At 26.1% G+C, this 72,089-nt stretch overlaps 1 protein-coding gene and 2 long non-coding RNA genes across 3 annotated transcripts; 2 read left to right on the top strand and 1 right to left on the bottom strand.

The window, feature by feature from the left end:
• The first annotated feature begins 4,791 nt into the window (after positions 1 to 4,791).
• LOC113557696 (myosin-IB-like) lies at positions 4,792 to 16,661 on the top strand. Its single transcript, XM_026963257.1, has 19 exons — positions 4,792 to 4,908; positions 5,419 to 5,534; positions 5,686 to 5,744; positions 8,687 to 8,907; positions 9,449 to 9,658; positions 9,729 to 9,923; positions 10,931 to 11,208; positions 11,664 to 11,833; positions 11,909 to 12,072; positions 12,140 to 12,268; positions 12,329 to 12,482; positions 12,753 to 12,996; positions 13,284 to 13,601; positions 13,666 to 13,825; positions 13,902 to 14,028; positions 14,116 to 14,237; positions 14,320 to 14,538; positions 16,177 to 16,280; positions 16,538 to 16,661. The coding sequence occupies exons 1-19, from the start codon at positions 4,792 to 4,794 to the stop codon at positions 16,659 to 16,661; spliced, it is 3,231 nt and encodes a 1,076-aa protein (XP_026819058.1).
• Positions 16,662 to 27,874: 11,213 nt separating this feature from the next.
• On the bottom strand, positions 27,875 to 30,521 carry LOC113558752. The gene is made up of 3 exons (XR_003405693.1): positions 30,407 to 30,521; positions 28,191 to 28,347; positions 27,875 to 28,118 (listed from the first exon to the last, which is right to left on the bottom strand). It is a non-coding gene; the product is annotated as an uncharacterized LOC113558752 (long non-coding RNA).
• A 4,431-nt stretch (positions 30,522 to 34,952) lies between these two features.
• Positions 34,953 to 35,460, top strand: LOC113559241. The gene is made up of 3 exons (XR_003405903.1): positions 34,953 to 35,072; positions 35,158 to 35,242; positions 35,327 to 35,460. It is a non-coding gene; the product is annotated as an uncharacterized LOC113559241 (long non-coding RNA).
• The last annotated feature ends 36,629 nt before the right edge of the window (positions 35,461 to 72,089 follow it).

The raw sequence follows: 72,089 nt of genomic DNA on the forward strand, positions 1-72,089 counted from the left end.
AATTCATTTTCGTCACTATATGCGTACCTTCTTACTTGCCAAAAAAAAATCATCTTTTGTTTTGTTTTTTTTTTTGTACAATCAAACATCAGTGAATACATTGGTCATTCAATTGTTTTCATTATTTTCTTTTAGAACATATTATATCACCATATACTGTCATATTATATTTCATATAAGTAGAACGATTTAGATGTTCAGGATCACCTCCTAGTTTAATTTACATATACACTCAAAGCATCTTTGTAAAAGGCAACACACATGGTTTGTAGAGTAACATTTTTGTATCTCTAATATTGGGTTAGGTTAAAACCTCAATATTTTATTAACTAATTTCTTTCAGTGTTTAAACCACAGTTTACCGACCTACAATGCAACTTTGTCATCATAAGATCTCAGTCATTCCGAACAGCGAAGAGACGTTTATTTCGTTTTTGAATACTATTACCACCTATACTACAGATTAAAATAACTTTATGGACCATTCCCGTTTCATGCAATGAAAAATTTAAAGAGAAGTGATCCAGAACCCTTTATATCATCCTACTCATATTTTATAAATAGATATAGATAAGTAGGTATTATAACATGTATAGTTAAAATTTTAAAAGTTAAAAAATATAATAGTTATAATAACTATTAAAAATTCATTTATGTAAAAATTCATTTCAATATATTTAAAACTCATCCAGTAATAATAATACTAAAACCGTTGACAACCAGCAGGATAATTTAAAGTGCATTAGTTGACAATATACATTATCATTTACATTATAAATAGATGATGATGGTGAATAATAATCCTCAATTGTAAAGTGTTATTATATGTACCATCAGATACGTATCAATCAACTCATACCTACTCATAGATTTCTATTTAAATCAGAATACACTTAAATATACTTAGGTAACTTATACATTGCACTCAATGTTCATTCAACACAAACGGTTTAATATTATTAGAGAAATGAAAATGATCATAAACAAATAACGTCCTTTGTTTAAAACAATGCGTATCACCTATTTAATACTTAATAAATCATAATATTTTAGTAACGCCAATGCGATACAAAAATTTGATCAAGTATTTAAATGTAATATTACATAAAGAACACTTTATTATTTATAATAATTAGTATTTGGTTTCATTAGTTATTTTGTTGATGGGCCTTACAAAAATGTATTTTTGAAACATTTAATTGTAAACGTAAATCACAATAGACATATCAAACACAGGCGCGCACACACCCGTGTACCTACACTTAAAATGCCAATTGAAATCTAACTACTAAGCATCGAATAATAATTATCCATCAATAAATAGTTCTACCGTAACTTTAAATTAAAGGCAGTGATTAATATTTCAATATCACGAAATATGAACTGTATTTTATATAATTTAAACCATAGAGTATATAGACGTTGGAACGTAAAATGTCAAAATCAATAATGTTCAGGTACTATATATATATATATATATGACTGCTAGTACCATATACTTACTCGAAAGTTGACACATGAAATTAAATTTAGCTTAATTTTCTCAATGGACATATTAATTAAACACGTGATTTTGAGCGCATAGTAATGTACGGTATCTCCTGGAAATTATCATTCAATTTATATATTACTCACCTTGTGGTAAGGTTATAGCCATGTTAGATAATCATTTTCTCGGTCTTGTATAATTATACGCTGTAACCAGAATATTCAACGAAAACCATTCCAGCGTAGTCATTTAGCGAGATGTGTATATTTGTTTTATTATAGCATTCGTATTATAGTGATTAGGTATTTTAATGTATAGTTTTTTTAACTTAGATTTTTTGTTTTTTTTTTATTTTTTTGTTTATTTATGTTATATATTTAATAGCTATTCGTCTATATATTTTTACAATGTGTTCATTTTATAAATTATAATTTAATATGAAATAAATTAAATTTATAATAATATTACGTCGTAATGTGTTTTTGTTTAGAAAATATTAGATGACTATAATAATTAATGATATTAATGTTAAAATAAATAAACAATTTCCATTGTGGACCTTTAACGTTTAATTTATTTTAAATACCTACAATTTATAATTTGTGAATAATAACATAAATATTATCTAAATTACTCTTTTCATATCTACACAATGCGAATGATAATTTTCCGTTATTGTATCTAAATAAGTAGGTAGACTCTCTTATTAAGAACTCCTAATTCTTAACTGTTATAGAGTTAAATTAGTTAAAAAGATATTTTAACCTTTAGTTCTACTGTACCAGTTTCATTTGGAAAATTTTGTTAGCAAAAGAGCGAGAAAACAATTAACAATTCATAATGAAGTTCGAAAAGCATATTTATAGTTTTCAGATAATTAAAAGTTAAAAACTATATTATATGAAAACAAAAGTAGCCAACGTGTTCCAAAACTCGTGTAGAATTCCCGAACAATATTTATAAATAATTAAATTATAGAAAAGTATGAAATATAATAATAATTATTTATATAATTAAATAAATTTAATATTAAAAAAATATTAAATAAAATAATTTATAAACTTATATTTATATAATTAAGTTAATAATATTAATAAATAATAAATCAACTAATCATATAAATAATAATAACTAATATATATTATATTATAAATTAATAATAATATAACTATATATTATTATGTTGTAGTTCGTAGAGCTCAAAGATTCAAAAAGGCACAATAAATATAATACTATTATTATTACAATAATGTATTTTGTGTGTGACCTCACCTTTCGAGCAAAAAAAAGACAACTTTATTCTTAACTTTGAAAATAAAATGGCTCCTGTTAAAACATTGTGTATTTTTTGGGAGTTAAAAATAGAACATTTTCACAGCATTTTTCAAACATAGAGAGAAACCAAAGTAGGGGGAACACAAAATAAATTGTTGACAAAATTCAATGTTTTTTTTTTTAATTCTTGAAATAATTATTTACTAGATATGATATAATTTTAAAAATAATTTAGTTTTTTTATGAAAATATGTAATTTTGAAATTATCTTAATATTTTAGTTTTATGATAAATTTTTCTGTTTTTGGATAAACACTATTAAAATATATATCAGATTCCATGTAGGTTTTTATGATATATAAATAATATAATTTGTTATACATAAATGATTGAATCAAGACATTTTGACGAATTTGGATGTTAAACGTATGTAATAGGATTTATCTTCTAATCGCCAATTGCCTAAATTAACATTTTCTATTACGAATACAATGAAACATTAAAATATTTACACTAATTTTAAACTATTTATTGGAAATTAAAGTTTAAAATGGTTTCAGTTTCTTTAAAAAAAAAAGTTAGTGGAAATCTTATGATTGGTTAAAGAACTAGAAAATAAATTATAAGATCCTATTACAGTTGTTTTCATAGCAGTTTAAAAATACATTACACGATTATTTTTTATAGTCTTTTGAAGTTTAAATTTTGACAATATTAAAATTAATTAAAATAATAAGTTGTTCATAAATACCTATGTCTTACAGTAACTTAAAAATCTAAACAATCTATATATGATCTTTCATAAACATTTGAAGTTAAATACTTAAACGAAAATAACAATTAAAGTAATTTTGTTTTAATTCTAAATATTTTATTTGTAGCGATTTGAAACTGATTTATTTTTAATTAAAATTTAACACTCTATTACAGTAATGAGATACGCTCAAAATCTATTATACAGTCGATCGAATTTATTTTATCTTAATTACGTAGTCTTATACAATAATCATAAAAAAATATATATTAATATAGAATGTTCAAATTAAATTATAAACTGATAACTTTAAATTGTATGTATTAAAAACAAATTTTTTTTTTTATTTTGTTATCCTAAAAGATCATAGTGCGACATCAGATAAATAATTATATAAACTTAAAACTGTTTTATATTATCAAATTATAAAACAAAGGATAATATATAATTTAATTTGAACATTAATTTAGTACCTATACAAATACGTCTTATCATATTTTGTATACCTTTGATATACCTTAAGTTATATTAAAAAATCTAAATATATATTTATAAAAATTTGATTATAACAGTTATGTTAGATATGCATATTGTATATTAAATATTTTCTAATATTATAACACTCTAAGTTAATTAAGCAGAAACGTTTTATTTTATGATTTACGTAAGTAATTTATCTTAGTTAAGGTAAATAAAAAAATGTTTATTGACGATCTAATAAGTATACTATTAAGACCAAATATATGCATTTTAATCCAATTCTTACCGATGTACCGTAGTACAAATAATTATTTTTGGGTCATAGTAAAATAACTGATCAGTAAATTCCATATTTTTTAAGTAGGTATGACAGTAGACCGCACTTACCTACATTGCATGGTCGTACGTACACACCTTGTGTGTGATTTGAAAACTTTCGCAGTAACGGTACTTGTTTAGTATAGCAACAACAATAATAAACCTATTTAATTATTACACACATTTAATAATATAAAATGAAATTCTAAAATCACAACGTCATCGTAAACACAGGTAGGTAATCTATTAGAAAAATTACATTAACACTAGAAATCGCTATCATAAATCGATAAATATTGATTAATATTATAACATAATAGCTGATATTTTATGTCCTCAGAAATTACTACGTTATTATAGTTTACTATAAAACACAGAGCCATACTAAATTTCTTTTCAGACGCTTTTAACAAACTTAAATTACTGATTAAGCAAAAAAAGTTATATTCAATCAAAATTTTAATAAGTATAAATTATGACGACATACTTTGAAGAGACAACTGGTATTGCGGACATGGTATTGCTAGAAAACTCCGACGAAAAGATATTAATCGAAAACCTAAAGAAGCGACTACGTAAAAACATAATATACGTAAGATTAGATATATACATATGTATATATATTATACGTTTATAGAAATTAAGAACTAAATAAAATGTAAGTAACTACCTATCTATTTACTATTGCGATTTGCAATAGGTTTTGCATACGATTTGCAGATTGAATTTGTGAAATAACTTATAAAAACGTAAATATTTGACTTTATAATTTAAAACGATTGTTTGAATGTTATAATAATTTATTTAGTACAATATATTAATATAATTTGATATCTATTAATTAAAGCACCAGCTCAAACTAATATGTTTAATTATCAACATATAAATTTAAAAGTATTAATATATTATAGTAGGTACCTATTATAGTATAATATTTTGATCAAAAAATTAATGAACTGCTGTATAGAGATATTTTATACTTATATCATGAGCAGTATATTATGATAGATTAATGATGAATAATTTGTAATCAAAATTGAGGATATATTTTTTACCTATGATCTCAAAGCTATTAAAATCGTTCTATAAAATATGTTCACAGACATGTATCGGGGAAGTTCTAATAAGTGTTAATCCGTACAAGACTCTGTCAATATACAGTGATAAATTGATGCTCAAATATTACAACAAACACCATGTTGAAGAAATACCACATATGTGAGTTATTAATGCAGCTTATTAGTTATACTCAAATAATTTATGGTTAAAATATAAAATAGAACTCTAAGTAAAATAAAAATATTTGCTCTTTTCTACAAAAACAAGTAGATTTGGAGCATTTATAAACGTTTAAATTTATATTTTATAGATTTGCAACATCCGCAAAAGTCTTTAAATCTTTAAAGGAATACCGACGAGAACAATGCCATTTTAATATCAGGTAAAAATTGTATTCATCAGAAGTAAAAAGCGCACATTATACTGATAAGTATAGTTAATAAAGTTTACTTGTATTGGTATTTACTGGTTTAGTTATGTAATTTATTAAATATATAAATAAAAAAAATCATTGTTTCAACAAAGATTTTGTTGAAACAATTAAAAGTTGATAAAAAAAAACTTTTTAGTTGTTTTGTATGCAATTGAAAAACCAATATTACTATTATTACAAATTAAAATATTAATAATAATAATGAATCAATATATTCAAAAATTAATTTTTACTAGATAGCAGTTTACTAATAACCTACTAGAATATAATATAGTATAAACGGTTTTTAATTTTATTTTTATAATATTTTAACTGATTACTTCCAATGTGTATTTCACTCATGAAACACACATGTCCACAAAACCATAGTAATAAATTGTTTTTACAGATTTAAAATATATAATATTAATATTTTATTTTTAAGCCAATTTCATAATATATACTTGACAATAATTTTTGATAATATATTATATTATCTTTAAGGTTTGTCATTATTTGTAAAGTTTTGAACAATCTGATTTTTATCAAACTTTATAATGTATAACCTATGCAGTACTTTGTATTTTTATTAAATTGCCCTAATTTTAAAAATAATTGTCTAGTATAGTTAGAAAAAAATTATCAACATTCAATTCATAATTTCATAAAATATTTATTAATATTTTATAAAATTGTGTATAATATTAAATTTAAATGTTTCTAATGCCTGATCAAAAAACTAACGAGAATATCGTAATCTTCAATGGTTTATAATATAATATAGTACCAAAACATAATAATATATGTATAGTTTAAGTACGTTATTTAAGTTGTCATAATATTGAAGATTAATCTCTTGAATATAATTTGATAAAAATCATCTGATAATTGATTGTTTAGACAGTTGATTAATATAATTGTATACAAAACTTTAGGAATTATAGCCATCAAACGAAAAATTTGTATTTGGAATATCTTATGGAAAAATATCCATAAATTAATCAATGCAATTCTTTTTTAATTTGCCTAAAACGTAGTAAAAAAAATCCTTTATTTTTACTGTACAACAAAATGCAAGTAAATATCTATAACCTTCCATTCTAATATTGCTAACCACTGATGTATTCATCACGTTTAAGTAGGTATCAACCTTTCTCGTTCCTAGAATTACTAAAATCAATACAACCCGATACTGCTACAGTATTTATATATTCCAAAAAGTTCTGAGTTGTGACACAATTAAATGGACAGCTCCATTATTCTTCACAGCATAACTAAATATTTAAAAAAATAGATTTCACATTTGTTTTTCAAATAATTAAAAAATAATTTTTTAGCCAATATTCATTATACACACATTATCAATAAAATAAAATATATTATTATTAGAAATTTTATAAATATTTATCTGTAGATACTCAAACTTTAATTGCTTAATATTTTATATTTTATAAATTTATAATTAACTTTTATTTTTAAAGTTATGTTTAAAGTACTATCTTTTATTGACTTTATCACTTACTTATTAAATTGACATGTCTGGTTTTTATATCATATTCATTTAGTTTACTTGAAGCTATAATAATATGCTAATAAGAACAATTTGAACTTAGAATTTTTGACCAATAAAATATTACTACGTTATCTTTACTAAGCAATATACCAATGTAAAAAAAAATTATTTAAACCAAATTACCTACACTAATATCAAAATTACAAAAAACGTTTTTATAATTTTTCAATTTAATAACTTATTTTATTCTTTATGAAAAATGTCAAAACATGCCATGAATATATTAAAAATTTATTACATATTTTTAACTTTCTTAAAATATTAAATTTTTAATAGATACACCTACTATATTATATACCGTCTATATCATAGTTAATTACATCATGTTATCAGCAAAAATTGAAATCACCATTTGACAACAACCGCGGACCACGAATAATATCCAATTATCCAATCTATTATACACTCCATGCAACACATTAAGCATATAATTTTAGACACTTATATATTTGTTTTCAATATTATTAAATTATAATAAAAATTTCTTAAACTACTTAATTAACTAGGTATCTAATAAGTTAATAATATTATACAGTGTGATTACTTTATAGGTTTTACAATAAATATTTCAGCTGGATGACTTTTAATTTGATTCGTGGTTTTGATAACCTATATAAATGATTTGATATTACACTTATTTTTAAAAATTTTAAATTTTATCCTTTTTGAGTTCCGATTTTAAAAACTTTAACGGCCAAAAGTTGTTCCAAGTGATCTTTGATTAGACCAGGCTAACATTTAAACCATACAAATCGATAATGTTAAATTAAATCATGAAAATTTAATATTTGTTAAAATAAACCGGTGACATTAAATCCGTTATAAGAATATGTCCATGACGTGTTACGTAGTTCCATGTCACATATTATACGTGACACCGGTCTAATTAAAGACCCACCCATGTCACATATATATGTGACATGTGACTGTGAACGTGTGAATTAAATTAGTTTTTATTCAACTTCGACTTATAAAATTTTTTAAATTCTGAGCGGATTAATGAATGTATTGATTTAACTATGATATGTGTTTTTTTTATATTCGATAAAATACATATTATTACATTATAATATATGGAACATACGATATATTAACATATACAAACAAATATAAATTATAAATATTGATAATTGTAATTAAAATTAATTTTTATTTAATGAAATTACGAATTTAAAGCTATTATAATAATTACTTAGAGTTGAATCTGCCAATAACTATTACACGCCTATTTATTATTATGTTATTTTACTAAACTTAACTATGCATATATTTCTAAAATGTAGATATATGAATACAAAATCAATTTGTTATGTACACAAATTTGATTTTACATTTCAGGTGAGTCTGGATCAGGAAAAACAGAAGCATCCAAAAAAGTTTTAGAATTTATTGCGAAGGCGACACACGGTGACCATATTATTCAAATGATAAAAGATAAACTCCTTGTAGCAAATTTAGTTTTAGAAGCATTTGGTAATGCCAAAACTTGTAATAACGATAATTCTAGTCGGTTTGGAAAGTATATGGACGTGGAATTCAATCCCATGGCAAGTTGAAATTAATAAAAATGTTTTTATACATTAACACATTCGTGGATATGTATTACTATAAATCTATAATAGTAGAATATAAGTCGTTAAAAAAAATACTCTACTATTATAGCAGTATTATTTTAATTGGTTTCATTTATGAAATATTATATTTCACTCTCTCACTGCAGTCTGCAATATTTGTGGCACTCTATTATTTATACTTAATTTTTTATAAAATATTATTATTTATAGATATTTTCAAGTAAATTTCTGAGAGTATATAATATTTTTTACAAAATATTTTACTGTCCACGAACGTGTTAAGAATATGTTAACGGATATTAACATAATTATACATACATTTTATACGCAAATCGTAATAATGCTAATTTTATAAACAAAAGTAGAGTATTAATATATATATTCCATTAGCCGTATACAAAAATAATAAATTGTAATGCATAATTGTTCATACTTTTATAACTATTATCAATATATACATATTATATTATATACTTACTTCATTCTTAAAAAACTACTATTGGATTTCTTATAGGGACAGCCAATAGGTGGTAATATTTTAAACTATCTGCTTGAAAAGTCTCGAGTTGTTAAGCAGGCTGAAAATGAAAGAAACTATCATATATTCTATCAGCTGATCAATGGAGCTGATAAATGGTTAGCCGAACTCTTAAAGATTGACAAGGACGTTGATTATTTGTACGTGAGAACAGACAAGAATGACAGTGACGGTTTCGAAAATGAAGTTTGTTGAGCCTATTCTAAAATATGCAAAATTTTATTTTATTTTCATTTTGGCTTTAATTTTTTTATAGCCTATAATTAATGAAGATTCGAATAAATATAAAGAAACTTTAAATGCTCTTCAAATCCTAGAATTTAATTTGGAAGAAAAAATGGATATACTGAAAATTGTCGCTAGTATTTTGCATTTGGGTAATGTTAAAGTTCTTGAACGTGATCAAATGAGCAAAATTGAAAATATCAGTGCAATCCGTATAGTGGCTGATGTAATATAATATTTTTTATTAATATAATAAATCTTAAAATAGTGGTCATTGGGGGGATCGTATTTGATATTTAGTTTTAAATAATATTATAATATGTTTTTTGTGTTTAAATTTTTAGTGTAGACAACATTTTTTTATATTGATAATATGATTTTCTTGTTAAAATTATATAATTTACATGGTTATAAATGCTCTTGTTTCAATAGTTGGATGATTATCTAATAATAATTCGTTAGATTGTAAAATTTTAGATACTCGGGATGCAAGTATAATTGTTTATGGGTTTAGTAGATGTATAATTTTGCCATTACCTATAATATAATCCTTATAATATACTCAATTTTCTTATAAATTTTCAATTAATAAACCTAATTTTTTATAAGCTTAAATTCTTACTTGCATTTTTTAAAAAAAAAAACGTTTGTTGTTGATTGGGGTTTGAGTTTTTTTCGGAGGCTTATCAATTGAAACATTTTGAAGTATAAATTATACTTGAAATGATATATTATAAGTCATTTTTATTATTTTTATTATGGATATAATAGTTTTAAGAGATTTATTTTGCAGTTTTGAGCATTTTTGATATGAACGGTCGATTTATGAATGAAATGTTGAGAATAGGATGTTTTCAATTAATTTTTGTGAATAAAATGTATTATTCCAGCTTTAATGGTGTATATAAGTACAAATAAGTATTATTTGGGTATTTTAAAGTATAATAAATATAAACGTATTACCCATGTGTTTGAGCGTACGATATGGCGTTAGTGTAGAACTATTGGAACCTTATTTAATGATAACATTGACAATAGGGTGTACTATGTGTTACCTCCGTGATGTTAATATGGCATAAATATAGTTACGAACTGGGTTTTATTTTAATAATTAAATTATAATATAATTATTGACCTGTATCAAATATTTGAAATGATACGATTAAATTATGAATTGTTATTATCATAATTGTTTATATTAACTAATTTTGCATATTATAATAATTTATTCAGCTGTTAGGAGTTCCGAAAAATGATCTGATATTCGCATTGACAAACAAAACAATAAGAGCCCACGGAGAAGTGATTCAGTCACGTTTGGACGTAGAAATGTCGATTTTTGCAAAAGACGCATTAGCTAAAGCCATTTACAGTAGACTGTTTGAATGGTTGGTAATGCATATAAACAAAACACTCAAAACTACTGTTCGTAAAAACAGTGGTCGCATTAGCAAAAATAAATCAATTGGTATATTGGATATTTATGGTTTTGAAATTTTACAAATCAATGGGTAAGTGGTGTATTTATATTTTACACTTCGATAATATACCCATAAAATATATTTATGTATAAATAAATCATAAATAATTTTTTTTTAATAATATTGTTATAACTAAATACGAGTAATGTATTCCATAAAATCACATGTATGAAAAATATTATTTATTTACAAAATAAATAAATAAATTACAAGATTATAAGCACTAATCTATATGTATTGATATTAGATCATTATTAGTGATAGACTTATAGATACAATTATTAATAAGTAATTTTTATAACTGTTATATTAGAATATAAATTTTTACACATAATCATATTTCTAACTTAAAATACCTAAATAATGTTGCGTAATGTGCCATTTAGTGTTATATTTAAAAATTAAATGAAAATTCTCTAGTATTATTAAATAATACTATAATTAAAAATTAATTCCAAACATATTAAAACTTAATTTAATTTTAGATTTGAACAGTTTTGCATCAATTATTGTAATGAAAAGTTGCAAAAGTTATTCCTCGACTTAACACTAAAGTCAGAACAACAAGAATATTTAAGCGAGGGCATCGAGTGGACTGTTGTTGAGTACTTTGACAACGGTATAATATGTGACATGATTGAAGAAAGGCACAAAGGTATGGTACCTCCTATATACGTATGTATATTTGATTTATTTTCAAATAACTAACACCTCATCATATTATTCTAAGGGATCATTTCGTGTCTCGATGACGAGTCTCTTAAACAAACTGATGTGTGTAATAATTTAATTTTACTCAACGAGTTGGCGAGACGTTTCAAAGAACATGAACACTTTTCATGTTATCAAACTGTAAGTGATCCACTAATCAAGAAGACAATAATTTTACCTACAGTAAGTATAATGTTAAAACATTAACTACCACAAAAATATATATACTAACATGTTTAAATATTAAAAGGAATTCGTAATCAAACATTTTGCTGGTGCAGTGACGTACGATGCTTCCAGTTTTTTAGAGAAAAACAATGACTTTCTATTTGGAAATCTGAGCCAAATAATGTCCCGCTCAACTAACGCGATCATAAAGGTAATTCAATACATAATAATGTATACACATTCTACTATATATCTCACCAGGAAATTTTAGTCTATTTTTTCAGATTGCCAGACGCCTAACAAGAAAATACCAGAGACTACAATAAAGCAATTCAAAAATAGTTTGAATCGACTCATAAACACATTATCGTCAAAAGAGCCTTCGTACATTAGATGTATCAAACCAAATAACTACAAAGAATCCGGTAGGTATAATATTAATAATTAATCAGTGGTCCAGTCAAACGGGGGATTAAGTTCCTTGCATGAACTTTTTTTTTTTTATTGAATTGATTTAATAGTATAAATATTTTTAACACACATTGTAATTTATAAATATAATATTTGGTGATATTATTACAATCGTAATTATAATTAAAAATCACCCCTGAAGAAACTGTTTTACTATTATGGTACTACGTCAGTTATAATATAGTTACAGTTTCAATTGCATCATCATTATATTTAAATTGCAGACAATTTTGATGAAGAAGTGATCAGTAAACAAGTGAAGTACATGGGCTTAGTCGAGATACTCCGTATCAGGAAAGCTGGTTTTGCATACCGTGGTCAATTTGAAGTATTTTTAAATAGATACAAAAGCTTGTGCCCAGACACTTGGCCCGATTGGAAACAACGATATAACGGGGTAGCTGTTGAGGCAGTAAAACGATTGATTGAACATTTGCAGTACACGAGCGATGATTATAAAATCGGAAAGTACGTGAACAGTAGCAGCAAGTGCCGAGCATTTTTTTTTTTTTTTATTAAAATTAATTAAAAACATACTTGGCGCGGCTATAGAAGTTTTAGTCATTTTGGATTGTTATAATTATTATAACAATCGATGTAGCACATCAAATAATAACCTTCTATATCACAGTAGAAATTAAATCGTAAAATTTGAAAATATCACATTGATTTTTTTTTTTAGCTTTTTTATAACATTATTTAGCGCCGAATTATGGTAAATTCGTGACATGCTAATTATTCGATATTTGTTACAGGACTAAAATAATGATAAAAAACCCACAGACGGTTTTTGAAATCGAAAACCGATTTCAAGCGTCCAAGCACACGTTGGCTACGATTATTCAATCGTTGTGGCGTGGACACATGGCCCGTAAACGATACACACGGACCAGGACATTGGTGATATGCTGTCAGAGGTTAGCAAGACAACGTTTGCGGTACAGGCGGTCGATGAAACTCAGAGCATTCAATGCCGTCACTCAAAAGATAGTTTTCGTTCAGAAAAACATAAGGAGACTGTTGGCCGTGCGCGCTTACAAAAGAACTCGCGATGCCGGACTGACGATTATAAAGTATTGTCATTTGTGGTAATCGTTTTTCGGCACCTATTTAAAAACAAACAACAACAATTTTCAGCTTTGTCAAGGGGTTCTTGTCGAGAAACGATCCGCCAAACGCGTACAACCGTCGATTTGTAGTATACAAACAGACGAAATATCTGATCGAGCTATCTGAAGCGTTACCAAAAAGTCTGATTGATGACTGTTGGCCTAATCCACCCAATTGCTGTGTCGAAGTAAATACGAAATCAACAGTTAAAATATCATATCGTGAATTTTTGTATATTATGAATGAAATATATTTGTTCAAAGGTATCTACCTACTTAAAGGCCTTGCACCGTGGTTGGTTATCAAGAATATATCGAGCAAATTTAGCTAAATGTCCAGAGACGTACGAGCGCCTAAAATTTAAACTTGCCGCATCTGAAATATTCAAAGGTACAAGAATACAGTATTTTACTTGTACTATATTAATAAACACAATAATAGTATCATAAAAACATCAAAGTATAATTTATTTTTTAGGGAAAAAGTCAATATACCCAGAAAGCTTAAAATTTGATTTCAATATCGATCGTGCTGGAATTATTCAAAAACTGATCAATGCTAACCTACAGAACGACGAAAATTCAAAAACTGTTTATCTCGTCAGTTTTTAAATACGAGTTTTTATTTATTTATTATTATAATTATTTTATTTTATTTTTTTTTTTTTTTTTTTTTTTTTAGTATGCCTCAGAAGTCACGAAATTTGATCGCCGAGGTTACCGACCAAGAGTTAGGATTTTGATAATAACTACAGAAAACATTTTAATCATCAAAAAATCTGATAAAAACCAAACTATCAAAGATCAACTGCCGTTGGAACAAATTACGAAGCTGCAGATGACTTCTGGAATGGACAACTTTTTACTTATCAAAGTATCTGAAAAACTAGAAAAATCTAAGGTAAAATCAATATTTCAACATACAACCGTAGTACTTATTTAATAATTATAACGTTATTTCATTAATTTTACTTATAATTCATTCTAAATGAGAATCGGAGACGTATTTAGAATTTTGATCATTTTAAATATTTGATTCTATCTCCCTTTAGCCACAAATGCCCACAATTACATAAACAAAAAGCTTACAACAACTTACTTATTCTCAACATTTGGTACATATAAGTCAAATCTTCAGATTTCTTCGTAATTGTATAATTATCTAATTTAGGAAACTTAGAAATAAAATTTAAATTTTTAAATTTTTCTTTACATTAAATTACTTAGTTTATTATTATGCCCCTAATTTTAATATGCTATTGTTTTTATAATATTACAAAATCAGCAGATACGTTCTACTAAATGTTCGAGACAATTAATACAATAATAATGTACCTACATGTACCTACAATTCATTATAAACCATAACGACAATAGAAAAAAGTAATATTGAAATAATTCACTCTGTTAGGTACTTAGTATATCTATTTGATTTTCTAATAAAAAAAGGGTAAAATATAAAATAACGAAGTATAAATTAGAAATAAATTAGCGCAGTAACGAGTTGTGTCCCAATGTTTTATAAAGTTTTACACAAGTTGTGTGCTGAAAAATTCAAAACGATATTTTTTACAAGAATAAAACATGTCGTTTCATTAATTAAAATAAAAAAAGTTTTTATAAATTTAAATCGAGAAATCTGTTTTAACTATAATAATATGACTTTCTATACGAACTTTTTCATTTTTCGTGTAAAATATTATGGTATATAACATACTTTTATTTTTTAATAGATAAATTCACGATTTAAATTTATGAAAATTGTTTTATTTTAAATGTTTGCTTTATAGTTTATATGTAATTTTTTTTTTAAACTTATATGTTAGTTTAACTTCACTTAAAATTAATTAACTATATAATGTAATGTAATTTTATTACAACTATTAATGTCGTTATTTTTATTTCATATTTGTATTTATTAAATGAAAAAACGTTGATTTCTGTTAGATTAGATTAAAATTTTTACTATAATAATATGACTTTTTTATACGAACTTTTTCATTTTTCATATAAAATATAATATATAACATACTTTTAATTTTTTCATAGTTTAATTCACAATTTGAGTTTATAAAAATTGTTGAACACAATAAATTTGTGTTACCCGAAATAAGCCGAAGGACATAATTCAGTATTTGGGACACAACTCATTTGCAGCCATAAATTAGATCAATTAAATTAAAAGGATAATTTTGATTTTTGAACGACACAGGAGAAGAAGTATTTTAATACAATTGTATTATTGCACTTCAATATTAGGATAATAAAACTATATTTTGTAAATAAAATAATCTTGATTTTATATAAATTTGTGATATGATAAAAATGCTCATGTATCTTAATTGACGAATGGCGAAAGACGATGGTTGTAAGTTGTAGAGAGTGCCTTCCATAGTATAATATATGCTGTCGTCCCTGAACCATTAAATAGTTTGCCGCCCGGTACAGCAGTGGCACCCTCTTTCCCTTCCCTAAATACGTCTCTGATAACAACGGAACATTGACATAATACCTATATGTTGTGTTGTTATAAACTTAGGGAGACGTGCTATTAGAAGTTCCTTACTTGGTCGAATGTGTGACGGCTCTTTCGAAACAAGCACCTGGGATAGTAGAATTCATCAATATGCAAGAGAATTCATGGTACATATTATTAGAATAAAATAAACTAAGCCTAATTGATATGCATATCATCACATAACTCAGAACAGTGTAGCGTAGAATATATTAGTATAAGTATAAATAGCAATATCTTATATATCCACATACTCGTAATAATAACTAAATATTATAGATGATTGTTCTTTGTGAATATGGATAATTATTTTTTTTTTTTTGATTTTTTTTAAATGTCTATAAGTACCTACGCCTAATGTATATATTTAATATATAATATTTAGCATGAAACATGACATGAAAAACTCGAAAAATCCTGGATTCATCGAATTCATACCTGTTGCCGTCTCAAAACGCAAAGGAGAAATCCGCAAAGGAAACAATGGGAATTTAACGATTACCGGTTGAACGTAACAAATGTGTTTTTAACCATCGCTGATTTCAAATAAATTAGATTCGTAACTAGCAACTGTCAAACACATCGTGGCGAATGTCAGTCTTGTATCAAAGGGCAAAAGTCAATATCACAATATTTTCGCCCGACGACGTATTTTATATTCCATGTAGAAAACAAAATACACGCGTAATAGTTCACGACATAATAATACTTGGATTGTTCACGTCATTATTATAACATTTTAAAATAAACTAAAATTCAAAAATATTTATTTCGCGTGCAGTTTTAATATTCTAGACTATATTCTAGTCTATAATCTTATATTATACTGCCTATATATTTTATTGACGTACGCTATATCTATGCATACACAATTCGTTATAATATCTACATTGAATAATTATTACTTTTGCTATACTGCTAAAGGTATACTGATTAGATATTAAATTATATATTCCTATAACTGTTATTTAACATTAAGTATTACCACCACTATCCATAATATATAATTTAATTAACGATAATAATATTATAAGATAGATACAATTTTTACTTAGATATCAACAGCATAGTTATTAGCAAACGAAATTAATATTTTATTAAACATTTCATTTTTTTTTTTTTAAATTTACATAAGATAACATTTATTTTCTAAGGATAAAGTCTAACTGCCAGTGATTAATGATGAACTATGGTAGATATTAATTATAAAATATGATGCGCAAAACGAACATTGAGGGATTGGATACACGCAATATTTTGTACACACTATTTCGTACCTACTATATTAAATCTAATAATGATGAGGATTAAGGATTTCGAGATTACGCATTTGTGTGTTTTTACTGAATGGATCAAATCACTTCTTGGTTAATCACATTTAAATCAAATACTAACCAAAACAAATTTTATGTTTAATAATTTAACTATGCAAGACGTTATATTTTTTGTTGCCTAAATAAAGTGCACTCACAATAAGTAATTTTTTTAATATATAGTAGTATAATATTATTATTGATAAATTATTTTTTCAAAACTTATTATAAGTTTAATGTTTCATCGACATCTGGTTATTGTATTTTTAATTTTGCAGATTCATAAAAGTTCTTGATGTACAATGAATATTAAAAAAAAAAAAATGTTGTTCAATGCATATTTTTTTTATATATCATATCAATATAGTTAATTAGATTATTATGTATTATATTTCAACATCTGTTTTTTTTTTTTTTTAAAAAACAATACAAGACTTTAAGAATTATATGTTTAGAGGTAAAGGTTTATTAAAAAAATATACATGTATTTTAATTTAAATCTCACTTTCACGTTCATTCCATATAATGAATATTACACATTTATTAATATGAGAATATATATTATTAAATCCCACGCGATTCTTATGGTTGAAATTTGTAATACAGTAAAACCTGATTTCACAAACACTTATCTCGGTGAACAAAATGATAAAAATAAGTAAAATGTATTCAATAAATTATATATTATATGATATTATGTTCGAATATACTTCAATATGTCTAAAACGGAATCGTTTTATAACGGACAGAAATTATATTTTTATAACAATATAACGAATAAAAATCTAAGTCAAAACTCAATTACAATTATTATTACATAGTTATGTATTTGTAGTGTACATACTACAGCGTGTCATCGGTTAGATGATCACACTTTAAAACACGGATTGCGACCGATAACACAAAGCATGTAAAACTTCGCAGCTAGCCTATACAGGTCCATGATTATCGTATAAATAAAAATCCATAAAAAAGTTAATCAAGTGAGTACTGCTCAGATGTACAATAGGTATCAAATGGACGGTCACTGTAATGGACGTGTTACATATGAATTCAATGTTTTTTGGCACTTCTATAAAAGTAATTTATTTCACTATTGGCATTATGGTAAGAGGATTTGATATTTGTCGAAGACGTTGCATTTATTATATTATATATTTATATGATTAATATTTTAATTATTATAACAATATCATTCCATGACATATTATTGTGATTAACTTTTGAGTCTATACCACCTGATTGTAAAACAGTGTAAATAAGTTAAAGGTATAAAAAGGTAATATCTTAAAGTTAATCTACATATTATTTGGAAAATGTCATTGCATATTATAGTAAAATTTATAAGTAAAAGTTTAAGTTCCCACGAAAAATGTTTTTAAATTATAACAAGATAATTAACATATTGTTATTTATCGTTTAAATAAGTAATTTCATCAAAATTTTGAATTTTCTATAAAATAATTATGTATATATATATATATTGTTTTTTAGAGTTTTTGGTTTTAGTATGAACTAATTATTTTGGTCATTAATATAATATTCTTCATAACTTATGATAGATACAAAAAAATATACACCATAAAATAGGTACAATTTTCATTTTATATCACATAAATTATTATGTTAGACAATAGAGATGTATATTTGATATAAATATTATATTATTTTATTATGTATTATGTACTCAGCGAAATGTATATAAAGTTTTTTTTGACAAGTTATTTGAGTGTATTTTATTCAATACTTTTGCCCCCCTGATAATTTATGTTTGACATGCTTAACATACTCCTACATCGCCGATAAAGATAACGTTAATTCATGCTTTTTTCATATATATATATATACAGAATGTTTATTAAATAGGTATGTGTGTTTAACAAAACAAATATTAAATCCTGTCTATAACGGACATATTTTATGTTCCTTCGGCTGTCTACTATATATTATACAGGTTTCATTTTATTAATATTTTTAACACTTTTTTGTTTGTTATCAAACATTTTTCGTATTAAGCACTCATATTAAGGTCTTAGTGTAAAGTATCATGCTAAAATTGTATCTATTGACTATCATAGTATATTAAACTTATAGAGGATGCCAAACCGGCATATGATGTTTCTACATAATACGAAATTGTAAATCTAAAAATATAAAATATACATAGAAACACGTTTGAGTGAAGAGTTATTTTTGTTCGACATTATTTAAGTTTTAAAACAATAAAGGCAGGTACCAGGGTACCGCTCTGTTATAGGTACATTGAGTGTACGAAAAACGATTTTGAGCGGAAATGGTCTATCACCATAATATAAACAAGTTTTTTTTACATAGCTATTAAAGTCGTTTGTTTTATTTTTAGTATTGTACTACAGTAGGATGATAGCATTTTTACCCGGGAACTAATTTCTTATGCTTATAAATAGCTCAAAAGTAGTCTATTAGATAACAATAATACAGTAAAATTTCCATATAACGAACTTCCATTTTACGAATTTTTCTGTTTAACGAAATATTTTTAAGAACTTTATATTAAGACCTTCATTGTTAACGAATACGTAATTCCATTTAACGAATTCCTCCATATTACGAATTTTTTTTATTAATTATTCGACTTTGTTCTATGGAAGTTTCACTGAACAAACATTTGGTGAAAATTTATAATTTCTACTATTATTCGTTTATGAGTTACTTAAAAAAAAAATCGATTTTGTCGAAAATTTTATTTGTGTAAAAATTTTCGTTTTTTTTTAAATGTTTTGTTTTTTTTCCCTATTATAAAATAAGCATGTACTTGGAATTTTTAACCTCTCTAAAGCACAAAATATATCCAATCTAGTATCTAAAATCATATTCATTTTTTAAAATTGAAGCATTTTATAAACAATCGATCTACTGTGTATAGTATACACAGTGTTGTATACTCATACAAAAAAATACACATCATGATAAAAATCGATACATTTATCGCTCCGCTAAGAATCTAAAATATAAAAAATAACTATTCACTCGAACACAATTTATATTCTCCTTTAAACATACAATAATATGTAAATTTGATTACGAGAAATAAAATGAGAATCCAATACGCGTATATTTACATAAGTTATAGCACACGCATATGCAAGACATAGACAACACAAACGATGGAGGTCCGAAGTCCTCAAATATATTATTATTTATAAGTGTTATAACTTATAATAATAGATCAATATCTATTATAGTTTCTAACCTAGGATATCTACTATTGAGATGGTAACCCATTACACGCACAACTATCCAAAACAATATCATTCGTAGGAATTTCGTAAGTTTAAAAAAAGTCATCAAATGATTGGACATATAGAAAAAATAAATCTCAACCAAAATGTTGTAGTATTTCTGATCTACCCTATTATACTACTATACCCTATAGTAGTATCGTTAAATTTATCGATTTATTGCGAAAGGATTTAGAAATAGCTGTAATCTCGTTATGATTGTTATGAATTATAATTAGTTAGTTACACTTGAATAGTGTTATAAATCTTTTTTTTTTTTTAATCTTTTCATGAAATTTAAGTACATTTTAGTACGTTGTTTTATATTTTACTATTAAAAAAACTATAGACACTAGACAGCTTGCTTTGATTTAAGTTAACAGTTTTATCTTATTATTTTATAATATTATGAATTAAAAGACTATTTAAAATATTTAAATATTCCTTTGAACAGTAGATTTTAGAAATATTTTAATTTCTGTTAAAATATTTTCTTCTGAATATTTGAAATTCTCAACTTGAATACGTGTTTATAATATATTTTTAAAAGAGGTATACTTATGGGTATCCGCTATAAGGTAATAGCAATAACTTACATATTACTTCGTGCGTATAGTCGCATAGATATATTATAGATTAGTTTATACAAACAAGTTACAATAGGTACTAATGTACTATAGGTACTATAAAATTATCGACATAAGTTTTATATTTGAAAAGCATCACCAAAGCCAACTGATGTTTAAATGACTCAATAAATTACGTGAAATAAAATATACCAGTACGTAACCTATACAAAAACCATAAAAACTGTTCAAACGACTTTTATATAAAACGAGTACCTACATCAAATTCCATATAAAATATATTCAAAAAAAAATTGATGCGTGTGAAGTTAGAATAGACTTTTTATCAATTTTATTTTTTAAATAAAAAACAATTTAAATATTGTTTAGTTTCAGCTTCATTTAAGTTATCAGCATATTATAAGTTTGTTTTAGTGCATCACTATAAAATGGTACAATGATAACAAATCAATGCTTTTCGATATACCTATACTTAATGATATTTATTTTAATATGTATAGGTAATAATACGTTCTTCTCAACCGGATTGTCGTGAGTTCACGTCACACGATGGTGTTTTCAAATTACCTCAAACGCAATTCGGTTGTCGATCAACTCTTTTCTGGGTCCATAATTAGGATGTGCCCGCTATGCACTACTGTGTCACAATAATATAATATACAGTGTCCTGTGAGAATTAGGTACTACAATAATACGCCACACTATCGTTTTAAATAATTTGCAGTTTTTTTCGAAACTATTAGTGCTTATACTAATATAGTAATATAATATATTTTTAGAGATAATGGTCAAAAATTAACCAGTCTTGGTTTTTCCTGAAATATTTTTTTAACGTAAATTAACTTAAATGGAACATTGCAGAATTACCTGCAGAGTAATGTTTTTCTAAAACCATTATTAATGTAGGTTTATTGGAAACTTTTCATTCAATGAATGCAATTAATTTTAATGTTTACATTGAAATTTAAAATGTATATTTTTAGAATGTTTGTAACAGTTTATTGCAAGGTGGGTTGCACCATAATGTGTCAACATTTTTTTTAAAAATTCATATGTTATTTATTATATTTTTTGGTATTAATTATTTAAATTTGCCGTTTTTTATTTGGATTTCAGTTAGGGTGTCGTCGTGAATAAAAGATTAAGAACCATCGCGTAGTACCATTGTTTAATCGTTTATATGTACACCTCATCAATATGAAAAACGTATTTTCTTTTACTTTAGTTTTTATTTTTATTTGATTTAACTTAAAACTACAGTTTAACACTATAAATAAAACATTATCATGATGGAAACCGACCTACTTAATATTTACAATACATTTATAATATATAAGGATATTATATTAAATCTATTATCTATATTTTATTATATACATAAAAAAAAATTATTTATATTTTAAAAATATCAGAAAAATAATATAAAAACGGTCAATCAACAATTACATATTATATTAGGTAGGTATGTTAGCTACAATTATTATAAATTAGTCCCGATTTCCCTAAGTCATAACAATTATCATGTGCGTCGATAAACTGGGATCATACAATTTAATGTACCTATACCTGATTTAAATTATTTTATGGACAAAATAGAGAGACAATACAAAATTAATCATTTATAATTATTATTTACCGTCTGAAAATTCCACGGAGGCGAGATTCATTTCAGTATAGGTTCCTAAGTACCTTATTGGATCCGTATAATTGTATAAATGTGCGATAGATGTAGGTATAGATCCTAGATGAACGTTCCAGTACCTCTTAGAAGACCGAAGATATTCTCGAATCGATAACACCATCACCTCGCCAACATATTATATTTTTTAGTTTGTGCAAATTCACCGATTAAAAGTGTTTTTAAATTTACTTAAAATATATTTATTTATTTATTTTGATTTATGTAATTGCAAGTGCTGTGAATATAAGATGGTATACTTATTGAATTTTTTTTTATTATTCAATTTTTACTATCAATAATATATATTTTAACGATAGATATAGCAAATGATAAACGACTTGTATATGCGCACTATACGATCGTAGCTTTGCCAGCAATCGACTCGACTATTGGATGACCTAACTTGTACACATTACACAATATCGTTGGATACCTATAAATACTTATTCAGAAAAACAAAAAGGTGCCTATCTACTTAGAGCTACCTGTAGTGAGCCCTACCCTCGTTTAATCGACGATCGCTCGTTGAACGATGTTTGCAGACCGATCAACCTGCACGCGCCAATTACCGAATGACGCGAATAAGTGAACAGTACACTGCAGTATTAGGTATACGTAGATATACGCGTAGGTATATAATACATGACTATTTCATATGCTAATATATTTAGTGTGTATATATTATACCAGACACGGACAAATAAAAATAATGAATAATTCGTATCGTGTACGAATATATTATACAAAATGCTTTCTGTGTGTATCAATTATGATAGTAATTCAATATTGAAACATTTTTATGGAATTCCACAAGTAATGAATACAACACAAAAGGTGTATTCATATATCAGCCAAATAAAAATTAAACCGTTAAACACGTGTATTCCAGTTACATATTACATATTGTATATTATGCCCGTAATAGCATAACAGTGTTGCGGTGGCATAATTATCTGTGTGTAATATGCGTGTCATATTCCATCCCACATGACCTTTTTTTGTTGTGTATAATAATACGTGCATTATTATGAATGTTCTATTTTTGTAAAATTAAAACTAAAAGTTTCATGGGCACTTACTACCTATATTAAGTAATATAATAATTATTTTGTGTTTAATGAACGAATATTTTTACTCTGAAAGTATTGAAATAACCAATAGGTACCTATATATTTGCGGAATACCTGAATATTACTACTTTCTTATTAGTACCAACCAATAGTATAATATTGTAAAAACTTTAATAGCAGGTTGATACATAATATAGTCGTAATACCTATGTTTTTAGTTGTATAGTAGCCAGTGCCGCTGCAACTATTAGGTAACTCTGAGGTCGGTGTACAACATTTATATGGAGACCTCAGACCCCAAATTAATATTACCTATTTTTACTTGATTTTTGGATTATTACAGCAATTAATCAGTACTTTTTTAATATTTTAATTTGTAAGGAATTATTGTTGATCTTATACGTACCTACATTATATATACTAATTAGACAAGAACTTTACCTTATTACCTAGGTATTAAATATATATGGTTGTTACTTATTAATTATTATATTATTAATATCAAACTTTGAACCAAAATTAATTTTAATAATATTATCTTTAAATTAAATACATGCCCGTATTTTTATAGACTAAAGGTTTATTGATACACATAATTTTCAATTTTAGATTTTGGTTCTAGAGGCTCCTTAGAGCACAAGGCCCGTATGCATTGCAGACCTTACATAGGTATACCAATCCAGTAGATATATCCGGCACTAGTGGTAACAGATTAGAAAAATTTGTATTACATTTCTAAGCTTTTTAATCACTCTTTATTTTCCTGGTCAGATCGTTCAAATTGACTAATGTTTGTTACGAGGCGCACGAGAAAATAATAAAGGACGCTTTTGACTTGCCGATTTAAAAGCTGCAGTTATACCTAGACAAGAAGATGAAAAAGACGCCAATCGCAATTATAGTCAGAGAATTGGTGGACCGTGGGTAGTCGAATTATGTTGTGTTTTGGAAAATGGTTTATTAATTGATGCAAGATTTTTTGTTGTTGAAAAAAGAAACAAAGAAACATTACATCAAATAATTAAAAATAATATGTACTGTTTATTGTCTATCTAAATTTGGGTTTATAATTTGGTTTATTTTTAAGGCATTACCTGGTACAGCAGTTCATTTTGATTCTGATATGAAATTATGCTTTGTGGATAACTTTGTGGCTCCTTAATAAATTAATTTTTTTTTATTTATACTTTTAATATTATTACAGTAGACTGCGTCCATTTTGGTAGACTGCATATTTTTGCGGTAGACCGCATATTGGGAGATTTTGTTATAAGAATATATATATAGTAAAACATAAAATAGTAAGTAATTTCAAATGTCTATAAATAACAGGGAATATGAGAACATTGTTATTTTACTAGACGTATTTTGTTGTAATCTAAGTAGTTAATTAAGTACCTATACTTAAACGATGGTGGTCGAATTTAATTTTGAAGTAGGCAATACTTGTTTAAAGTTTGCTGGTTTTACAGTAAAGTGTAAATGTTGTGTTTATATAATTAGTAAAAAAACGTGACATAATGGAAAACACAACAAACGGATGTTGGTTAATTTATGTTATTTTTTCTTTAATTTTTTATTTAAGCTACGTTCATTCTATTGGTTTTGATAAAAAACAATTTAATCAACAAATCCACGTCGAACACAGGTTCAAATTAAACATTATTTTAAAATTATTGACAGATATTTAAGTATTATGCTGGAATAATTAATCTCAATTCTCAGTCAATCATTTTGTATACCTATTAAAACTCAATTATTATTCTAAGATTAGTAATGCAAGTATAAATATATTATGCAGCCTAATTCCATATTATATTTTATAATACCTACCTATATTTTATAGGTAGGTAGGTACTTGTTTGTTATCAGTTTATAATTCTGCCATCAGGAGATGTCAGCAGTCTTTAATCCAAAATTTCAATACCTATTCATTATGGATATTTTTTTGTAGGCTGGATGACTGTACTCCATATATCTTAAAAGTATACCTAGGTTAGTCTAGTATGTGATTAATTTATGGAAATAGTGGTAGGTAAATATTAAATATAATATTTTAAATTATTGTAATTTAAAGTCTATACATTATCTATGTACATTGTACCTATATTATAAACGATATCAGCTTATTATTTTAAATATTATTAAAAATGGATCTTAATGTCTTAGGTATACCCCACAATATTTAATACTGACATTATATTTTTACAACAAACATAGTCGTTAAGATAGATAATTAGAATGTGACACTTAAGAATCTATTGATTTACAACGATGTGTACAGGTATCTATGTGGCTACGTGTACCTATATGTAGTGTGCAGAGTATAAACAACTGTCGAATGTCGATAGAATAAATCGTGATAAAATAAAATTAGTAAATTTTCCTAAGTGTTTTTATTAGAAATTATTTCTAATTAATTAAATTCTGGTATAGACTGACATAAAGGTGCTCACTCTAACTCTGGTAAGTTGCGTTTGAAAAAGTCCTATCCAGGGCTTTCTTATACTTGTACAAATAGTCGTCCCCTCACATATGTAAAAATGTATTAAGATTCCATTAGCACAATTTTTTTTTTATATACTTCTGAAGTTATAACTATGACAAATTTCATCAGTCACAAAAACTTGCAAAATATTTTGTAGTTAGAAATTCATAAAAACTTTTTTTTGTAATTATCTATGTTTTGAAAATGTATACAATACAGGATTCCTCATTAGTTCATTCTGAAGCCATAAAATCTAAAAAAATATAAATATACAATCATTTTTTATAGTTATTATAATAAGTTCAATAAGTTAAAATTTGTTCAAAATTACATACTTATTTAAACAATTAATTTAATATTTAATTATTTTGGTATAATTAAACTGATAATAAAAATGTTATGTACAGTTTATTATTCAAATTTTACTTTATCCGCTATGGTATTTTTTATTTATTCATTTTAAGATGATATCTTATTATACTATGAATTTATTTTTACTGTTTTACGGTATTTATAGAAAAATATTAAATTACATTTTGAGTTATATAAATTAATATAATCAAAGAATAAAATAAAAATTACCAAATTTAATTTTAGTAAAACAAAAAATTTATCTTGGTCTTTAAATAATATTTAAGTAATGACTTATCCTATTATTTTATTATTTTCTTTATTCTCTACCAATTAATTGGTTAAGTTGAAACTTGTTTACCTTTCTTATTTCTTTAACAAGTGTATACCAGTTGTGGAGATGATAAATAGCAGTATTAAATTTTTCGTTGAATATGTCAGATTAGTAGCAGACTGATGTAAATTGAGACCATTTTTTGAAGTCATCAAGTTGTCTTTATCGTCTGTTACTTCTACAATTTTTATTTGAATGTGTAGTACATAACATTTATGACATTTATTAACAAATTGGTATTTTAAAAAAAATATTAGTTTGTGAAACCCTCTTTTATAAATTACTTTACAAGTCCATCAATAGTTAGTTAACACATTTTTTATAAATTTAATTACTGGATAAATATTTCTTACTATTTAAATTCTTTGTGTAATGATTTTCATACAATGAGAATGAATTTATATATTCAACAATAACTTTAGATAAACTATCATACAAGATTGTGTTTTTGAGTGATTATTTACCTTTTATCCATATTTACAATTTTAGAAACATTAAGAGCTTCATTTTTAGCAACAGACCTGATGAAAAAAGTAATTTAATGTTAAAGTTCTATATTTATTACTATCAAACTTTCTAGAAAGAGAATATTTTTTCTCTGTTGAGATTATTAAGCCAGATAAAAAAGATAAAAAAGATAGTCTTCTATAATGGGGATCTAAACCCCAATATTGTCTAATAATTTTATTTCTTACATCATTTGTTAAAAATATTTGATAGATTTTTAAACATTTTTTCAATGGCTGAATTTGTCTTCCAGCTATAGACGTACCACAAGAGCTAACAAATAGTAATTTTTATGTAAATTTAATTTTCTCTCTTTTCTTACAAATCTAGACATTGTTCTCTTTTGATGTTCAAATTCATCTTCAATATCCATATCTAATAAATAAATTAAAAAAAGGATGCGTATTATTTATTTTAAAATGTACTATTTAAATTAATTTTTCTTACTTTCTGATCCAGATAAAAATGTTTTGTAATTTTCCTCTTCCGATACTAAAAGTTCCCTGTAATCACCGACTATACTTGGTTCATAAACTTCATTGGACTCAACAAAGACTTCAATTTAATTGTTCTGAATTATAGTTTGTAATTTACTCTTCTAAATCTATTTAAAAAAAAGTATTACATTATCTATTCATGTAGGTACAACTTGAATAACTTGTGATACTTAGAATTTTTTCACTTTGATTGGAATTAGCTGATTTAATACTATTATTAATGGGTATATTATTATTAATATTATAATACTCAATGTATTAAAAATTATTTTCTAGCAATTTTTAAAATTCAAGTTCAAGATATTTGTAAAGTTCTAAATTGAAGACATTTTCTACCAAAGGATTGCTTAGAGGTGGTACTTTATTACCATTATAATTCAGTGGTATAACTACAAAACCAAATATTCAATGGTCCCTTATATCTAGGCATCATATAGGGAGCCCAATAGGGAAGTTTGAGGAGCGAGAGGGTACATTCATGTTACTAATATTATTTTATACATTTTTTACAAATATTATTGTATGTTTTATTAATTTAAAATTGTATAGTTATTAAAAACAAATTAATAGTTTAATAGTTTATTAGAAAATATTAAAATAATGTAGCAAGTTATGTATAAGCAACCATCATATATGGAGCTGTGCAATAGCTTGCAGCTAAATGAGTAACAAAATTCTTATAAATGTTTTTTGTTTAAAACTATTTCAGTGTTTTTCAATTAGTAATTTTTTTTTTTATTGAGTCCAAATTACCAAGTCCTGGCATAAACTGGCATGAAGATGATTCTATAATTTTATGATGCCCTGTTGATGAACCTTTCACAAATAAATTCTTTACATTAATGTACGGATCTGGTTAAATATACTGTGTAGTTTATTGTAGCTAACGTGTTGCAATATTCCTGAATGAAATGTATTTTATAATATATGAAAATATAAATCATTACTTATATGATTGATGTATAGGACATATCAGGCCTACTCATAATTGTATATAGGTATTATTGTACTTTATTTATCTTTATCTGGAATTTGTTGTCTACATCGCAAAATCTTATTACATTGTTATAGGACAGGGGTCACCAACTAATTTCTATGGAGATTCATTTTGAAACTTACAATACTGGCCGCGGTCTCTTTCAGTTTTAATAATTTACACACGTTAATAAATACATTTTTTTTTTAAATTAGTATTTATATTGATTTATTTATGCATTTTTTCAATACAGATTAATTTTATTTTTTTGTAGTAGTATAAATTGTATATGACACTTATAATTTTTATTTATTTGTATAATAAAAATTTTAAAGTCTACTCCGCGAATAAAGATCCGTAAAAAAAAGTGTTGCGATCCGGATGCGGACACCCCGGTTCGTCAGTTGGTGTAGCCCCTGTTATAGGATATCCGAGCACATAGCAAGAAAAACATAGTATTAATTTTAGCTCCTTAAGCAACCAAACTCAGGTGCACCCACTCTCCCTGATCCCTCTTAATTATGCTACTGTTATAATTATAAGAAACTAATAGCAAATCTTAAATTTAAAAATGTCTTTAGTTTAATTTCTTAAAATATAAATACAATAACTATTTCTGTAAGAATATAATTTTACCATTTCAGTACAATTATGATTCATAAAATGATAATAATTTAAAATTCATAACTAAAATATTATATTTACTAGCAACATTTAAATAGTAGTTGTGTGCACATTTTCAAATGTACTTTTTGGTTAATGAAATTCAGTTTGATAACCTATTTCAGTAATTAACAGCAAGTTTTCATTAAGTACTTAAAAATTAAAAATTATTTACCATTAAAAAATATTTATATTCATTTTTATTAAATTTATGAAATATATATTATTATTAATGTATAAAAAAATACTTACTTGACTACTTGAGGGTTCAGAATTTGGTTTTTATATGATTGTAATTTGATACTAAGTTCAGAAGTTATTTTGCTCTAGTCATTATTTTTGTCCAAAACATATTACATAAGGACTTACCAATGTTAAAACAGTAAAACTTTGTTAGTAGGTACAAATTAAAAATTGTATATTAATGGCCATAATATTATCTTTTTAATTTTTATATGAATACCTATTTGTCATATGATACAACATAAAATTTCTTAGATGCAAAGCATTAAACATATTTTATTTACCAATAAATGGATCAAAAACGCTTCATTGCAGAACAACCAGAAGGCTCACTTTTCTACTTTTCTAGTATTATATTGGTTCTTCTTATGGAGGAAGATTTGCTATTTTGCTTAATATACTACTATAATATTGGTCTACCTATCAGTATCACAGAAAACGATAATATAGCTGCCAGCCGGTATAAAGATAATAATACAATGCAACAATCAAAACAACTTATTCATACAATAAATATTGTACATAATTGTATTGTATAATAATTTGAACAATTCTTCTAGAATTCTTATTCTTATATTTTATTCTAGTAAAAATAAAAATATCGTAGTAAAACTACAGTAATAAATAATAATATTATAGTTGCGGAAAGAACCGTGAAAGCTGAAAATGTGAAGTTCAAAACGTATATTTGCTTTCACACCAGCATACAGCGCTCTCTAAGTGATAAATTTAATTTCCGATTATACAGAAGTAAAATGAGAATATAAGTTAGTAACACAATAATAATATGTATTGTATATTTTATAATATTTTTATTTACACTGTATAGACTGTAAGTGTATAGAATATCGGAATAGGTATGCGATAAATAAATAGGAAATAGCCAGGTTTACGGTTCTTGCTCAAGTAGGTATTTTTATTTATTAATCAATTATTTTTTATATTAATAATATTAATTGTTATTAGTTTCAAATTTTAAATTTAGATTTAAGAAGAGATCAATTTTGGTATTTTTTCTTTCGTTTTATTTACTTGTTTAGCTTCAAATTTCTCTTGAATACCTGTATTGACACACTCTCGTCATTGTATACATATTACTTAACAAATATATCTGAGTATTTAATTTTTGTGTACATTACAATTCCATGTTAGAAATTAAATCAATCTTCAAACAGTTCAAACACGGTTGGAAAATCCGCATAAACTTCTCGAAACACAATTTAAACGATTTTATAATTAAGAAAACGCAATGATTAGGGTAAGTGACATAATCTCTTGTTTAAAAATAGTATTATCATAAGTATGCATGAAATAGTTGTACCAAACGATAATCCAACTACTCAAAAATACTACTATAATACCACAGAATAGAGATAACTGTTATCAACGCGACTAACGAGTATTGTATCAAAAAAAATCTACATGCTTTTTCTAATTTTTTTAACGTATTAATCCAAAAAATGGTCATTTGTGACTCAATCCGTTTGTATCAATCATTAAAGAATTATTTATTTTGTCGTCCTTATCATAATAGTTATTGGTTTTATCGCTAATAGTAAAATGGTAAAATAAAGTTTCATTAAATGGATTTCGAAAATTACTCATCTTGTAAATTATAATATATATTACTTTATCCTTTTCAAAAAATTATTTTTTGTTAGGCCGAAAAAAAAGTGTTTTGTTAAAAGTTGTGTGAACGGTCTAACATGTTGTTCATGATTCCAATGAAAAGCAAGCATTTCTTTAGTTGGAAAAAAGTGCAAGCATTACGTTGAACGAACTAAGATGAGTGCTATATATTCTATGTAGTTTTCAATTGAATGAAGATGATATAGTTCGAAAATCTAACCTAAACTCATTAATAGTTTTTTTTGATGTTGTACGTATTTAATACATTATTATGGTTTATAACAATTAATTGCAATATATATTTTCTTATCTTTATTTCATTGATGTGCTCTCTTATTTATTATTTCAGTTTCCATATGGTCTAGAAAGTAGATTATTTTGATATAAGTATACTAGCTACTTCATTATGTCAAAATATTTATAAGTTGGTTGTTGATGTATACTGATTCATCTGTATTTAACATTACATTGAGTTTGGCAATTTGGCTATAACTGTAACTCTGTAAGTATTTAAGAGAGTGACCAGTCCAAAATCAGATTTTAATGATAATATTTATACTAATAAGTAAAAAATATAGATTAAAAACTGTGGGTGCATGGGCAATCAAATGGTTTGCCTCAGGACTGAAAATTGTTCAACATACCACTGGCAGGAAATATAGTGTTTCCGTCTGTTTCCTATTATTTAACTTACTCAAATAATTATTTATATAATTGTTAATAGTTTTATGTTGTACCAGACTAATGCAGAAATGCCACACGATGTTGACAATCAACCAAAGCCTGATAATATTATGACTGAAACATTTTATGAGATGTATTGGAAATATTAAATATTGCTATCTAACCAATTTTAGCTTCTACCTTTTAAAAATTACAACAATTTAAAGTCATCATCGATTATTTTTGGGTAAATTTTATATTATGTTTTTAAAATTATTTATTTATTATATATTATTTAAAATTCAATATGATTTTAAATTGTCATGGTACATAGGTATTCATTAAATAAAACCTAAAATGTGTTGGAAAAAGGGCAGAATTATAAATTATTTTGTTAAATACAAAGAAATGCTTTAAGCAAAAATGGGACATATTATATTATTTAATAATTATTACTTACAAGTACCTAAAAGGCAAGTATTAATTCATTATTATATTTTTCCTTTTAATTGTACTAGAGATAAATATTACATGACCTTAATCATTAAAATTGATTCACATTTTATATAGTTGAGGTATATTATAAATGCATGTTTGTACTAATTGCCTTTACTTTAAAAACAATTTTTTTGTTATTTATTTGCCTGAATATTTTTTTTTATTACTTAATTTAGGAGCTCAATTTTTCCTTATAAATTATAAAAATACTAAGTATGTAAGAATTTCATTTATTTTTATTTATACCAAGTTCCTTTTATTTGTTTATGATTCAGAATAATTGTATTGAATATATTTAAAATTTAAAAAAAAATACAGTGGATTCTGCCTAATATGGACACGTTGGGACCAAACTTATTTGCCCACATTAAGCTGTTGGCTGTTTAAACTGAAATTACATACGTTAGCAATAAAATAAAGTGTTAAATTAATAGACAATAAAAATATAAAATAATAATAAATTATTACATACTAAATAAAATATTATTTGGATGTAGCCATGTAGGTATACAATATGTTGTAATAGCTCATTGTCTAAGCTGTTTAGTGTGAATCTAGTTGACAAAATTGGCACATGCTTCAAGTTTATCAGGCAGACTATTTTCTTTACCTTCTTGCGTGAAAAACTTCTTCAACAATTCAATGTATGTTGTAGTTTCTCTAGCTGTAACTAATGGATCTTCTTCTTCATTTGAATCCAACTTCTTTTTTTTAAGAACATTTTGCACTACAAGTTCACAAATGTCTTCATTATCTTCAAAGTAAGTAGGATTAGGATTTTCATCAATATTTTTGAAGTCAATATGATTTTGAACAAGTAAAAATTTTTCATTCAATTTTGAAGTCTACTTAGGCTGGTGGACCAACAAAAATATAAAATCCACAATGATCAAAGTTTTCATCAGCTTTTGGATACAAATTGTATAGTTTGCAGTATGTTTATTTTCCACTTATTTTGTTAGCAGTTGTAGATGAATCAAATATGTTTTCCTCAATCTTTTTAAGAATAAAATTAACCAGCTTCATTCTATACCTTACATTGAGGTTTTTGGCCATGTCTAAAGATTGGATAAGGGTAATGATTTTTAGTACTTTTGACAAATACTATCTCACAGATACGACAATACCCATATATATTAGTCGTTTTTAAATACATACATAATATATTCTAACGCTATAATTAGGGCTGGGATTTTAATATCCTTAAAAATCGCAAAAAATGACTTAAAAAACTCAAAAAATGCATTAAAAATATGTCTTCAAAATTTATTTAAAATAGCTTAAAATTTAAAAAAATTACATTACGTTTACATAAATATTTTTTTTTACTTCATGTATTAATAATAAAATAATAAATAAATTATTCTTTATTATTACACTGAGTCACCAGAGCGTGCTTCACGTTTTCAAATAGAAATGCCCTCCTGTTGTCCACCAATAAGCTTTTGTATATTAAAAAGCTCCTTTTTGTGTATTGTTAGTATATAAATATTTTATATTATAAATCTATAATCTATAGTCTTTAATTTTAAATTCAAAAACACCAAAAATGACTTAAAAACCCCTAAAATGCCCTAAGAAATTAGAAAATGACCTTAAAATCAAAAAATACAAAATAAACTTTCTTATTTCAATTTAAAAATATTTAAAACATATTTGTAACAAAACAAGCATCATACAGAAAGCTTCAGAAAAAAATGCAAAGTGCATCAAAATCCCAGCGCCAGCTATAATAAATAAATATTTCCCACATAAATTGAACTGAATGTCCATATTATGCAGTTTTTTTTAACCTTGTTAGTATACATTGAAATTGTGACCAGATCATTTTGCCAATATTAACCGGTGCCGCTATTAAACGGAACTCACTGTATTACATCAATCAATAAATAATAAATTAAATAATTTGATTACAAATTATATTATTTTGAAATTTTTGATAATTGAAGACTTTGTATAATAAAACACATGTAAATATTTCAAATATAAAATAATACTAATGAGATATTATATTATTTTATATTAATTTTTAAAATTTGGTTTTAGATACTCATTTGGCAATTACCGAAATAGTTATCATTTATGATTCTAATCATTTAAAATCCTCACAATAATGCACACGCTATTTCAAGTGTTCATTTTAGTAGTCAAGTAAATAAGGTAATAACTGACTTTGTATATAATATATAGTTTTATATAATTTAAATATTTTGATGACATAGACAAACTTAATTATTATTTTTAGTTTGTGACGAGGATTTTGGTTGAACAATGAGTTACCTATGTGGTCAAGAGAAATATGATGTCAATTAAATTAGATGTTGAACCTGGTAAGCGATGAAAACTCACTAATTTTAATTGACAAATATGGGATTATATATAATCATTTGTTTCTAAATAACTGTTAAAATAAGGTTATTTATTCAATGACAAAGCAGTTGAAGAACTATGAGACTTCTAAAATTGGTTAATACCTATTGAAAAAAAAAATTGAATTGGTCATATCAGTATTTGGCATCATTCAAAGAAAAATATATATTTCTAGTTTAAATATTAAAGGATATTATGAAGAAATTAATAGTCACACTAGGACAAAAATTGGTGCAAGGCTTAAAATAGCAGTTCCCAAACCATGAATTTCAAACATTTAATTTGGGAATTGCAAGATTGATATTGTATACACTATACTGCCTATACTGCCCTGTTAAGCAAATGTGCAGTAAAAACAAATATATTAGTTTTGAGAAAAATTCAGTTTTGTATTTTTCATTTTATTATACCTTTTTAATTATTTGTTAGTCTATTTGATTTAGTAAAGTTACTTTTATGTTATTATACTTAGCAATATAAGCTATTAAGAATGTTAGGTAATGACACCGTACCTAAAAACATATAGTCTAAGATTTGGTGTTCTTACTTAGTACTTCTAATTATTTTTGTTACCTACAGAGTTTTCTAAGAAAAATAATTGAGTTTATAGCTTATTCAATGTAATTTCAGAGGTATTTTTTCTACTAATATTTTGTAAAACTTGTAAACCAATTAGATTTCGTATCAAACACATTTTTTAATTTTTTGCAAGTCATTACACTTTAGCTTATTAGGGCAGTATAGTACTCTCACTAATAAAAATACAATTTTATTTATTTTAGGAAAGCGTAGTTAAATTTTACATTTTTGGGGATAACTTAAAAAAAGTTTGGGAACCACTGGCCTCCATGGATAGTTTTAAATTTGATAAATATGAATATTATATATAATTTTTTTTTATATAAGAATATTTTTCAGCATTTCTTTTAATATGTTATCAAAAAAACTCAGAAGTAATTTAATCAATGTTTGGCAAGTTCCTTATATAAAAGAATTAGTTCTGTTCCTTGTTCCTTAAAAAAAAATTTGTTCTTTAGCCATTCCTTAAGAAAATGAACTAGTTTCTTTTTTAGTTTCAAGTAAAATAAAAATTCTTATTTAATCATCAAATGGTTTTTCTGTTTTTCTTCATGCATATACGTTTATGTTTTATAGTGGTTAAATACAGAATAAAAATATTCATATAATAACCAATTAACTAGCGTAGTAATTTATTGAATTTTGAGTTTACTTTTATACATACACATACTTAAAAATACATCTTTTTATACTTCACTTACTATTTAGTTATTTTAGTTAGAGGATACATAATAAATAATAGTTATTGTAGTCTTTTTATTTTATAGATATTTTTTAAAAAGCGATTTCAAAAAGTTCATAATTAAGTCTACCTTGTCTATATTGAAGTAACCATTAATGTCGATAATCGATAATCTAATAATTACTAATATTGGAAATACACAAACTAAAAAAAAAATATACTTTAATTTTAATTATTTAAACTTCTGTATGAAATTTAAACTCGAAAGGAACGAACAATTTTGTTCTTTTTCTATCAAAAGGAATTATTTCCAGGAATCTGTTTCTTCCAAACTCTGAATTTAATCTTTACTTACAAGAAAATTTATTGATGCATTTACCTGTTAGATGTTATAAAATTTGATGAATATTATATTAATTTTTTACATTTTTTTTTTTTGGTACTCATTCATAATTAAATAGATGACATATTTAATTCACAATGCACTTGATTAATTCTTATGACACTAGATAGTATCTGATCTGATGATTAATAGTATTATTACTTTTATAAATATTGTTTGTTAAATTATTTAAAATTCCAATCAACAGCAAAGACTTACACAAAACGTTAAAAAAATTATTTGGATTATCAACAGGCTAAACGTAGCACATTCGCTGAGTAAGTAGTGAGTAAAGAAGTTAGGTCTGTTCGCCGATTTTGTAAATACTATTTATTTTATTCTTGACTTGAAGAAATGGATTTTCATAATGTGTCCATTGCAGGGGAAGCTGTAGATAAACATTCGAGTTATGATGCAGTGATGCACTATCACCATAGACAAGTATATAAAAACTGACTATGACTATGACTAAGAACCCAGAACAGGGTGTAAAGTGAGAGAGATCATATGTTAATTTCCAGTAAATAAAAAACTTTGTTATTGGTGTTATCTTTATTAAAAAAATTCAAAATAATTGTATTCCATGAAACATTGATGTTCTCTTCCATATGTCACCAACCGTTATTTTTATCTCATAGTATCCTTAAATAATAAAATGTGTAAGTGCAATAGTTTGGTTGTATCGAATGTGGTCACACGCTGATCTGTTATTCATTTCCAATGTTTATGTACCAAGATTGGTATATAAATGAACGGCGGCAAATCTGAGGCGTCTGTCTTTGTTCTTCTAAATGTCTCACGTGGTTTGGAAAAGTGAACTTATTTAAGGTTATTTAACTGATAAAAACACAACACGCAGGTATGATTTATCTATAAAAATTTCAGGATTGAAAGGGAATATGACGGTACAATGCAGATTATAAGGCGTCAATTAGTGAGCGTTCCACTGTTTCTCTCTTCAATGAAATAATCAGTCAAGGCTTGGAAAAAAACAACACAATTCGTGAAGAAATGAAAATATTCTTCATTCGATATGGTGCTACTATGGTAAGTTTCACTAAAATAAGTTTAGGGCTAAATGTTGTCAAAGGTACTATTTTTTTAGTTCAATGAATTTTGCAGCAAGATAATGTTACATCTGATGATAATCGTTATCTTATTAAATGTGTTTTAAAGTATTCAGCTTTTCATTGAATGGATATTATAAATACTCGTTTATTTATTTAATCTTGTGCTAGTAAGTTATAATATAACTATTGGAAATCGTTATTGTCAAATCACGCCTCATGAGAGTTACATATCAGAATTGATGATACATTTATTTTTATATTGCAATGAGTTAAATCGATGAATTTGCTGCTAGATAGTATCTGATCTGATGATAATCGATATAAAAGTTATTATATTAAAAAACGTTTTTAAACTATTAATCTAACCTTTAAAAAGATGGTACAAGCATTAGTTTTTTTAATTAATCTTGTGACACTTTATTCTTTTAATAGACCCATGTTTTTTGACATCCAACGGCTTTGGAGTTGCATTGATTTCAAGCTAATGGAGGGTTGTCAGGTATATGAAAGTACTTTGTATAGCTGGTTTGCATGATAATTTTGTATTTTTTTGAAAACAAGAAAATTTATAAGGCTTGTACTGTGGTGTTTGATTAAGTACAGACCTTATATTTTTTCATGTTTCTGAAAAAAAAAAAAACAACTTTTAACGCTTTAGTGGTTGCCGAAAGAGTCACTCACATACTTTCTAGTTAGCTTATCGTCACGATGAGAAGTTCAATAGATCTGTTCTGTGCTTATGGCTATTAAAGGTCAATTTTTGACAATCTACAGGAATTTACTAAATTGCTTTGGTTGCTAAACCGTGCCATATTAATAAGTTGTAATATTATTGATGTTTTTTCATATCAGATGTGATGATACATTTATTTTTATATTGCAATGAGTTAAATCGATGAATTTGCTGCTAGATAGTATCTGATCTGATGATAATCGATATAAAAGTTATTATATTAAAAAACGTTTTTAAACTATTAATCTAACCTTTAAAAAGATGGTACAAGCATTAGTTTTTTTAATTAATCTTGTGACACTTTATTCTTTTAATAGACCCATGTTTTTTGACATCCAACGGCTTTGGAGTTGCATTGATTTCAAGCTAATGGAGGGTTGTCAGGTATATGAAAGTACTTTGTATAGCTGGTTTGCATGATAATTTTGTATTTTTTTGAAAACAAGAAAATTTATAAGGCTTGTACTGTGGTGTTTGATTAAGTACAGACCTTATATTTTTTCCTGTTTCTGAAAAAAAAAAAAAAAACAACTTAACGCTTTGGTGGTTGCTGTAAGAGTCACTCACATACTTTCTAGTTAGCTTATCGTCACGATGAGAAGTTCAATAGATCTGTTCTGTGCTTATGGCTATTATAAGTCAATTTTTGACAATCTACAGGAATTTACTAAAGTGCTTTGGTTGCTAAACCGTGCCATATTAATAAGTTGTAATATTATTGATGTTTTTTCATATCAGATGTGATGACACAATTATTTTGTATTGCAATGAGTTAAATCAATGAATTTGCTGCTAGATAGTATCTGATCTGATGATAATCGATATAAAAGTTATTATATTAAAAAACGTTTTTAAACTATTAATCTAACCTTTAAAAAGATGGTACAAGCATTAGTTTTTTTAATTAATCTTGTGACACTTTATTCTTTTAATAGACCCATGTTTTTTGACATCCAACGGCTTTGGAGTTGCATTGATTTCAAGCTAATGGAGGGTTGTCAGGTATATGAAAGTACTTTGTATAGCTGGTTTGCATGATAATTTTGTATTTTTTTGAAAACAAGAAAATTTATAAGGCTTGTACTGTGGTGTTTGATTAAGTACAGACCTTATATTTTTTCCTGTTTCTGAAAAAAAAAAAAACAACTTTAAACTCTTTGGTGGTTGCTGTAAGAGTCACTCACATACTTTCTAGTTAGCTTATCGTCACGATGAGAAGTTCAATACATCTGTTCTGTGCTTATGGCTATTATAAGTCAATTTTTGACAATCTACAGGAATTTACTAAAGTGCTTTGGTTGCTAAACCGTGCCATATTAATAAGTTGTAATATTATTGATGTTTTTTCATATCAGATGTGATGACACAATTATTTTATATTGCAATGAGTTAAATCGATGAATTTGCTGCTAGATAGTATCTGATCTGACAATAATCAATATAGTTGTTGTTATCCTATTAAATGTGTTTTAAAGTATTCAGCTTTTCTTTGAATGGATATTATGAATACTTGTTTATTTATTTAATCTTGTGCTAGTAAGTTATAATATAACTATTGGAAATCGTTATTGTCAAATCACACCTCATGAGAGTTACATATCAGAATTGATGATACATTTATTTTTATATTGCAATGAGTTAAATCGATGAATTTGCTGCTAGATAGTATCTGATCTGATGATAATGAATATAAAAGTTATTGTATTAAAAAACGTTTTTAAACTATTAATCTAACCTTTAAAAAGATGGTACAAGCATTAGTTTTTTTAATTAATCTTGTGACACTTTATTCTTTTAATAGACCCATGTTTTTTGACATCCAACGGCTTTGGAGTTGCATTGATTTCAAGCTAATGGAGGGTTGTCAGGTATATGAAAGTACTTTGTATAGCTGGTTTGCATGATAATTTTGTATTTTTTTGAAAACAAGAAAATTTATAAGGCTTGTACTGTGGTGTTTGATTAAGTACAGACCTTATATTTTTTCCTGTTTTTGAAAAAAAAAAAAACAACTTTAAACTCTTTGGTGGTTGCTGTAAGAGTCACTCACATACTTTCTAGTTAGCTTATCGTCACGATGAGAAGTTCAATACATCTGTTCTGTGCTTATAGCTATTATAAGTCAATTTTTGACAATCTACAGGAATTTACTAAAGTGCTTTGGTTGCTAAACCGTGCCATATTAATAAGTTGTAATATTATTGATGTTTTTTCATATCAGATGTGATGACACAATTATTTTATATTGCAATGAGTTAAATCGATGAATTTGCTGCTAGATAGTATCTGATCTGATGATAATCGATATAAAAGTTATTATATTAAAAAACGTTTTTAAACTATTAATCTAACCTTTAAAAAGATGGTACAAGCATTAGTTTTTTTAATTAATCTTGTGACACTTTATTCTTTTAATAGACCCATGTTTTTTGACATCCAACGGCTTTGGAGTTGCATTGATTTCAAGCTAATGGAGGGTTGTCAGGTATATGAAAGTACTTTGTATAGCTGGTTTGCATGATAATTTTGTATTTTTTTGAAAACAAGAAAATTTATAAGGCTTGTACTGTGGTGTTTGATTAAGTACAGACCTTATATTTTTTCCTGTTTCTGAAAAAAAAAAAAAAACAACTTAACGCTTTGGTGGTTGCTGTAAGAGTCACTCACATACTTTCTAGTTAGCTTATCGTCACGATGAGAAGTTCAATAGATCTGTTCTGTGCTTATGGCTATTATAAGTCAATTTTTGACAATCTACAGGAATTTACTAAAGTGCTTTGGTTGCTAAACCGTGCCATATTAATAAGTTGTAATATTATTGATGTTTTTTCATATCAGATGTGATGACACAATTATTTTGTATTGCAATGAGTTAAATCAATGAATTTGCTGCTAGATAGTATCTGATCTGATGATAATCGATATAAAAGTTATTATATTAAAAAACGTTTTTAAACTATTAATCTAACCTTTAAAAAGATGGTACAAGCATTAGTTTTTTTAATTAATCTTGTGACACTTTATTCTTTTAATAGACCCATGTTTTTTGACATCCAACGGCTTTGGAGTTGCATTGATTTCAAGCTAATGGAGGGTTGTCAGGTATATGAAAGTACTTTGTATAGCTGGTTTGCATGATAATTTTGTATTTTTTTGAAAACAAGAAAATTTATAAGGCTTGTACTGTGGTGTTTGATTAAGTACAGACCTTATATTTTTTCCTGTTTCTGAAAAAAAAAAAAACAACTTTAAACTCTTTGGTGGTTGCTGTAAGAGTCACTCACATACTTTCTAGTTAGCTTATCGTCACGATGAGAAGTTCAATACATCTGTTCTGTGCTTATGGCTATTATAAGTCAATTTTTGACAATCTACAGGAATTTACTAAAGTGCTTTGGTTGCTAAACCGTGCCATATTAATAAGTTGTAATATTATTGATGTTTTTTCATATCAGATGTGATGACACAATTATTTTATATTGCAATGAGTTAAATCGATGAATTTGCTGCTAGATAGTATCTGATCTGACAATAATCAATATAGTTGTCGTTATCCTATTAAATGTGTTTTAAAGTATTCAGCTTTTCTTTGAATGGATATTATGAATACTTGTTTATTTATTTAATCTTGTGCTAGTAAGTTATAATATAACTATTGGAAATCGTTATTGTCAAATCACACCTCATGAGAGTTACATATCAGAATTGATGATACATTTATTTTTATATTGCAATGAGTTAAATCGATGAATTTGCTGCTAGATAGTATCTGATCTGATGATAATGAATATAAAAGTTATTGTATTAAAAAACGTTTTTAAACTATTAATCTAACCTTTAAAAAGATGGTACAAGCATTAGTTTTTTTAATTAATCTTGTGACACTTTATTCTTTTAATAGACCCATGTTTTTTGACATCCAACGGCTTTGGAGTTGCATTGATTTCAAGCTAATGGAGGGTTGTCAGGTATATGAAAGTACTTTGTATAGCTGGTTTGCATGATAATTTTGTATTTTTTTGAAAACAAGAAAATTTATAAGGCTTGTACTGTGGTGTTTGATTAAGTACAGACCTTATATTTTTTCCTGTTTCTGAAAAAAAAAAAAAACAACTTTAAACTCTTTGGTGGTTGCTGTAAGAGTCACTCACATACTTTCTAGTTAGCTTATCGTCACGATGAGAAGTTCAATACATCTGTTCTGTGCTTATGGCTATTATAAGTCAATTTTTGACAATCTACAGGAATTTACTAAAGTGCTTTGGTTGCTAAACCGTGCCATATTAATAAGTTGTAATATTATTGATGTTTTTTCATATCAGATGTGATGACACAATTATTTTATATTGCAATGAGTTAAATCGATGAATTTGCTGCTAGATAGTATCTGATCTGACAATAATCAATATAGTTGTCGTTATCCTATTAAATGTGTTTTAAAGTATTCAGCTTTTCTTTGAATGGATATTATGAATACTTGTATATTTATTTAATCTTGTGCTAGTAAGTTATAATATAACTATTGGAAATCGTTATTGTCAAATCACACCTCATGAGAGTTACATATCAGAATTGATGATACATTTATTTTTATATTGCAATGAGTTAAATCGATGAATTTGCTGCTAGATAGTATCTGATCTGATGATAATGAATATAAAAGTTATTGTATTAAAAAACGTTTTTAAACTATTAATCTAACCTTTAAAAAGATGGTACAAGCATTAGTTTTTTTAATTAATCTTGTGACACTTTATTCTTTTAATAGACCCATGTTTTTTGACATCCAACGGCTTTGGAGTTGCATTGATTTCAAGCTAATGGAGGGTTGTCAGGTATATGAAAGTACTTTGTATAGCTGGTTTGCATGATAATTTTGTATTTTTTTGAAAACAAGAAAATTTATAAGGCTTGTACTGTGGTGTTTGATTAAGTACAGACCTTATATTTTTTCCTGTTTCTGAAAAAAAAAAAAACAACTTTAAACTCTTTGGTGGTTGCTGTAAGAGTCACTCACATACTTTCTAGTTAGCTTATCGTCACGATGAGAAGTTCAATACATCTGTTCTGTGCTTATGGCTATTATAAGTCAATTTTTGACAATCTACAGGAATTTACTAAAGTGCTTTGGTTGCTAAACCGTGCCATATTAATAAGTTGTAATATTATTGATGTTTTTTCATATCAGATGTGATGACACAATTATTTTATATTGCAATGAGTTAAATCGATGAATTTGCTGCTAGATAGTATCTGATCTGACAATAATCAATATAGTTGTCGTTATCCTATTAAATGTGTTTTAAAGTATTCAGCTTTTCTTTGAATGGATATTATGAATACTTGTTTATTTATTTAATCTTGTGCTAGTAAGTTATAATATAACTATTGGAAATCGTTATTGTCAAATCACACCTCATGAGAGTTACATATCAGAATTGATGATACATTTATTTTTATATTGCAATGAGTTAAATCGATGAATTTGCTGCTAGATAGTATCTGATCTGATGATAATGAATATAAAAGTTATTGTATTAAAAAACGTTTTTAAACTATTAATCTAACCTTTAAAAAGATGGTACAAGCATTAGTTTTTTTAATTAATCTTGTGACACTTTATTCTTTTAATAGACCCATGTTTTTTGACATCCAACGGCTTTGGAGTTGCATTGATTTCAAGCTAATGGAGGGTTGTCAGGTATATGAAAGTACTTTGTATAGCTGGTTTGCATGATAATTTTGTATTTTTTTGAAAACAAGAAAATTTATAAGGCTTGTACTGTGGTGTTTGATTAAGTACAGACCTTATATTTTTTCCTGTTTCTGAAAAAAAAAAAAAACAACTTTAAACTCTTTGGTGGTTGCTGTAAGAGTCACTCACATACTTTCTAGTTAGCTTATCGTCACGATGAGAAGTTCAATACATCTGTTCTGTGCTTATGGCTATTATAAGTCAATTTTTGACAATCTACAGGAATTTACTAAAGTGCTTTGGTTGCTAAACCGTGCCATATTAATAAGTTGTAATATTATTGATGTTTTTTCATATCAGATGTGATGACACAATTATTTTATATTGCAATGAGTTAAATCGATGAATTTGCTGCTAGATAGTATCTGATCTGACAATAATCAATATAGTTGTCGTTATCCTATTAAATGTGTTTTAAAGTATTCAGCTTTTCTTTGAATGGATATTATGAATACTTGTATATTTATTTAATCTTGTGCTAGTAAGTTATAATATAACTATTGGAAATCGTTATTGTCAAATCACACCTCATGAGAGTTACATATCAGAATTGATGATACATTTATTTTTATATTGCAATGAGTTAAATCGATGAATTTGCTGCTAGATAGTATCTGATCTGATGATAATGAATATAAAAGTTATTGTATTAAAAAACGTTTTTAAACTATTAATCTAACCTTTAAAAAGATGGTACAAGCATTAGTTTTTTTAATTAATCTTGTGACACTTTATTCTTTTAATAGACCCATGTTTTTTGACATCCAACGGCTTTGGAGTTGCATTGATTTCAAGCTAATGGAGGGTTGTCAGGTATATGAAAGTACTTTGTATAGCTGGTTTGCATGATAATTTTGTATTTTTTTGAAAACAAGAAAATTTATAAGGCTTGTACTGTGGTGTTTGATTAAGTACAGACCTTATATTTTTTCCTGTTTCTGAAAAAAAAAAAAAACAACTTTAAACGCTTTGGTGGTTGCTGTAAGAGTCACTCACATACTTTCTAGTTAGCTTATCGTCACGATGAGAAGTTCAATAGATCTGTTCTGTGCTTATGGCTATTATAAGTCAATTTTTGACAATCTACAGGAATTTACTAAAGTGCTTTGGTTGCTAAACCGTGCCATATTAATAAGTTGTAATATTATTGATGTTTTTTCATATCAGATGTGATGACACAATTATTTTATATTGCAATGAGTTAAATCGATGAATTTGCTGCTAGATAGTATCTGATCTGACAATAATCAATATAGTTGTCGTTATCCTATTAAATGTGTTTTAAAGTATTCAGCTTTTCTTTGAATGGATATTATGAATACTTGTTTATTTATTTAATCTTGTGCTAGTAAGTTATAATATAACTATTGGAAATCGTTATTGTCAAATCACACCTCATGAGAGTTACATATCAGAATTGATGATACATTTATTTTTATATTGCAATGAGTTAAATCGATGAATTTGCTGCTAGATAGTATCTGATCTGATGATAATGAATATAAAAGTTATTGTATTAAAAAACGTTTTTAAACTATTAATCTAACCTTTAAAAAGATGGTACAAGCATTAGTTTTTTTAATTAATCTTGTGACACTTTATTCTTTTAATAGACCCATGTTTTTTGACATCCAACGGCTTTGGAGTTGCATTGATTTCAAGCTAATGGAGGGTTGTCAGGTATATGAAAGTACTTTGTATAGCTGGTTTGCATGATAATTTTGTATTTTTTTGAAAACAAGAAAATTTATAAGGCTTGTACTGTGGTGTTTGATTAAGTACAGACCTTATATTTTTTCCTGTTTCTGAAAAAAAAAAAAAAACAACTTAACGCTTTGGTGGTTGCTGTAAGAGTCACTCACATACTTTCTAGTTAGCTTATCGTCACGATGAGAAGTTCAATAGATCTGTTCTGTGCTTATGGCTATTATAAGTCAATTTTTGACAATCTACAGGAATTTACTAAAGTGCTTTGGTTGCTAAACCGTGCCATATTAATAAGTTGTAATATTATTGATGTTTTTTCATATCAGATGTGATGACACAATTATTTTGTATTGCAATGAGTTAAATCAATGAATTTGCTGCTAGATAGTATCTGATCTGATGATAATCGATATAAAAGTTATTATATTAAAAAACGTTTTTAAACTATTAATCTAACCTTTAAAAAGATGGTACAAGCATTAGTTTTTTTAATTAATCTTGTGACACTTTATTCTTTTAATAGACCCATGTTTTTTGACATCCAACGGCTTTGGAGTTGCATTGATTTCAAGCTAATGGAGGGTTGTCAGGTATATGAAAGTACTTTGTATAGCTGGTTTGCATGATAATTTTGTATTTTTTTGAAAACAAGAAAATTTATAAGGCTTGTACTGTGGTGTTTGATTAAGTACAGACCTTATATTTTTTCCTGTTTCTGAAAAAAAAAAAAACAACTTTAAACTCTTTGGTGGTTGCTGTAAGAGTCACTCACATACTTTCTAGTTAGCTTATCGTCACGATGAGAAGTTCAATACATCTGTTCTGTGCTTATGGCTATTATAAGTCAATTTTTGACAATCTACAGGAATTTACTAAAGTGCTTTGGTTGCTAAACCGTGCCATATTAATAAGTTGTAATATTATTGATGTTTTTTCATATCAGATGTGATGACACAATTATTTTATATTGCAATGAGTTAAATCGATGAATTTGCTGCTAGATAGTATCTGATCTGACAATAATCAATATAGTTGTCGTTATCCTATTAAATGTGTTTTAAAGTATTCAGCTTTTCTTTGAATGGATATTATGAATACTTGTTTATTTATTTAATCTTGTGCTAGTAAGTTATAATATAACTATTGGAAATCGTTATTGTCAAATCACACCTCATGAGAGTTACATATCAGAATTGATGATACATTTATTTTTATATTGCAATGAGTTAAATCGATGAATTTGCTGCTAGATAGTATCTGATCTGATGATAATGAATATAAAAGTTATTGTATTAAAAAACGTTTTTAAACTATTAATCTAACCTTTAAAAAGATGGTACAAGCATTAGTTTTTTTAATTAATCTTGTGACACTTTATTCTTTTAATAGACCCATGTTTTTTGACATCCAACGGCTTTGGAGTTGCATTGATTTCAAGCTAATGGAGGGTTGTCAGGTATATGAAAGTACTTTGTATAGCTGGTTTGCATGATAATTTTGTATTTTTTTGAAAACAAGAAAATTTATAAGGCTTGTACTGTGGTGTTTGATTAAGTACAGACCTTATATTTTTTCCTGTTTCTGAAAAAAAAAAAAAACAACTTTAAACTCTTTGGTGGTTGCTGTAAGAGTCACTCACATACTTTCTAGTTAGCTTATCGTCACGATGAGAAGTTCAATACATCTGTTCTGTGCTTATGGCTATTATAAGTCAATTTTTGACAATCTACAGGAATTTACTAAAGTGCTTTGGTTGCTAAACCGTGCCATATTAATAAGTTGTAATATTATTGATGTTTTTTCATATCAGATGTGATGACACAATTATTTTATATTGCAATGAGTTAAATCGATGAATTTGCTGCTAGATAGTATCTGATCTGACAATAATCAATATAGTTGTCGTTATCCTATTAAATGTGTTTTAAAGTATTCAGCTTTTCTTTGAATGGATATTATGAATACTTGTATATTTATTTAATCTTGTGCTAGTAAGTTATAATATAACTATTGGAAATCGTTATTGTCAAATCACACCTCATGAGAGTTACATATCAGAATTGATGATACATTTATTTTTATATTGCAATGAGTTAAATCGATGAATTTGCTGCTAGATAGTATCTGATCTGATGATAATGAATATAAAAGTTATTGTATTAAAAAACGTTTTTAAACTATTAATCTAACCTTTAAAAAGATGGTACAAGCATTAGTTTTTTTAATTAATCTTGTGACACTTTATTCTTTTAATAGACCCATGTTTTTTGACATCCAACGGCTTTGGAGTTGCATTGATTTCAAGCTAATGGAGGGTTGTCAGGTATATGAAAGTACTTTGTATAGCTGGTTTGCATGATAATTTTGTATTTTTTTGAAAACAAGAAAATTTATAAGGCTTGTACTGTGGTGTTTGATTAAGTACAGACCTTATATTTTTTCCTGTTTCTGAAAAAAAAAAAAAACAACTTTAAACGCTTTGGTGGTTGCTGTAAGAGTCACTCACATACTTTCTAGTTAGCTTATCGTCACGATGAGAAGTTCAATAGATCTGTTCTGTGCTTATGGCTATTATAAGTCAATTTTTGACAATCTACAGGAATTTACTAAAGTGCTTTGGTTGCTAAACCGTGCCATATTAATAAGTTGTAATATTATTGATGTTTTTTCATATCAGATGTGATGACACAATTATTTTATATTGCAATGAGTTAAATCGATGAATTTGCTGCTAGATAGTATCTGATCTGACAATAATCAATATAGTTGTTGTTATCCTATTAAATGTGTTTTAAAGTATTCAGCTTTTCTTTGAATGGATATTATGAATACTTGTTTATTTATTTAATCTTGTGCTAGTAAGTTATAATATAACTATTGGAAATCGTTATTGTCAAATCACACCTCATGAGAGTTACATATCAGAATTGATGATACATTTATTTTTATATTGCAATGAGTTAAATCGATGAATTTGCTGCTAGATAGTATCTGATCTGATGATAATGAATATAAAAGTTATTGTATTAAAAAACGTTTTTAAACTATTAATCTAACCTTTAAAAAGATGGTACAAGCATTAGTTTTTTTAATTAATCTTGTGACACTTTATTCTTTTAATAGACCCATGTTTTTTGACATCCAACGGCTTTGGAGTTGCATTGATTTCAAGCTAATGGAGGGTTGTCAGGTATATGAAAGTACTTTGTATAGCTGGTTTGCATGATAATTTTGTATTTTTTTGAAAACAAGAAAATTTATAAGGCTTGTACTGTGGTGTTTGATTAAGTACAGACCTTATATTTTTTCCTGTTTCTGAAAAAAAAAAAAAACAACTTTAAACTCTTTGGTGGTTGCTGTAAGAGTCACTCACATACTTTCTAGTTAGCTTATCGTCACGATGAGAAGTTCAATACATCTGTTCTGTGCTTATAGCTATTATAAGTCAATTTTTGACAATCTACAGGAATTTACTAAAGTGCTTTGGTTGCTAAACCGTGCCATATTAATAAGTTGTAATATTATTGATGTTTTTTCATATCAGATGTGATGACACAATTATTTTATATTGCAATGAGTTAAATCGATGAATTTGCTGCTAGATAGTATCTGATCTGATGATAATCGATATAAAAGTTATTATATTAAAAAACGTTTTTAAACTATTAATCTAACCTTTAAAAAGATGGTACAAGCATTAGTTTTTTTAATTAATCTTGTGACACTTTATTCTTTTAATAGACCCATGTTTTTTGACATCCAACGGCTTTGGAGTTGCATTGATTTCAAGCTAATGGAGGGTTGTCAGGTATATGAAAGTACTTTGTATAGCTGGTTTGCATGATAATTTTGTATTTTTTTGAAAACAAGAAAATTTATAAGGCTTGTACTGTGGTGTTTGATTAAGTACAGACCTTATATTTTTTCCTGTTTCTGAAAAAAAAAAAAAAAACAACTTAACGCTTTGGTGGTTGCTGTAAGAGTCACTCACATACTTTCTAGTTAGCTTATCGTCACAATGAGAAGTTCAATAGATCTGTTCTGTGCTTATGGCTATTATAAGTCAATTTTTGACAATCTACAGGAATTTACTAAAGTGCTTTGGTTGCTAAACCGTGCCATATTAATAAGTTGTAATATTATTGATGTTTTTTCATATCAGATGTGATGACACAATTATTTTGTATTGCAATGAGTTAAATCAATGAATTTGCTGCTAGATAGTATCTGATCTGATGATAATCGATATAAAAGTTATTATATTAAAAAACGTTTTTAAACTATTAATCTAACCTTTAAAAAGATGGTACAAGCATTAGTTTTTTTAATTAATCTTTTGACACTTTATTCTTTTAATAGACCCATGTTTTTTGACATCCAACGGCTTTGGAGTTGCATTGATTTCAAGCTAATGGAGGGTTGTCAGGTATATGAAAGTACTTTGTATAGCTGGTTTGCATGATAAATTTTGTATTTTTTTGAAAACAAGAAAATTTATAAGGCTTGTACTGTGGTGTTTGATTAAGTACAGACCTTATATTTTTTCCTGTTTCTGAAAAAAAAAAAAAAACAACTTAACGCTTTGGTGGTTGCTGTAAGAGTCACTCACATACTTTCTAAATAGCTTATCGTCACGATGAGAAGTTCAATAGATCTGTTCTGTGCTTATGGCTATTATAAGTCAATTTTTGACAATCTACAGGAATTTACTAAAGTGCTTTGGTTGCTAAACCGTGCCATATTAATAAGTTGTAATATTATTGATGTTTTTTCATATCAGATGTGATGACACAATTATTTTATATTGCAATGAGTTAAATCGATGAATTTGCTGCTAGATAGTATCTGATCTGACAATAATCAATATAGTTGTCGTTATCCTATTAAATGTGTTTTAAAGTATTCAGCTTTTCTTTGAATGGATATTATGAATACTTGTTTATTTATTTAATCTTGTGCTAGTAAGTTATAATATAACTATTGGAAATCGTTATTGTCAAATCACACCTCATGAGAGTTACATATCAGAATTGATGATACATTTATTTTTATATTGCAATGAGTTAAATCGATGAATTTGCTGCTAGATAGTATCTGATCTGATGATAATGAATATAAAAGTTATTGTATTAAAAAACGTTTTTAAACTATTAATCTAACCTTTAAAAAGATGGTACAAGCATTAGTTTTTTTAATTAATCTTGTGACACTTTATTCTTTTAATAGACCCATGTTTTTTGACATCCAACGGCTTTGGAGTTGCATTGATTTCAAGCTAATGGAGGGTTGTCAGGTATATGAAAGTACTTTGTATAGCTGGTTTGCATGATAATTTTGTATTTTTTTGAAAACAAGAAAATTTATAAGGCTTGTACTGTGGTGTTTGATTAAGTACAGACCTTATATTTTTTCATGTTTCTGAAAAAAAAAAAAACAACTTTTAACGCTTTAGTGGTTGCCGAAAGAGTCACTCACATACTTTCTAGTTAGCTTATCGTCACGATGAGAAGTTCAATAGATCTGTTCTGTGCTTATGGCTATTATAAGTCAATTTTTGACAATCTACAGGAATTTACTAAAGTGCTTTGGTTGCTAAACCGTGCCATATTAATAAGTTGTAATATTATTGATGTTTTTTCATATCAGATGTGATGACACAATTATTTTGTATTGCAATGAGTTAAATCAATGAATTTGCTGCTAGATAGTATCTGATCTGACGATAATCAATATAGTTGTCGTTATCCTATTAAATGTGTTTTAAAGTATTCAGCTTTTCTTTGAATGGATATTATGAATACTTGTTTATTTATTTAATCTTGTGCTAGTAAGTTATAATATAACTATTGGAAATCGTTATTGTCAAATCACACCTCATGAGAGTTACATATCAGAATTGATGATACATTTATTTTTATATTGCAATGAGTTAAATCGATGAATTTGCTGCTAGATAGTATCTGATCTGATGATAATGAATATAAAAGTTATTGTATTAAAAAACGTTTTTAAACTATTAATCTAACCTTTAAAAAGATGGTACAAGCATTAGTTTTTTTAATTAATCTTGTGACACTTTATTCTTTTAATAGACCCATGTTTTTTGACATCCAACGGCTTTGGAGTTGCATTGATTTCAAGCTAATGGAGGGTTGTCAGGTATATGAAAGTACTTTGTATAGCTGGTTTGCATGATAATTTTGTATTTTTTTGAAAACAAGAAAATTTATAAGGCTTGTACTGTGGTGTTTGATTAAGTACAGACCTTATATTTTTTCATGTTTCTGAAAAAAAAAAAAACAACTTTTAACGCTTTGGTGGTTGCTGTAAGAGTCACTCACATACTTTCTAGTTAGCTTATCGTCACGATGAGAAGTTCAATAGATCTGTTCTGTGCTTATGGCTATTATAAGTCAATTTTTGACAATCTACAGGAATTTACTAAAGTGCTTTGGTTGCTAAACCGTGCCATATTAATAAGTTGTAATATTATTGATGTTTTTTCATATCAGATGTGATGACACAATTATTTTATATTGCAATGAGTTAAATCGATGAATTTGCTGCTAGATAGTATCTGATCTGACAATAATCAATATAGTTGTCGTTATCCTATTAAATGTGTTTTAAAGTATTCAGCTTTTCTTTGAATGGATATTATGAATACTTGTTTATTTATTTAATCTTGTGCTAGTAAGTTATAATATAACTATTGGAAATCGTTATTGTCAAATCACACCTCATGAGAGTTACATATCAGAATTGATGATACATTTATTTTTATATTGCAATGAGTTAAATCGATGAATTTGCTGCTAGATAGTATCTGATCTGATGATAATGAATATAAAAGTTATTGTATTAAAAAACGTTTTTAAACTATTAATCTAACCTTTAAAAAGATGGTACAAGCATTAGTTTTTTTAATTAATCTTGTGACACTTTATTCTTTTAATAGACCCATGTTTTTTGACATCCAACGGCTTTGGAGTTGCATTGATTTCAAGCTAATGGAGGGTTGTCAGGTATATGAAAGTACTTTGTATAGCTGGTTTGCATGATAATTTTGTATTTTTTTGAAAACAAGAAAATTTATAAGGCTTGTACTGTGGTGTTTGATTAAGTACAGACCTTATATTTTTTCATGTTTCTGAAAAAAAAAAAAACAACTTTTAACGCTTTAGTGGTTGCCGAAAGAGTCACTCACATACTTTCTAGTTAGCTTATCGTCACGATGAGAAGTTCAATAGATCTGTTCTGTGCTTATGGCTATTATAAGTCAATTTTTGACAATCTACAGGAATTTACTAAAGTGCTTTGGTTGCTAAACCGTGCCATATTAATAAGTTGTAATATTATTGATGTTTTTTCATATCAGATGTGATGACACAATTATTTTGTATTGCAATGAGTTAAATCAATGAATTTGCTGCTAGATAGTATCTGATCTGATGATAATCGATATAAAAGTTATTATATTAAAAAACGTTTTTAAACTATTAATCTAACCTTTAAAAAGATGGTACAAGCATTAGTTTTTTTAATTAATCTTGTGACACTTTATTCTTTTAATAGACCCATGTTTTTTGACATCCAACGGCTTTGGAGTTGCATTGATTTCTAGCTAATGGAGGGTTGTCAGGTATATGAAAGTACTTTGTATAGCTTGTTTGCAAGATAATTTTGTATTTTTTTGAAAACAAGAAAATTTATAAGGCTTGTACTGTGGTGTTTGATTAAGTACAGACCTTATATTTTTTCCTGTTTCTGAAAAAAAAAAAAACAACTTTAAACGCTTTGGTGGTTGCTGTAAGAGTCACTCACATACTTTCTAGTTAGCTTATCGTCACGATGAGAAGTTCAATAGATCTGTTCTGTGCTTATGGCTATTATAAGTCAATTTTTGACAATCTACAGGAATTTACTAAAGTGCTTTGGTTGCTAAACCGTGCCATATTAATAAGTTGTAATATTATTGATGTTTTTTCATATCAGATGTGATGACACAATTATTTTATATTGCAATGAGTTAAATCGATGAATTTGCTGCTAGATAGTATCTGATCTGACAATAATCAATATAGTTGTCGTTATCCTATTAAATGTGTTTTAAAGTATTCAGCTTTTCTTTGAATGGATATTATGAATACTTGTTTATTTATTTAATCTTGTGCTAGTAAGTTATAATATAACTATTGGAAATCGTTATTGTCAAATCACACCTCATGAGAGTTACATATCAGAATTGATGATACATTTATTTTTATATTGCAATGAGTTAAATCGATGAATTTGCTGCTAGATAGTATCTGATCTGATGATAATGAATATAAAAGTTATTGTATTAAAAAACGTTTTTAAACTATTAATCTAACCTTTAAAAAGATGGTACAAGCATTAGTTTTTTTAATTAATCTTGTGACACTTTATTCTTTTAATAGACCCATGTTTTTTGACATCCAACGGCTTTGGAGTTGCATTGATTTCAAGCTAATGGAGGGTTGTCAGGTATATGAAAGTACTTTGTATAGCTGGTTTGCATGATAATTTTGTATTTTTTTGAAAACAAGAAAATTTATAAGGCTTGTACTGTGGTGTTTGATTAAGTACAGACCTTATATTTTTTCATGTTTCTGAAAAAAAAAAAAACAACTTTTAACGCTTTAGTGGTTGCCGAAAGAGTCACTCACATACTTTCTAGTTAGCTTATCGTCACGATGAGAAGTTCAATAGATCTGTTCTGTGCTTATGGCTATTATAAGTCAATTTTTGACAATCTACAGGAATTTACTAAAGTGCTTTGGTTGCTAAACCGTGCCATATTAATAAGTTGTAATATTATTGATGTTTTTTCATATCAGATGTGATGACACAATTATTTTGTATTGCAATGAGTTAAATCAATGAATTTGCTGCTAGATAGTATCTGATCTGATGATAATCGATATAAAAGTTATTATATTAAAAAACGTTTTTAAACTATTAATCTAACCTTTAAAAAGATGGTACAAGCATTAGTTTTTTTAATTAATCTTGTGACACTTTATTCTTTTAATAGACCCATGTTTTTTGACATCCAACGGCTTTGGAGTTGCATTGATTTCAAGCTAATGGAGGGTTGTCAGGTATATGAAAGTACTTTGTATAGCTGGTTTGCATGATAATTTTGTATTTTTTTGAAAACAAGAAAATTTATAAGGCTTGTACTGTGGTGTTTGATTAAGTACAGACTTTATATTTTTCCCGTTTCTGAAAAAAAAAAAAAACAACTTTTAATGCTTTAGTGGTTGCCGAAAGAGTCACTCACATACTTTCTAGTTAGCTTATCGTCTCGATGAGAAGTTCAATAGATCTGTTCTGTGCTTATGGCTATTATAAGTCAATTTTGGACAATCTACAGGAATTTACTAAATTGCTTTGGTTGCTAAACCGTGCCATATTAATAAGTTGTAATATTATTGATGTTTTTTCATATCAGATGTGATGACACAATTATTATATATTGCAATGAGTTAAATCGATGAATTTGCTGCTAGATAGTATCTGATCTGATGATAATCGATATAAAAGTTATTATATTAAAAAACGTTTTTAAACTATTAATCTAACCTTTAAAAAGATGGTACAAGCATTAGTTTTTTTAATTAATCTTGTGACACTTTATTCTTTTAATAGACCCATGTTTTTTGACATCCAACGGCTTTGGAGTTGCATTGATTTCTAGCTAATGGAGGGTTGTCAGGTATATGAAAGTACTTTGTATAGCTTGTTTGCAAGATAATTTTGTATTTTTTTGAAAACAAGAAAATTTATAAGGCTTGTACTGTGGTGTTTGATTAAGTACAGACCTTATATTTTTTCCTGTTTCTGAAAAAAAAAAAAAAAACAACTTAACGCTTTGGTGGTTGCTGTAAGAGTCACTCACATACTTTCTAGTTAGCTTATCGTCACGATGAGAAGTTCAATAGATCTGTTCTGTGCTTATGGCTATTATAAGTCAATTTTTGACAATCTACAGGAATTTACTAAATTGCTTTGGTTGCTAAACCGTGCCATATTAATAAGTTGTAATATTATTGATGTTTTTTCATATCAGATGTGATGACACAATTATTTTGTATTGCAATGAGTTAAATCGATGAATTTGCTGCTAGATAGTATCTGATCTGATGATAATCAATATTATTATTTTTGTAATTAATGTTTTTTAAACAATTTGGCTTTCATTAAATTGATATTATTGTTAGTTCTTTAATTAATTTAATCTTTAATGTTTTTTTTTTAGACGTATGGTGTTGCCCAAATGCAGTTTGCTGAGTTGTAACGATTTAACTTTGGATGATATTGATCATGGATTATATTAGTATGGTTCGCTAGTTTGCATGGTCATTTTGTATTTTGTTGAAAATTAGAGGGTTTTTTGTAATCTGCACTGTGTTGTTTATGTCTGTACAGGTACTATAAACCCTCTTATTTCCAATATAATTACTGACTTTTTTTTGAGATACTCATGTTGAATGAAGTGTGTTTTACCAATTTACAATGAGCTAACAAGAGCTCAATGTCGTATTGAGTTGCTCCATAGTTTGTTTTATTGCTATTATCTGTTATATGTGATTAATTCTTTTACGGTCATGTATTTTATTTTATTTGTTATTTAAACTTTACTATATTACTTATTTGTTTATTGAAATTGCTATGAATAACGGTACTGAAGCATGTGACATAACATCCGAATATCGATTCTATTGTTTTTATAGTGTAATATGTTATATGATTATTTTTATTTTAGACAGTATATGAAAGGAATATAGCTTATAGTGGTATTCCCGTTGAGTGAATTCTCTTTCACTACCTTGGCGTTCAAGTTCCTATTTACAGTTTTTTCTTGAATCACAATATTTACATTACAACATATTTAATGTGTTAATATATCCAATTTTTTGTATTTTTATTTTAACTTCAAACGTTCATAATAAATTTGACTTTTCGTTAATTTTTTTTTTTTTTTGTGTATAAGGTAATGTTTGGAAGAACTAATAATGAGTTTCACATAAAATGTTTTAATCTTAATTGTATATACAATTTGTTAAACTTTTGATATTTTGAAAAATATTTTTATAATCCTGATACTTAATTTCTTAATGCTAAAGTATTATTAATATAATTATTTAATATTTTTAAATTTTTAAATCATTATCTTTTTGTATTAATTTCAACATTTATATTGTAATATAATATATTATAATATTATTATAAATGTTTTATCGGCCTTTATTTATATAATAATGTTTTTAATTATCTTAAATTGATCAAAACTATTTTAACAATTTTATTATTTACCTTTTTATTGTTACAATATAATTATTTAGTAAAAATTTCAAGTGTCTACTGTTTTTTTCTTTTTAAATTGTAACTAAATCACATAATTATATTTTTTTCAATTACTGATTTTGCGTTAAAATTTTGGTTTTTCCCTATTGTTTTTTTGTTTTATATCATGTAAACTAATGAGTAATACAAATGTCCTTAGAATCTTTATTACATCACTACGTTTTTTAACACAATATATCCGAATTCCCTTATTCTTTTACATATATTATACAAAATAGAAAATCACCACTTCAATCTTTTTAATATTAATATTTTAAAATGTTGATTGGGTGTTATTGAAAATTTGTACTCTGAATTTTTGTACTGATGTTTTGAATGTTTTTCTAATTCATATTAAGGGGATTAGAAGCGGTGATTTTCTGTCTTTGTTTAACACACGTGAAACAGCTATTACACACTTGACAATTAAGGTACTTCTAGTTGTTCGATTTAAAATATGTAAAGATGAATGAATTGGTATACAAGTTTACTTTGCATCGGTCGAAACACTTTTTTGATTGTTTTATTATTTAAAATAAATATTTTAAATTTTATAAATTTATCAATTTTTATTATTAAATATATTAAAAATATGCTTCGACCGATACAAAGTAAACTTGTATACCAATTCATTCATCTTTACATATTTTAAATCGAACAACTAGAAGTACCTTAATTTTTGTCAAGCGCATATAGCTATTTTCCTATGTTCCACGTGTGTAAGACAAAGACAAAATCACCGCTTCCAATTCCCTTAAGTTTCCAATTTGCCAATGTATTTTTATTATTAGATTTACTTACCTTTATGTAAATAAGTTAATATCTACTACCTAAGTTATTTAATATATTTTTCCAGGTATATGAATGTTTAGTAATTTTAAGTTCATTTGTTTTGGATAAGTTATGATCATAGAAAATCTTGAATAAAACAAGACACTCATAATACCTATCTATACCTAACTAAGTATTTCATTTAAAATTTGATCGCCCGAGGGCCAGAGTATTTGCGTTTTATTTAAATATTGTATACACTTTTATAGTTACTATAATATATACGCTTTTTATACACGGTCCATATTAATATATTACTATAGTTTTTAATTATATAATAATTGTATTGTATTTTAAAATATATTAAATCAGTACAATGTACAATATAATACATAAAATAAAGATAGAACCGTGATACTTCACTGTTTTTATTTAACTATGGTAGGTTACGACTCAACTAATAAAGGAGTTTACCCATCATCACCCATCTATCCCTCAAATATATGGCATTGAAAAAAAATGCTTTTTAATAAGCTTAGAAAATACAAAATAATATTTGAGAATATTTTTCACTTAAAAGTTCATGAAATAATTGTAACGAATAATTGGCTATAAAACAATAATATAATATAATACAATAACGAGAACGGTTTATTACCTTCCTTCGTATAATTAAATTTCAATCGTATTTAACATTTTAACTGTAACCTGGTCAATGCTCCAAAAATAATGACATTTTATAAATTCAACTGATATTTATATTCTATGTTTAATTAATATATCTTAGTATAAAAATAAGCGATTGCAACAGTTACATATAATAATGTGTAATTGGATCGAATAGGAATTTTTCAACTTCTGTAATATTCCAATAATATAATTTAACGGATTGAATTCCACGATCATCAGCTAGTATAATAGATAAAATACTTTTTCAATTTCATAATTAACTCAAAATTATTTCGGGGGGGGGGGGGGGGGAACCCCTAACCCCTCTGTATACGCGCCTGATATTGATTCATGTATTATTATTGCCCTAATACAAATATTTTTGAACACGGACTGGGTAAACCATGTAATGTTTATTTTGATTTAGGTAAATGTAATTCGGGTTCATGTGCACTGTGTGCAGTGTACCATTTCTAGTGAACACATTCTATTACGCGTACCTATCGGTTACAGTTCTCAGTAATGTATTTATTTATCGTTGTGTATTAATAATAAATTATATAATTACAATATAAATACAGTTTATATTAACGTATAAACTGCACTTTGGTTTTAAAAGAAATCAACAATTAATAAATTGTGTAGTTACATTGTGCGAAATGTTAAACGAATTTGTATGTATAGCATAATATAGATGATTATTAGTTATCAATTATCATCATGTCTACACACTTAACTCTATACAGAAAGTACCAAAATAATATATTGAATGTTTATAGTGATTTTTAACTAGATACCATATGAAATCGAATTATAAAAACGTATATTTACCGTAATAATTACGGCGTAATGTATTCTTAGATTCCTATATTACACCTGCTTCGAAGTTTAACTTGAAACGTATTTTTAGACAAATTTAGTAGACGATCCATGCAAAAAGTATATTATTTATTGTCGTCCTGTAGAAAAATATTACTGATATTTTATCATGTAAATGTACGCAAAGCTCAAAAATTGGCCAATTTCCAAACATTTTTCCTCTACACGGGTGAGCATTATACACTTTACATATTCTTCGTTTAAACCTACAACGCGCAACCCTTATCAAAATAATAATAATATATTATTATCGATTGAATTCGAAATAGGTAGTCGACAGTCGTGACCACGAAAACTCGACTACAATTTTAAAGTTATGTATATTATCTATTATATAATATGTTTATTATATACATTAGTACCTGTAATATGTACGTGTATACTATTAAAGTGAAAATTAATAATAGTAGTACACCTACCTTTCTATCTATAATACAATTATAACAGTATTTAACCGCTGTTCTATAGTTCTATACTATACAGTAATTTATTTATATAGACTATATAGTGAAGTTGTATGTACCTATTGTATAAACATATTTTGTTCGGACTGTTCTGGATAGTTGAAGTATTTTAAACATTTTTAAATATAAATATATTCAATTGGACCATCAGCGATATAAACACGTTTTGAAGACTCTTCCTTTGACATGGGTATAAAAAAAGATTTGAGTCTAATACTACTAATAGGTACGTTCTAAAAATTTAAAACAAATAGGTAGGCATAATAATTTGTATGACAAAAGTTTTATACTCTCATTTCTCATCCCTATAATATTCTATCAATATACATTGTAAGCGATTCATTTCGGCTTTTTATACTACAATAAAAAAAAAAATCTTCATACCAACTATTATAATTACCGTTACAGTTAAAAAGTAGCTATGGACAGATATAACCATGTACAATTTTAATGAAAAATAGCAATAATAAAATACAATACCTACTGCAAATCTAAACTGTTTTCTATTTATTTATTTATTATTTTATTAAATAAATATGTATAATTTTTATGGGAAAATGATAACCATTTTTTATCTATCTATAAATTATACTGTGCAAAACAAAAACTGTGTTATTTTGCTTATAATTAAATTTAAACTAGCTACACTGACAATTATTAAAAGAGTTAATTTATAAAGCTAATCATTAGGTATGTATAATGATTTGGGTGGTGAAACGTCAAAATATTCCCTGTAAATATAAGGTAATTCAAAATGTATAATTCTTTATAAAAGTTACATGTATATACCTAATAGTATAATCATTATACTATTAGGTACTTTTACTTCACAAATGAAAGAGCGGGACTCGCATGGAAACATTTTTTTTTTTTAAATATTTTCTGTTTTTCTTCTTTTATTAAACTTTTATTAATTAATAAGCTTGGTATGTTTTGAGTATTTTTGGCTCTAGCTCTACCATTAAATTAGTTTCTTGGAAAAAATTTAAAATTGAGTTTAATAATATTGTATTATCTTCTATAGTGATAGTTTGTGTACTAATACGTACAATTATTACCTATTTATATATTTTTATTATTATTATTATTATGCACAATTGATTTTATATAAATAATATACCTATAATATTTACTACTTATGGAATAATTAAGGCATTAGGTATATTTTTTTATGAATCATAACATTTTTTTAAAATTTCATAATATGATGTAGGTAGTAGCTAAGTACCATAAAATCGAAGGCAACATTAATTTATAATTTGTATAGAAATATTTGAACTCCATCAGATGGCGCCTGCTATAGTATTTTCGTCATCGGCTCATCGCCAGTATCTAACATAATTTTTGTTATTGATAATATAATAAAATTACTATAAGCTTATTACTATTTAATAAGTACATTAATTAAAAACTTTAAAAGGGGTAGACAATTTAATAAATAGGTACCTAAAATAGTATAACATATTTTTTTCTCAATCAACTTCTCTTATTACACTATTAAATGCTAATGGAAAATTAAGACAAGTATGATCTCATTTTCTAAATTTGTTTATACAAATCATCAAAAAATATTTCTCTTCTAATTACGAAATTATAAAATGTAACACCTCACACTTTCGATTGTCAGGTTCAGACGGTTCAGTGGAGTGTTGTATTATTATTTGTTATATTGTTGAATCACATCTCAACAAAATAGGTACATATTATACATCGATTATTGAGCCATATTACGGACGGCCAACTATGGCATAAGAATAAAGAAGAAAATTCAAAATATATACGTCATGTTTATATATTTTAAATTATAATATTCCTTTTTTTTCGTCTGCTGGCGATATATATACGAGGTGTCCTACGAAGATCTGACAAATGAAATAACTTTTGTTCTAATCAATATTTAAAAAAAAATTTTTTAAATTTAATTCATTGACACTTACGCTACATTTTTAGTATATATTTTTTATTTTTTAATACAGAAAATAAAAAACTTAAAAATTGATTAAAAAAATTTCAAAAATATTCAAAATAGCCAATTTGTGAATATAAATTAAAAAAAAATTTAGATGGTAAAAACATTTGTTTAAGTCTAGTGGCTGAATTTTTACAATTTTTTTAAATATCAATATTTTTGTCAAGTAAATTACGATCTAGTTTATGTAAAACAATAAAAAAATAGTTAGATTTTAACAAGCACCTATTTAAAAATGTTTATAAAAAATATTTTTAAAAAAAAATTATATTTTTTAAAATTATAATGTTTCTAACATAAACTAGATCGTAATTTACCTAACAAGAATATTGATATTTAAAAAATTGTAAAAAATCAGCCACTAGACTTAAACAAATGTTTTTACCATCCAAATTTTTTTTAAATTTAGATTCACAAATTGGCTATTTTGAATATTTTTGAAATTTTTTTAATCAATTTTTAAGTTTTTTATTTTCTGTATTAAAAATAAAAAAATGTAGCGCAAGTGATATATAGTGACTTATAATTAAAAGAAATTTTATAAAAATATTTATTAGAACAAATTAAGTTATTTCATTATTTCATTTGACAGATCTCCGTGGGACACCCTGTTAATATATATATATATATATATATATATATATATGTATATATCATAGCAATAATATTTTGAAGAGGTATATATTAATAATTATCAGGTTTAAAAAAAATAACAAATAATGACCAAAGTGTTTAATATACTAGGTAATATTGTAATATTAATATGTTATTGATGAATGATGATATATATTTACATATTTAACAGCATCATAACCATGTCGATCGTTACAAAGATATTAAAATTCGATTGAAAGAAACAAATTAGGTAAATAGGTATATGAATTTCTAGAAATGCGTATATAATTAGAAATTGACTGTGTAAACGAGTTTCTTGTGTTAAAGAAATTACTACATCGTATAATATATTATTTCTGCAACACCAGATAATATGACACACAGTGAGAGAAAAAAATTGAATGCCAGAAAACTGTTCTGGCTTAATCCTCGTAACTTTTCAAGCGACTATCGTCATCATCGTGATCGAAATTATAGACGTCATAATATTGAGGAATATTCTCGATTAAATGTTCGTGCTCTTTACGAATATTTCGTTTCGGTGCGCTGTCTGTTACGATTGCTGAGGATCGCATGCATCTATATAGATACCTATAGCTAGGCAACGACATCTACCGTAAACGGCAAAAAGACACCATCACACTCATAAAATAGTTCATACACATAATGGAATATTTGATTTATACTCCGCGATGACCAAAATTAAACACTGAGGTTTTATGATAATATATTGTAAAAATTTTTCATATAATGAAATATCAAATAAGACGTTTTGCCGTCTTGGTACCTACGTACTTTTTTATTATGTCATGTTGAGCGAAGTTATAATAAGCCCGCAGCTAATATTTTTAAGTTGTAAGTTTATACGCCTAGCTGTATAGGTTATAATATTAGATATCGAAAGTACTTAACATATAATAATATAATAATTCAATGTTCTCGTTTAATAAATGATAAATTAACTATTTTTTTTTTTTAGAAAATCGTTATTATATTTCATATAATTTTGAAAGATTGTATAGGTTGGAAGTTTATAAATTATATTACCTACTACTAGCAACTACGTTCAGAATGTTATTAAACTTAAAATAAAAATGATAAATTGAAAACTTGAGGTAGCTTTTAATAATATACTTAATGCGTTTTAGACGTTTGAAATTTTTGTTTTAGTTATTCTAAAACTAGAAAACACAATCTACCTATAAGTAATTAAAAATCTACACAATAAATTATTTGTCTCATTTTTTTATATTTATTACAATTTTAACACTGAAGGTTATAATATATAATAATAATATACCCAATGTATATTCACTCAGATTTAATAGCGATTTCGCACGCAAAGTATAATAGAATCATCTGCGTGCTTATTAACTAATATTAATTTACATATTATTTATTACGATCTAGATTATTATTTTATGATAATTTGGTTGAACGTTCTTATAATTAAACGTTGTATCTTAACTAAACGTTTTAAAGTTCAAATGTAATTTTTTGAGATGACGTTAATCGCTATAGTTTTACAGTCTTAGTTCCTACTAAAAAAAATAGTAGACAATCATTAAATTATTGACCAACAATAGAAAATGGTTACCAACAATGAACAAACAAAATAACTATTGATCCTGAATATTTTATTACATTATCCCTACCTGTTTAATTTGCTCATAGCATTTTTATAATACAATTAGTCCACAACACATATACATTATACTTTAGTTATTATATTGTACACATATAAATAACTAGGTAACATTATCTTTGTAAAAGTTTCATTAATGTGATTAGAAAACAATAAGTTATTAAAAATTATATAAAAATGAATTGAACGTATTTTAGGCAATCAAATCAAGATGCAACTTAGACAAAACAATACAATTTGTTATTGAATTGTACTGTAATTACGTTCTAACACAGCATACGGCTTATTTTTTTTAATGTTTTTTCAAATATTGTATAAGCCAAAAAATATTCGATTAATTTGGAAATTAGAATATTTTAATATTGAGAATAATAATGTGCTTTGCTCACATATACATCACTAATTATAATTATTACGAATAATTTTAACTATACATTTCCGTCAGATGATAACAATTCATTATTATGGACAAGCGTAGCTAGGTATAAACAGTTTATTTAATTTGAAATGTATATATTTTTTTTAAATATTGAAGCAATATTTAAAAATTTTAAAAAACATCAATAAAAAAAAAATTATATCCACGAGAGTATTCACCAGTGATCACGAGCAGGTTTCAACAAAAGTCATTGAAATATTGGTTGATTTAGGTAGTAATTTGGGGTACATTTATTAGGTAGTTTTTTCCGTGAACTTACCTATTGGATTGTGACAAACATATTTTTAGTTTATTTGTTAATATAGATTTACCAGTAAATTCATTTACTTTGACATTTAAACGTTAATCCATGTCAAATCTGAGTTTGGATTTTCTTTCATCGCACATATTATTTATTGTTATAACCCTCTAAATTCGAAAAATAATACTTGTTCTATATCCATATTATTTTCGTACACATAATTTAAAATGTCAAATATTTACAAAATGTCAATATACCTATGCATAGTTATTCAGTATTAAGTATCAAACGTTAAATATATAGCTGATTGATGTTGATTGCCATTTACTGAGAAAAAAAAATATATTTTTCAAAAAATCTGTAGATTTTAAAGTAGAAATAAACGAAAAACAAGAGTAGGATTTTGTGTTCAAGTTTGAAAATTAAAATTAGCTCATGTATTTAATTGAATAGTAAAATATTTTAGTACCATGGTCTGATAATTAATGCTCAACATAATAGTATAAAACTTAAGTAATAATCTAGTAATAATATTAATAGTATGTACATATTATATTATAATATTGTACTCGTATTTAATATGGATAATATTTAAAATTTAGATTTTTTATTGGATATTCAAATACAAATTTGCTACACACCTATACATCTAAAAGTAAAAAACGTTGAAGTCTGTTAGTAAAAAATTCTCACATTTATAAGCTTAACAAAAACCTATTCAATGTTCTGTATACAGTGACAATATTATAAAAAATAAATCTGGATGGATAGATAAACCCAGTGGTAGCGAAGGCATCGTTTGTATTTACATGACATGAAGTCAGTGGTGGGTATAAGTAGGGTTGAATTTAAATTAAGGCCAATAATTATCCGGTAAGGCTTTTATGATTTAAATTGTGTTTTAGTCAGGCTTAGATTAAGACCTACGGTAACCGTAGGCTGTAAACAATTTAATGCTTCTATATTACTAGTATTTGTGAAAATAATTGATTTGTGTTTATCTAAGTTTAAATAAATGTACTAAATCTCCTATTAATCAACTATTCAACTCGAATATAAATGCTAAAATAATATTTTTAACTAATTGGACATATTATACTATGTAAAAAAAAAGGAAGACAAATGGGATTACTGTACATTAGATGTTGAGTGAGTCACTGTTATGTGTGTGTTAAATTTGAATTCAATGATAGGTTTTTTTATTGTATACAAAGTACAATTATTCATAGCGGAGACAGTCTGTCATCAATATGTATAGGTATATTTCATAATATTTATTGCTATAGATATAAGTTATTTATTTTAATTTTAGTTTAGAAAACGGTATGTTAATATAATTTGTTTTTGAATAATGATGATAATGTAGTATTTTAATTATTTTATTATAATAGTATGCAGTTATTCTATATTGTAAAAATGAATATAACCCGTAATTTAATTTTATCTTTCTATAAATACCGCAAAAATGCAAAAATAGATTCATAATATAAATAAAAATATTATTATAAATAAATCAAAAATATTATTGTATATAATACATTTATAATAATATAATATATATACGTAAACGTTTTAAGTTTCCACAAATCATGTTTTAAATTATAACAAAATAATAAATACCGTTATTAATTTATCATTTAAATAAGTATTTCGTTCAAATTTGAACTTAAATGTCTATGAAAAGCACGGTAGATATAATATAATATTTACAGTATATAGGAAACTATAGGTGGAAAACCACGACAAATAGCAACAGAGTAAAAACTATAAACAATGGTTTTTAACTGAAAAATTGAAGTTACTTTTTGTGAAGTTTCAAATGGCTTTCCCAATATAAATGTATTAATTTCATTATAGTTTTTCATTGATCGAATTTCTTTAACTACAGACCGTGGCTCTAAATGCTCGATAGTTCAATTTGAGCAAGTATTTTTATTTCATTTATATGATATGAAACCCAAGACGAATTTGGCAATTCAATTGTCAACAAAGTATCCCAAACATTAAACATTAATTGTTCATCAACACCAGACTCCAATTTTGACAAAACATTTGTAATGTTTAGTTTTATAAACAAAATATACATAATAATTGCTTAAATGAGTCTTCAAATTAATTATTAAATTAAATATATGACATGGTAATAGGAAATTTTAATTAATTGAATATAATATATTACCATGATCACATTCAGGTATTTCAATATTAGATGTTGTTGCGACAAAACTATCTATATTTGTTTGAATATCTCTTTTTTTGGGACTTTTTCTTGTAATCTTGGTTTTAGGTATACACGATAAAGGGCATCCAGGAAATATAGATGGGTATTGCACCTTTAAGTAATTTAGGTCTTTGTAATGGGATCTAAATCAAACAAAAATCATACACATAAATTAAAGGATCATTTTATTTATATGTCACAATGATAAATCTATGAACAAATACATTTGTTTTGATAGTGGAACTACAATAACTCATTTAATAGTAGTAAAAATTAATAAGCACGAATAAATAAACAAATTTTATTAATAAATGAGGCTATAAAAAATACTTACAGAGATTTGTGAATCTTTCAGTTCCAGATGACCATGCCCAAAGTACCTAATCTATTATCATTAAAATGTTTTGAACATGTATAATGATTTGACCCAAGTTCAATTCTCTTTTTGGGACTTGCCTTTCTCCAATCATTAAATAAATTTTCTTGTGGGACTTTAAACATTGATACCTAATACATACATAACATTTAATGTATCTATTGCAATAATAATTATTACAAATATCTTACTTTTTCTTTACAAGAATTATATCCAGATTGCAAACACAATAAAACATTTGACCATGATTAGTCTAAAATGTAATATTATTATTTAACTATGACGGTTCTTAAACGATAAAGTCTTAAATTGTAAATTGTTCATACAATATGAATAATTGTGTTATATAATAGAAATTATAACGTATATATGTACCATAAGGGGTCACTAGATTACAGCGCGCTCTAGTGCCCAAACATACTTAATATCACGTTTGTGGAGACAGTATTTTGATAGTCGTGCGTATACCTCTATAATCTACCGTGATGAAAAGTATAATGGTGTTAATACATTTTTAGTTTTTTACGGTATCATTATGAAAAACTTATGAGTTATTATAACTTAATAACATTTTCTAAACATAGATATATAAAGAAAAATTTGTAATAATTTTCAACTACAACATAGTATTTAGAATGTCGTAACATTTCAACTTGAAATGATCATAAAAAATTAATTTGGCTTTTCAGTAGAATTTTTTTTTTAATTCATAGATTAAAAAATTTATAAAAACCTTGTATAAGTTTTAAAATCTTAGTGTTAAATATACAATGAATTTCTAACTACTATGTACTGTAGCATGCCGCCGACGCTATCTTCTTTTTAACCTCCACACATGACACACATTTTCATAACACTCCGCTACATTTTAAGCCAATCTATAAAAATAAGCAAATGCTTTAAGTCACAAGCCTTGGTTATTAGTGTACCTACCTATAATTTTTAATCATATATTAAAATATTTTCTGTTTAAGAAAGTAGAAACCTATAGTATTATGTATATATTCAAAGAATACTATTCATAATATTATACTCAATAAAATTTACAAATAAAATGTTGACTGATTATATACAATTGTAATTATTACTAAATGTGTAAAACTTTAAACCTAATATTAAAATATGATACTTTAAATGCATTGTATTACTAATCCTCATGCTAATATAAATTAATTTTTAGTTTTCAGTTTTCTCATGAAAGAAATTTATTCCAAATCATAATCATAGTCAGAATCAATACATATAAAATATAATAAAATAAATATTTTTAAACAGTTTATTAACATTAATATATTTTGTTTTTATACATATTTTGCAAGATAGTAACACAGATAAATAGATACATTTAATTTCATATTTTAACATAATATAATATTATTATTATACGATTATTGTACGGCACAAAATGAACGACCCGAGTGTTTTTTGGGATTTGTAGACGACATGATATCCAATAAATTTTAAATTATAAGCTTACAAAAACAATGTGAAAAATAATAAATTACAAAAGTCGCAAAATCGCAATTATAAACCATGTAAAGCAAACAATTGTAGTCTCCTACGGATGACATCACGGTCCGATTTCTCGTACTTCTGTTGTTTCATATTTTCGATATGAGGCAACCTTTATAATCTATAAACCTTGGTTTAAACGAACGCAGCAGCACAAATGTAAAACAGAGCGCTTAATCCGCTTCCATGTAGGTGCTAAACGCTTTCTACGTGGCAGCGGATTGACGCTTACATTTGCAACCCCTGCGTGCGGATCAGATAAACCGGCCAGATCACCAACCTCCACAGCCAACTCCTCTATCATCATCATCGGGCAGTTCACGACATCACTGATTACGTCTTTAACCTGCAGTGGCAGTTGAATATTCTCTCTGTTGTCCAACTTCCCTGTCTCAATCTTCAATGTATTGACAACGACCTCTGGCTGATTCATGTTGATTTGTAAAATTTCGTCAATTACCAACGACGTGTGTGAGTCTGATCTACTGGTGACGTTCTCCACACGTCGTAGCATTATTCTGTGAGCCATATTTATATCATGAAATAAATGAGATATATAGAGCGGCAGTTGGATATTTCGTTCGCTGACATGCTGCACTGTCTCTATGTCCGGTGTTGTATTAACTTCTGTCAGACTCATGCCAATTTGAAATATGTTGTTAATTATATTTACGGATGATCCACTGTCGTTGTCCTCCACGCATAGAACCATTTCGTGAATTAATTCTATAGCGGGTGTCAAATCGACAGGGATATCGCCACCCTGGATGATGCCAAAGCCGTTTTGAAGTAAATTGTATTTGGTAAAACAAATGTCTGTATAAAAAGACTTTTTTTGTTTGATATTGATGTATGACTTTATGTGAAGAAAAAATAGTTATGAAGTTAAACGTCTAGGACTGTCGAAATGCAAATGAACCTTGTCGCCGATAATTTCGAACATTTCCCAGACGACGGTTATTGCGATGTTTTTATTACTCGCCAGCGAGTACCAACGCTTATCAATCTAATCGGCTAGTATAGGAATAATATTTTAAAACGAAAATTTCGATTTGTACTATACTTTTAGGTGTTTTATTTTTTAATTAAAATATATTAATATTTCATATCTTTCGATTGAACTCTATATGGAAACAATTTAAAAAACACTAATAATACTTAAATTAACTTAACAAACTTTAACTTTGTAAAGTCAGTTAGTATAATATACTATACACCAGTGGCGGTAAAATGATTTTGTCATGGGAGGGATGTGGCTGATTTTTTAATATGCACTACTATTAATCATTAAAATATAATTTATGGTTATGCCTAATATAAATTTTTTTTAATTAAGGTAAATTGGTACTATATTTATACAATGTAATATTAACAATATTTGTATTGTATTATTAAATCAATATTTTGTTTTTTTGCCAATTCATCCAATACTTCATTGGAGGTTATATTTATAATCCCACGATGAACAGTCATAGTGGACAAGCCATTGAGACGACATAAATAAAACATTTTACACTAATTAGTTAAGCAAATATTATCAGCAAGTCCACAACTTTTTTCTGCAATGATTTTAGGAATCATACTATTTTTTTCATCTGAGTCTGAGTATTTAGTGGTAAAGCAAGTAAAATAGGTGGCAATTTTTCTTTTATTAGACATTATAAAATAGACTAAAGATAATATTATACATTACAATTTATAGCTGACAGTTTAAATATGTATAATGCGCGACACAGTATGACTGTACGAGACACGAGTGTTGAGTATGAAAACCAAAACACTGTGGTCTGTGTAACAAAATATTGTGACAAATTGAAAATTCTAACATAAAATGCTCGTAAAAAGTATTGTGACAATAAACTTTCGATATTTTTTAAACTAAGCAATTAGCAACTTATGAGAAACTGTAATAAACTTTCAAGAATTTCTAGAAAATAATATTTAATCGATGTTTATAAAAATAAAACTAAATAAAATATATAAAAATGATAAAATATGTACCTATAAAATACTTGAAAAACAGTCAAAATATTTTGAAAATTTTATCGTATTATGAAATAATAACTTACATAGTAGGAAAATATGTAAGTAAAATATGAAAAATTAAACGTACGGTTATTTGTTTTCGAGTTATATCAAAATATCAAAATTGATTTTGTTGAAAATTGAATTTGCGTAAAAATTCTCGTTTTCCATAATTTTCTGTTTGTTTTACCAATTATAAAATGAAGTACTTGGAATTTTTAGTTTTAAAAACCACTAATGTAGAATCTAGATCAAATTTTTCCTTCAAAACTACCCCCATTTTTAAAAATACAAATACTTTATCAACAATTTTGGCGGACTATTGTACTCATAAACAAAAAAAAATATACTTGGTACAATTAATACAATCAATAGATTAATAGCTCCACTCAGAATCTAAAACAAAATTAAATAAAGATATATGGGGTAGTATTCATTTAATGAAGTACGTACATAATACCTTACACATGAAAAAATTAAAAATAGTTTGTACCACGGTGGTACAAACACGGTGTTGTGACTTATGGTCTTACTGAAATAAACAATATCAATTAATCAACAGTATGATACTACATTGTATTAAGCACGTAACAGCATATAAGCGTTTGTAAATGAAAAAAAGAAAATTAAAAAATAATTCATATTTATATCAAAAAAATATATTATTGTCGGTGTTCCTAAATTTGTGGTCAGTTGCGGT

The sequence above is a fragment of the Rhopalosiphum maidis genome, chromosome 1, assembly GCF_003676215.2.
Source record: "Rhopalosiphum maidis isolate BTI-1 chromosome 1, ASM367621v3, whole genome shotgun sequence".
Lineage (NCBI taxonomy): Eukaryota > Metazoa > Arthropoda > Insecta > Hemiptera > Aphididae > Rhopalosiphum > Rhopalosiphum maidis.

Bases quoted from the DNA above. Each gene is read 5' to 3' on its own strand.
- LOC113557696 (XM_026963257.1), top strand. From the start codon at position 4,792: ATGACGACATACTTTGAAGAGACAACTGGTATTGCGGACATGGTATTG. The intron at 4,909-5,418 runs GTAAGATTAGAT...ATATGTTCACAG, and splicing joins TACGTAAAAACATAATATAC to ACATGTATCGGGGAAGTTCT. The intron at 12,073-12,139 runs GTAAGTATAATG...AAATATTAAAAG, and splicing joins AGACAATAATTTTACCTACA to GAATTCGTAATCAAACATTT.